The 63,735-nt window shown below is 48.7% G+C and overlaps 2 protein-coding genes across 4 annotated transcripts; both read right to left on the bottom strand.

Moving 5' to 3' along the window:
• Positions 1–11,180: 11,180 nt before the first annotated feature.
• LOC118078044 (oocyte zinc finger protein XlCOF6-like) lies at positions 11,181–37,470 on the bottom strand. Of its 3 annotated transcripts, XM_060271129.1 has the most exons (3): positions 27,677–37,470; positions 26,435–26,441; positions 11,181–13,269 (listed from the first exon to the last, which is right to left on the bottom strand). In XM_060271129.1, exons 1-3 carry the CDS (start codon positions 28,452–28,454, stop codon positions 11,196–11,198), a joined length of 2,859 nt encoding a protein of 952 aa, XP_060127112.1. In that variant the 5' UTR covers positions 28,455–37,470; the 3' UTR covers positions 11,181–11,195. The 3 variants fall into 3 exon arrangements, with proteins under 3 accessions (XP_060127112.1, XP_060127111.1, XP_060127110.1); XM_060271128.1 differs by lacking the exon at positions 26,435–26,441 and having other exon boundaries at positions 11,181–13,264; positions 27,917–37,470; XM_060271127.1 differs by lacking the exons at positions 26,435–26,441; positions 27,677–37,470 and adding an exon at positions 21,638–21,689 and having other exon boundaries at positions 11,181–13,421.
• A 14,906-nt stretch (positions 37,471–52,376) lies between these two features.
• On the bottom strand, positions 52,377–55,218 carry LOC132591677 (oocyte zinc finger protein XlCOF6-like). Its single transcript, XM_060271138.1, has one exon. The coding sequence runs from the start codon at positions 55,207–55,209 to the stop codon at positions 53,671–53,673; it is 1,539 nt and encodes a 512-aa protein (XP_060127121.1). The 5' UTR covers positions 55,210–55,218; the 3' UTR covers positions 52,377–53,670.
• Between the last annotated feature and the right edge of the window lie 8,517 nt (positions 55,219–63,735).

Genomic DNA, 63,735 nt, shown 5'->3' with positions numbered 1-63,735 from the left:
GGTAGTGGCACCCACCCTGTGGAATGTCGGGCAGGGTATAAATAATAAATTATTATTAGTAGTATTTAGTGAGCAAACTGCAAAAGGGACTTTCTGGACTTTATGCTAGAGCCTGGAATCAGAAACTGCACAAAATGTTGATGCAGCTTGGGTACAAGCAAGGCCATGCCGACAAGGGCCTGTACAGCAAGTCAAGGAATGGAGCATTTATTTCTCATACGTTTTAGCTTTTGCTGATGACTTGATTCTTGCCACAGCAAATGACAGAGACTATGCACAGGTTGTGAAACACCTAAGCACAGAGGTTGAGGTCAAGGAAATGGGAAAGATCCAGTACTACCTCGGAATCCAGGTTGAAAGAAAAGAAGATGGGTCATTTCTTCTAAATCAACGGCAAAAGATCCTTATCCAGAATTTGCAAATGCAAGATGCACACCCAGTTGCAACGCCCATGGCTACTGACTTCTTAAAGAATCAGCAGGATTTGAAACCATTACCTGACAACATAGAATCCAGGCCAGCAATTGGTCGACATTTGTATATTGGTACCACTTGCAAACCTGATTTAGGTAATGATGTGGGAATTATCATGGCCACTGGTCCCATCACCTCCTGGCAAAAAGAAGGGGAAGAAATGGAGGCAGTGAGAGATTTTACTTTCTTGGGCTCCTTGATCACTGCAGATGGTGACAGCAGTCACGGAATTAAAAGACACCTGCTTCTTGGGAGAAAAGCAATGACAAACCTAGACAGCATCTTAAAAAGCAGAGACATCACCTTGCCGACAAAGGTCCGTATAGTTAAAGCTATGGTTTTCCCAGTAGTGATGTACGGAAGTGAGAGCTGGACCATAAAGAAGGCTGATCGCCGAAGAATTGATGCTTTTGAATTATGGTGCTGGAGGAGACTCTTGAGAGTCCCATGGACTGCAAGAAGATCAAACCTATCCATTCTGAAGGAAATCAGCCCTGAGTGTTCCCTGGAAGGACAGATCCTGAAGCTGAGGCTCCAATACTTTGGCCACCTCATGAGAAGAGAAGAATCCTTGGAAAAGACCCTGATGTTGGGAAAGATTGAGGGCACTAGGAGAAGGGGACGACATAGGACAAGATGGTTGGACAGTGTTCTCGAAGCTACCAACATGAGTTTGACCAAACTGCGGGAGGCAGTGGAAGACAGGAGTGCCTGGCGTGCTATGGTCCATGGGGTCACGAAGAGTCGGACAAGACTAAACGACTAAACAACAACAGATGCCCTCACCGCTGGGTGAGTCTGTCATCCCTTATTTTTCAATGCTGAACTTGGCAGCTATGGTAAATGCCCCCACTGAACAGGACTGTGCGGGTGTGAAAGGGGGGGTAGGGTATTTGAAGGGCACAATGAATTGTAAATGGAGGTTGCCAGCTGTTAGTAATCCTGAAAGTTTGGGGATATTGATGCAGATTGGGCCAGATGTACCACTGACTACAAATCAACAAGGGGATATGTATTTATGTTTGGGGAGGGATTCAATAAAAAAACAAAAACAATTGTAGTAATAATTACACAGGTGGGAGGGGAACCCTGCCCATTTCCATAGCGATCTTTCCAATCCCTTAAATCCCACAGATATGAGAACTGATTTAGTGGTAATAATGGAAACCTGGTGGAATGGAGAGAAGGAGTTGGGCACAGTTATCTCTGGGTAGGAACCCTTTAGATCAGGCATCCCCAAACTTCAGCCCTCCAGATGTTTTGGACTACAATTCCCATCTTCCCCGACCACTGGTCCTGTTAGCTAGGGATCATGGGAGTTGTAGGCCAGAACATCTGGAGGGCCGCAGTTTGGGGGTGTCTTCTTTAGATGCTTCTCCAGAGAAACACAGGCATGTGGGTGAGACTGTAGTTGCCAAGACAGAAGCCTCAAAGGGCGGAAAGAATAAAGTGGGCTTCCTCTCTTTCCTCTTCCCCCCCCATGGTTTGACTCCCTATAAGAGCCCCCAGCGCCCCATGCAGGAGCTGACCTGGGGGTTATGGCAGGGCAAGGACTGAGCTTGAAGGGAGGAGAGGGTGGGTGGATCAGGCCTCCTGTTCAGGGATCTCTCCCTGGTCTACTGGAAGGAGATTCCTGGACAGGAGGGAGAAGTCAAGGCAGGCAGCCACCGAGTCTCTCTCTCTTTCTGAAGAAGTGTGCATGCACACGAAAGCTCATACCAAAATAAAAACTTAGTTGGTCTTTAAGGTGCTACTGAAGGAATTTTTTTATTCTCTTTCTCCAAGATGGCTTCCCTTCCTCCCTCAGCCCCCAACTTCCTCTGCCCTCCACCCCCTCAGTCTTCCCTTTGCCCAGAGGTTTCCCTGGCCGGCTCCCCCTGTGCCCTGCCCACCAATTCTCTCCCAATCTAGCCTACCTCTCCATGGACTCCCTCTCTCTACACCAGGCATGTACAAAGTGCGTTTTGAGGCACGAATCTCTCTGAGTTCTAAAAAAGGTCAACAACTTTGGTCTGCCCTCAGGCATCTTCACTTCATTAAATCTGGCCCTCTTGCCCCCCCCCCCTGCTCTAGACAAGAGGGACCCACCAAGCCTTGCCCCAGAGATGCCTGCCAGGGGAACCCAGAACACGCCGAGGGGCACGGAATGGAGGCCTCGCTTCAAGTCCCAGCCCTGCTTGGGGATGGGGGTCCTCGTGGGGGGGGGAGGGGAGCTGAGCACCTCTTGACAGCTGAGCATCTCCTTATGCTGCAAAGGAGACCTTGCAATGCAAACCCTGCTGCTGCTCCCTCTGCATTTTATGTGAGCTGCTTGGAGTGCAGCTTTGGCTCAAAGGAAAGAATGAAATACAAAGGTTTTCCCCCCATTCGTAACAAAGAGCTATTCCACCCCCCTCCTCTCCATGGGCTGGCGATCTCCAGATCGAGGGCTCTCCCCCTTCCTTTCCCCCTTAGAATCATAGAATTATAGAATCCTAGAGTTGGAAGAGACCACAAGGGCCATCCAGTCCAACCCCCTGCCAAGCAGGAAACACCATCAAAGCATTCCTGACAGATGGCTGTCAAGCCTCTGCTTAAAGACCTCCAAAGAAGAAGACTCCACCACACTCCTTGGCAGCAAATTCCACTGCCGAACAGCTCTTACTGTCAGGAAGTTCTTCCTAATGTTTAGGTGGAATCTTCTTTCTTGTAGTTTGAATCCATTGCCCCGTGTCCGCTTCTCTGGAGCAGCAGAAAACAACCTTTCACCCTCTTCTATAGGACATCCTTTTATATATTTGAACATGGCTATCATATCACCCCTTACCCTTATCTTCTCCAGGCTAAACATACCCAGCTCCCTAAGCCGTTCCTCATAAGGCATTGTTTCCAGGCCTTTGACCATTTTGGTTTCCCTCCTCTGGACACGTTCCAGCTTGTCAGTATCCTTCTTGAACTGTGGTGCCCAGAACTGGACACAGTACTCCAGGTGAGGTCTGACCAGAGCAGAATACAGTGGTACTATTACTTCCCTAGATCTAGATGCTATACTCCTATTGATGCAGCCCAGAATTGCATTGGCCTTTTTAGCTGCTGCATCACACTGCTGACTCATGTCAAGTTTGTGGTCTACCAAGACTCCTAGATCCTTTTCACATGTACTGCTCTCAAGCCAGGTGTCTCCCATGCTGCCCCTTCTCCCCGCTGCCCCTTTGAAGAGCCATAGCATCACAGAATCTGAGAACTGGAAGGGGCTGAAGGGTCATCTAGACCAACCCCCTGCAAGGCAGGCATCTCAGCTCAAGCATCCAGGACAGATGGCCCCCCAACCTCTGCTGAAAAACCTCCAAGGAAGGAGAGCCCACAGATCCTTTTCACATGTCCTGCTAGGAAGCCAGGTGTCCCCCATCCTCTCTTTGGGCAGGTGGTTCTTCCTGCCTAAGTGCAGGACCTGAGATTTATTTTTCCCTGTTGAAATTCAGTCGCCAGTTCGCGGGGGCCAGACATGCTGGGCGCAGGGGGCGGTGCGGAGGCCAGGCCGGCCAAGCCCTCCTTCATCTCCTACATCAGCCTGGAGGTAGGTCGGGCACTGAGGGGACCAGGAGAGACGGTTGGTCTGAGAGGAAGGGAGCGTGGGCGTGCGGGTGGGGCTGGCTGGCGGTGCGCGGGATGAGGAGGGAATTGGGTCTCAGGGGGAGAAGGGTTTATTTACACATTCCTGGTAAAATTAAATCGGGAGTCCCTCCAGGGAAATTATGTGTTTTTGTTAATGACCATGATGGTATCAGGGAAGTTCTCAAACAAGACATGTGTCACAGTGGCCGGATAGGGCTACTTCAGAGTAACGACTCCACACAGCTCTGCATTTTATCTTTTATTGGTGCAGAGTATTTACAGTGCATATGGCATTGCTATTTACAAAGACATGTCTGCTCAGCTTGAGTCAGTACCTCCGAATGGCGTTTTGCGCGTTTTGCGCCAGCATAATAATCTTGGGAGACCCATCCTCTTCCCTCTCCGTTGCCTGCGCAATTCCGGAGTTGGGGGGATGGGTCTCATCCCCTTCTTTCCTCCTTCCTGTCCCACCCGGGACAATGGCTCCTCTACCTTGCTCGAGCCCTGGACACCACTTCCTGCTTCCCCACTTGAGCTGGAGCTTTCCCTGCTTTCCGCTTCACTCGGGGCTGGGCTGGAACTCAGGAGGGGAGGGACTTCGCGATAGCCCCTGTCCCTTACATCCACCCCCCTCCCAAGCCCCTCCTCTCCCCTCCCGAGAGGCTGCACGGGTGACTGTGACGACTGAAATCCTAAAGACTCCGTGCTGTCTGATCCTGTTGGTGTGAATACCTCCCCCCAGTCCCGTTGGCTCAATTCCTCCTCCTGGGAAGACTGAAATCCCAAAAAGTCCGTGGCCTCAGAGCTGGTGGGGGTGAAAATCTGCTGCCAATCCACCTCTTCCTCTGACCTGGTGGACCGCGGATACACCCATACCTCTTCCTCCGGGTCCTCAAACTCCGCTTCCCATCTCCATGGCGACCTGCCCTCTTCTACCTCCTCCCCTTCTCCCTCCCTTTCCATGTGCCAGGGTCTGGGTTTGTGGGGAAAGAGGGCGTGGAATTCTTCCACCAAGAAGTCCTCCCGTACCTGGGCGGCTGGGACCCATTCATTTTGGGATGGCGGGGCGTCCTCCCATGCCATGAGGTACTCCAGGCCCCCCACCCCTCTCCTTGAATCAAGGATGGCCGTTGCTTCATTGAGTGGCTCCCTGCCTCCTCTCTCCCCCCTCCCTCGGGGGGCTGCTCGCTGTCTCGTAACCTGTTACTTTCCCAGTACGGCGACAGCAGCGATCTATGAAACACTGGATGCACCCTCATGTCTTCTGGCAGTGCCAGCCTGAATACCACTGGGTTCACCTGTTGCGTGACCGTAAAGGGGCCCAGCCGTCTGGGTGCCAGCTTTTTGCACCGCCCTCTGGTGGGAAGGCCCTCTGAGGACAACCAAACCTTGTCCCCCACCCTGATGACCTCCCCTTGTCGCCTGTGGCGATCTGCCCCCTTCTTGTACGCTTCCTTGGCCCTTTCCAAGTGTTCTCTGAGTTGCTGGTGCACCGTCTCCAGTTCCTCTGCCCAATCCTCTGCCTGTGGGCCCTCTTCCTCCTCCTCCCCCTCCCTCTCTGGGAAAGATCTGAGGTCGCGCCCGTAGTTGGCCTTAAAGGGCGACACCCCTGTGGAGACGTGCACTGCATTATTGTAGGCAAATTCTGCCAGTGGCAGGCGATCCACCCAGTCCGTTTGTCTCTGGCTGACGTAGCATCTCAGGTACTGCTGCAGAATGGCGTTGACCCTCTCCGCCTGTCCATTGGTCTGCGGGTGCCGAGCCGTCGACAAGCTGACCTCCACCTGCAGGAGATTCATGAGCCGCCGCCAGAACCTGGAAACAAATTGGGGGCCACGATCCGAAATGACCCTTAAAGGTAATCCATGCAGTCTGAAGACGTGATCAACAAACAGTTTGGCTGTCTCTTCTGCCGAGACCGCCCTGGCACACGGTATGAAATGGCACATTTTGGACATGAGGTCCACCACCACCAACACTGCGGTCTTGCCCCTGGAAGAAGGCAGGTCTGTGATGAAGTCCATGGACACTACTTCCCACGGCCTGTGCGGTGTGGCTAATGGCTCCAGCAACCCTGCTGGTGCTGCTCTGACCCCCTTTGCTCGCTGGCAGGTGTCACAGCCCCTTACATAGTCTCTAACATCCTCCCGCACCCCTGGCCACCAAAAGTGTCTCATGACTAAGTGCGTGGTTTTGTCCCTTCCAAAGTGCCCTGCTGTTGGGCTGTCGTGCATCTGCTTGAGGACCTTACCTCTGAGCTGGGTGTGGGGCAGGTACAGCGCCCCCTTGTAAAAAAGCAGTCCCCTGCGTTCTGCAAAGTCCTTTGCCTGCTCCCTCCCCCCTCGCAGCTCTCTGAAGATGCGGGTGGCGAACTCATCTGCTGCCGTCAGTGCTGTGAGTTCTGCCTCGCTCACCACTGCTGCTCCGCAGGACCATACTGATGGGGGGGAAATGTGTCGGGGTGCTGGTGGCAACTCCTCCTCCATGTACTCTGGCTTGCGGGAGAGGGCATCCGCCCTGACATTCTGCTCCCCCGGTATGTAGTGGATGGAGAAGTTGAAGTGCGAGAAGAACTCTGCCCACCGTATCTGCCGCTGGTTGAGCACCCTGGCCGTTCGCCAGAACTCCAGGTTCTTGTGGTCCGTGCACACCTGAATGGGGTGCTTGGCGCCCACCAGGAAGTGTCTCCAGTGCTGGAACGCAGAGTGGATCGCAAGAAGTTCCTTATCAAACACTGTGTAGTTGCACTCTGGCTGCGTCAGCTTTCTGGAGAAGAAGGCACATGGTCTCCACTCTCTGTTGGCATCGAGTTGCAACAGGATCGCTCCCAAAGCCCTATCTGAAGCATCGGTTTCCACGCGTAGGGGCGCATCCTGCACCACGTGGAACAGGTTCTGGTCTGAGGCGAACACCCTCTTGAGGCTTTCGAACGCTGCTTGCGCCTCTGGTGTCCATTTGAACTTCTGCTTGCCTCTCAGGCAGTCAGTGATGGGAGCTGTAACCCTCGAGAAGTTCTTGATGAACTTCCTGTAGAAGTTGGCGAAGCCTAGTAGGCGTTGGGCATCTTTGCGCGTCCTGGGGCTGTGCCAGTCCAGGATGGCCTGCACCTTGTCCTTGTCCATTGCTAGCCCCTTGTCAGACAGCTTGTAGCCCAGGAAGTCCACTTCCCTGGTGTGAAACTTGCACTTCTCCAGCTTCACATACAGGTGGTTCTCCTTCAGGCGCTGCAACACCTCTCTGACAGATAAGGATGTCATCCAGAAAGACCAAGCAGTTCTTGAAGAGGAGGGACCCCAGGACGTGGTGCATGAAGGCCTGGAAGCATGCTGAGCCCCCTTGCAAACCGAAGGGCATTACCCGATATTCAAAAGAGCCCAGCGGCGTGTACATCGTGGTCTTCCACTCATCTCCTTCCCGGATCCTGATCAAGTTGTACGCCCCCCTCAGGTCGAGCTTGGTGAAGATCTTGCCCCTGCGTGCCGCTGTCAGCAGATCGTCCACTCTGGGCATAGGGAAAGCTACCGGTTCCGCCATGGAATTGAGCCGTCTGAAATCCACCACCAGGCGGCGCTGTTGCGTGTCTTTCTTGTCCATCCAGAAGACCAGGCTCCCCCCTGCTGCCTTGCTTTCTCTGATGAACCCCCGCTTGAGGTTCTTGTCGATGAACGCCCGCAGATCCTCCAGCTCCTGATCTGACATGGAGTACAGCTTGGCTGGGGGTAGCGTGGCCCCTGGCACCAGGTTGATCTGACAGTCAAAGGACCTGTGCGGTGGCAGGTGGTCAGATTCCGCTTCGCTGAAGACCTCCTGCAGGTCCCAGTACGGCTTGGGTATCGCCTCACCCCCCTTGACGTGCATAGTGGCCACTGTGGCTATCGGAGGCCCCTCCCCTGGCTGGTGCTGCATGCAATGTTCCAGACAAAAGTCCGATCCAAATGTGATGCATCTCTGGTGCCAGCTGATGGAGGGGTCATGGCGCGCCAGCCAGCTCATGCCCAAAACGATGGGGGGGGGGTCCGAGATGCTGGTGACGTTGAATGCCAGTGTCTCTGAGTGCCGTCCCACCGTCATCCGCATGGGGGGGGTCTGGTGGGTGATGGCCCCTCCCAGCAACTCCCTGCCGTCAATGGTGGAGACGTGCAGGGGGAAATCCAGCTGCAGAAGTTGGATCTGGTGCGCTTCTGCAAAGTTTCTCGAAAAGAAGTTGGCTGACGCCCCCGAATCGATGAGCGCGAGGACCGTCAGGGGATAGCCATTTGGGAGCGTTAGCGTCACTTCTAGAACCACCCCTGCTCTGGGGGGGGTGGGCTGGCGCTGCTCTTCGCTGTGCGGGTGGGTGGGTTGGGGCTGTTGTCCGCTGCTTGTGCCTGGCTGCCGCCCCTTGTCTCCTGCAGCCAGGCTGTCTCGTTTCCCTGCTGTTGTGCTGCGTCAGTGGGGGCTGGCACAACCGTTCCCGCCTTTCCTTGCCATTCCTTGTGATGTGGGCAGTCTCTGACCAGATGCTGGGGGGAGTTGCAGAGAAAGCAGTTCCCGCCCCTTCCCTCCTTGCGTTTTGGCGCCGCTGGGGTTTGAAAAGCGCGCGCTATCAATTTGCATGGGTTCCTGGTCTTGGCTGGCTCCATGCATGGCTTGGAAGGGCTGTTGGGGGAGTGGCTTCTCCTGCGACCGTGGGAACCAAGCCCGCTTTGCGCGCGTTACTTGCTTGTCGTTCCACCGGGATTCCTGTCTCACCCCCACCGCCAGAGCTGCTTTGCTCAGCTGATCCATATTACTGGGCTTTGGGCCTCTCGAGAGCTCATCTTTCACATCCTCATTCAACCCCAGGTAGAATGCCGCTTCCATCGGAGGCGCGTTCAGTTCCCACCCCAGTCTGTGCACCAGCATGGTGAATCGTGACCAATATTCGCGAACTGTCATTTTTCCCTGGCGTAAATTATGCAGTTCCTCTTTGGTCTGGTCCATATGACTGTCGCTCGCATATATTGTTTTTAAAGCCTCTAGAAATAACTTGACATTCTTCATGCAAGGATTTTTTGTCGCGATTAACGGTCTAAGCCACTCCCTGGCTCCTCCGGTAAGGTTTTCTACGATAAACGCTACTCTGTGCGCATCATCAGGGAACTCATCATGGTGTAGCTCCAAAGCATACACGATCTCAGTCTCAAAGCCATGATATTCCCTTGGGTCTCCATTGAACTTGCTTACTAGGGTCCCTGCTCTCCTTCCTGGCAGCACTTGAGGTTGGGCTCCCCCTCCTCCCTTGTTTTTCTCCGCATCCAACTTATTCTGCAGGTCTATGGCCACCGCCCGCAACTGCTGCTCCTTCTCTTGCAGCGCTCTCACCTGTTCCACAAGTTGTTGCCTGTCCTCCTTCAATTTCTCCTTTTCTTGCTGAGCCGCCTTTACTTCCCCCTGTGCCTGCAACGCCAGTTGTTGCAGGTCCTGCTGGGCTTTCTCCGCGATTTGCCGCCATTTCTCCGCTTCTGGCACGCTCATCCCGGCAACTCCAAAGTAGCCCCAGAAAAGGATTCGGAGGTAGCTGTCACAGTGGCCGGATAGGGCTACTTCAGAGTAACGACTCCACACAGCTCTGCATTTTATCTTTTATTGGTGCAGAGTATTTACAGTGCATATGGCATTGCTATTTACAAAGACATGTCTGCTCAGCTTGAGTCAGTACCTCCGAATGGCGTTTGGCACGTTTTGCGCCAGCATAATAATCTTGGGAGACCCATCCTCTTCCCTCTCCGTCGCCTGCGCAATTCCGGAGTTGGGGGGATGGGTCTCATCCCCTTCTTTCCTCCTTCCTGTCCCACCCGGGACAATGGCTCCTCTACCTTGCTCGAGCCCTGGACACCACTTCCTGCTTCCCCACTTGAGCTGGAGTTTCCCTGCTTTCCGCTTCACTCGGGGCTGGGCTGGAACTCAGGAGGGGAGGGACTTCGCGATAGCCCCTGTCCCTTACACATGATTACAATACACATAGTCCATCACCAATTATAGCTCACTGTTCTAGCACCCGTTAATTTAACAGGCTTCATGATACTAGTTATATTATATTATGCCTGACCTGGCCACAGTGATCCATGCGATGGTCACCTCTAGGCTTGATTATTGTAACTCGCTCTATGTGTGGCTGCCCTTGAAACTGACCCAGAAACTCCAGCGGGTGCAGAATGCCATGGTGAGACTCCTTACGGGGTCCCGGCCGCGGGATCACATTCATCCAGTGCTTTACCAGCTGCACTGGCTCCCGGTGGAGTACAGGATCAGGTTTAAGGTGCTGATTTTGACCTTGAAAGCCTTATGCGGCTTAGGACCCTCGTACCCACGGGACCACCTCTCCCGGTATGCCCCGCAGAGGACCTTAAGGTCCACAGATAATTACATACTGGAGATCCCGAGTCACAAGGTGGTTAGACTGGCCTCGACCAGGACCAGGGCCTTCTCAGTACTAGCCCCGACCTGGTGGAACGCTCTCTCTCAGGAGACTAGGGCCCAGTGGGAGTTGCCATCTTTTTGCAGGGCCTGCAAGACAGAGCTGTTCCGCTTGGCCTTTGGACTGACTCAGTCTGACCCTGGTGTTAGCCTCCCCTGATGTTTTATCCTAAAGATATTCAAATGAGGTTCCACTTGTAGATTCCTAATTTTAAAATTGAATTCTAACATTGTATTTAATATGAATTTTAATTGAATTGTTTCTTTTATGCTTGCTTTGAATTTTTTGTTGTTAGCTGCCCTGAGCCCGGTCTTGACTGGGAAGGGCGGGGTATAAAAATTTTTTTATTATTATTATTCTGAAATGTTACCTTCATTACTTTGAAAACATGTCTAGAAAATGGTACATACAAACAACAGAAGCTCACATACACTACAAGCCTTTAAGATGCATTTCCTGTTACTGATGTGAAGAAAAGTGTCAATTCGGAGAGAAAGACTTTAAAACTCCGAACACTTTAAAAAGCGTTCCATAATAACCAAAGCAGAATCCACAATCCTTCTATTTAAACCATTTCCCTTCTTTGAGTTAATTCATGGCTTGTAGAGTTTCCACTCTTACACCTCTTACGCCTCAGAGTCTTTAGGTGGTTTGTAAGACTTCCACCACAACTGAACCTCTATCCACCCTAGGACTTACATGGTTTCTCCCCAGTATGAATTGGTTGATGTTTTGTAAGACTTCCACTCTGACTGAAGCTCTTTCCACACTCCATACATTTGAATGGTTTTCCCCCTGTGTGAGTCCGCTGATGAATTCTTAGTGTTCCACTATAAGTGAAGCTCCTTCCACACTCCATACATTCAAATGGCATCTCTCCTGTGTGTGTTCGATGATGTGAATTCAGTTGCCCACCTCTACAGAAGCACTTTCCGCATTCCATGCATTTAAATGGTTTCTCCCCCGTGTGAGTCCGTTGATGAATTCTTAGTGTTCCACTCCGACTGAAGCTCGTTCCACACTCCATACATTTAAATGGTTTGTCCCCTGTGTGAGTCCGTTGATGAATTCTAAGGTTTTCACTCTGACTGAAGCTCTTTCCACACTCCATACATTTAAATGGTTTCTCCCCTGTGTGAGTCCTTTGATGGGTTCTAAGGTTCCCACTAGTAGTGAAGCTCTTTCCACACTCCATGCATTTAAATGGTTTATCCCCAGTGTGTTCCCGCTGATGTCTTCTAAGGTTTCCAATAATAGCGAAGCTCCTTCCACACTCCATGCATTCAAAAGGTTTCTCCCCCGTGTGACTCCGTTGATGAATTTTAAGGTATCCACTCTGACTGAAGCTCTTTCCACACTCCATGCATTTAAATGGTTTCTCCCCCGTGTGAGTTCGTTGATGAACTCTAAGGTGTCCACTCCTACTGAAGCTCTTTCCACACTCGGTACAATTAAATGGTTTCTCCCCTGTGTGAGTCCGTTGATGCCTTCTTAGTTCTCCACTCTGACCGAAACTCTTTCCACACTCCATGCATTTAAATGGTTTCTCTCCCGTGTGAGTTTGTTGATGAATTCTAAGATCTCCACTCCGACTGAAGCTCTTTCCACACTCAATACATTTAAATGGTTTCTCCCCCGTGTGAGTTCGTTGATGAATTCTAAGGTGTCCACTCCTACTGAAGCTCTTTCCACACTCGGTACAATTAAATGGTTTCTCCCCTGTGTGAGTCCGTTGATGCCTTCTTAGTTCTCCACTCTGACTGAAGCTCTTTCCACACTCCATGCATTCAAATGGTTTGTCCCCTGTGTGAGTCCGTTGATGAATTCTAAGGTTTTCACTCTGACTGAAGCTCTTTCCACACTCCATACATTTAAATGGTTTCTCCCCTGTGTGAGTCCTTTGATGGGTTCTAAGGTTCCCACTAGTAGTGAAGATCTTTCCACACTCCATGCATTTAAATGGTTTATCCCCAGTGTGTTCCCGCTGATGTCTTCTAAGGTTTCCAATAATAGCGAAGCTCCTTCCACACTCCATGCATTCAAAAGGTTTCTCCCCCGTGTGACTCCGTTGATGAATTTTAAGGTATCCACTCTGACTGAAGCTCTTTCCACACTCCATGCATTTAAATGGTTTCTCCCCCGTGTGAGTTCGTTGATGAACTCTAAGGTGTCCACTCCTACTGAAGCTATTTCCACACTCGGTACAATTAAATGGTTTCTCCCCTGTGTGAGTCCGTTGATGCCTTCTTAGTTCTCCACTCTGACTGAAGCTCTTTCCACACTCCATGCATTTAAATGGTTTCTCTCCCGTGTGAGTTTGTTGATGAATTCTAAGATCTCCACTCTGACTGAAGCTCTTTCCACACTCAATACATTTAAATGGTTTCTCCCCCGTGTGAGTTCGTTGATGAATTCTAAGGTGTCCACTCCTACTGAAGCTCTTTCCACACTCGGTACAATTAAATGGTTTCTCCCCTGTGTGAGTCCGTTGATGCCTTCTTAGTTCTCCACTCTGACTGAAGCTCTTTCCACACTCAATACATTTAAATGGTTTCTCCCCCGTGTGAGTTCGTTGATGAATTCTAAGGTGTCCACTCCTACTGAAGCTCTTTCCACACTCAGTACAATTAAATGGTTTCTCCCCTGTGTGAGTCCGTTGATGCCTTCTTAGTTCTCCACTCTGACTGAAGCTCTTTCCACACTCAATACATTTAAATGGTTTCTCCCCCGTGTGAGTCCGTTGATGGTTTCTAAGGTGTCCACTCGCACTGAAGCTCTTTCCGCACTCCATGCATTTAAATGGTTTTTTAATGGCTTCTTCGTTATTTGCATTGAAATGCCTCCCCAGATTTCTGGCGGCCTCCTCCATTGTCTTCGTTGGAGGGTGAAGGGGGGAGGAAATCCTATTTGTTTTCTAGGAAGAAAACAAAGGAATATTACACACATCAATCAACACCTGCTCTTATTTTAACATCTCATGCCCTCCATATGTTCCAATTTTTTAAGAAAGGCAAATGAAATAATGTTAAATAATTGTAATGCATCACCAGCCTTTCATAACCCTTAATCAGCGTTAAGGAAGCAGCATTATCTCAGAATACGCTTGAACTGTGGAATCTACTCTTTATAAAAAAGTGGTTTCTCATAGGAAAGGGAGCTGCTCTATGTCCATGAACCTGCCCACTATTCATCAGGGTCCTAAGTTAAATGACCCCTTCATGGATCAATGCCTTGTCGTGGCGAAGGGGCTTGAATAACTCAGAGAAGCTATGAGCTATGCCATGCAGGGCCACCCAAGATGGACAGGTCATAGTGGAGAGTTTTGACTAAACGTGATCCACCTGGAGAAGGAACTGGCAAGCCACTCCAGTATCCCTGCCAAGAAAACTCCATGGACAAAGACAACAGGCATATAAAAGTTATGACGCTGGAAGATGAGCCCCTCAGGTCGGAAGGCGTCCAACATGCTACTGAGGAAGAGCGGAGGACAAGTACAAGTAGATTCAGAGCTGATGAAGCGGCTGGGCCAAAGCCGAAAGGACGCTCAGTTGCGGATATGCCTGGAAGCGAAAGGAAAGTCCGATGCTGTAAAGAAAAATATTGCACAGGAACCTGGAATGTAAGAACCATGAGTGGAGGTAAGCTGGATGTGGTCAAAAATGAGATGACAAGAATAAATATCGACATCCTGGGCATCAGTGAACTAAAATGGAAGGGAATGGGCGAATTCAGTTCGGATGACTATCATATCTACTACTGTGGGCAAGAATCCTGTAGCAGAAATGGAGTGGCCCTCATAGTCAACAAAAGAGTGGCAAAAGCTGTAATGGGATGCAATCTCAAAAATGACAGAATGATCTCGATACGAATCCAAGGCAGACCTTTTAACATCACAGTAATCCAAGTTTATGCACCAACTACCGGTGCTGAAGAAAATGAAATTGACCAATTCTATGAAGACCTACAACACCTTCTAGAAATGACACCAAAGAAGGATGTTCTTCTCATTACAGGGGACTGGAATGCTAAAGTAGGGAATCAAGAGATAAAAGGAACAACTGGCAAGTTTGGCCTTGGAGTTCAAAATGAAGCAGGGCAAAGGCTAATAGAGTTCTGTCAAGAGAACAAGCTGGTCATCACAAACACTCTATTCCAACAACACAAGAGACGACTCTACACATGGATATCACCAAATGGACAGCATCGAAATCAGATTGATTATATTCTCTGCAGCCAAAGATGGAGAAGCTCTATACAGTCAGCAAAAACAAGACCTGGAGCTGACTGTAACTCAGATCATCAGCTTCTTATAGCAAAATTCCAGCTTAAACTGAAGAAAGTAGGAAAAACCACTGGGCCAGTAAGATACAATCTGAATCAAATCCCTTATGAATACACAGTGGAAGTGAGGAACAGGTTTAAGGATTTAGATTTGGTGGACAGAGTGCCTGAAGAACTATGGATGGAGGCTCGTAACATTATACAGGAGGCAGCAATGAAAACCATCCAAAGGAAAAGGAAATGCAAGAAAGCAAAATGGCTGTCCAACGAGGCCTTACAAATAGCGGAGGAGAGGAGGCAAGCAAAATGCAAGGGAGATAGGGAAAGATACAGGAAACTGAATGCAGATTTCCAAAAAACAGCAAGGAGAGACAAGAGGGTCTTCTTAAATGAGCAATGCAAAGAAATAGAGGAAAACAATAGAATGGGGAAAACCAGAGATCTGTTCAAGAAAATTGGAGATATGAAAGGAACATTTCGTACAAAGATTACCATAATCAAGGACAAAAGTGGTAAGGACCTAACAGAAGCAGAAGACATCAAGAAGAGGTGGCAAGAATACACAGAGGAATTATACCAGAAAGATATGGAGGTCTCGTACACCTCAGGTAGTGTGGTTGCTGGCCTTGAGCCAGACATCTTGGAGAGTGAAGTCAAATGGGCCTTAGAAAGCATTGCTAATAACAAGGCCAGTGGAAGTGATGATATTCCAGCTGAACTGTTTAAAATTTTAAAAGATGATGCTGTTAAGGTGCTACACCCAATATGCCAGCAAGTTTGGAAAACTCAGCAATGGCCAGAGGATTGGAGAAGATCAGTCTACATCCCGATTCCAAAGAAGGGCAGTGCCAAAGAATGCTCCAACTACCGCACAATTGCGCTCATTTCACACGCTAGCAAGGTTATGCTTAAAATTCTACAAGGCAGGCTTAGGCAGTATGTGGACCGAGAACTCCCAGAAGTGCAAGCTGGATTTCGAAGGGGCAGAGGAACCAGAGACCAAATAGCAAACATGCGCTGGATTATGGAGAAAGCTAGAGAGTTCCAGAAAAACGTCTACTTCTGCTTCATTGACTATGCAAAAGCCTTTGACTGTGTCGACCACAGCAAACTATGGCAAGTTCTTAAAGAAATGGGAGTGCCTGATCACCTCATCTGTCTCCTGAGAAATCTCTATGTGGGACAAGAAGCTACAGTTAGATCTGGATATGGAACAACTGATTGGTTCAAAATTGGGAAAGGAGTACGACAAGGTTGTATATTGTCTCCCTGCTTATTTAACTTATATGCAGAATTCATCATGCGAAAGGCTGGACTAGATGAATCCCAAGCCGGAATTAAGATTGCTGGAAGAAATATCAACAACCTCAGATATGCAGATGACACAACCTTGATGGCAGAAAGCGAGGAGGAATTAAAGAACCTTTTAATGAGGGTGAAAGAGGAGAGCGCAAAATATGGTCTGAAGCTCAACATCAAAAAAACCAAGATCATGGCCACTGGTCCCATCACCTCCTGGCAAATAGAAGGGGAAGAAATGGAGGCAGTGAGAGATTTTACTTTCTTGGGCTCCTTGATCACTGCAGATGGTGACAGCAGTCACGAAATTAAAAGACGCCTGCTTCTTGGGAGAAAAGCAATGACAAACCTAGACAGCATCTTAAAAAGCAGAGACATCACCTTGCCGACAAAGGTCCGTATAGTTAAAGCTATGGTTTTCCCAGTAGTGATGTATGGAAGTGAGAGTTGGACCATAAAGAAGGCTGATCGCCGAAGAATTGATGCTTTTGAATTATGGTGCTGGAGGAGACTCTTGAGAGTCCCATGGACTGCAAGAAGATCAAACCTATCCATTCTTAAGGAAATCAGCCCTGAGTGCTCCCTGGAAGGACAGATCGTGAAGCTGAGGCTCCAATACTTTGGCCACCTCATGAGAAGAGAAGAATCCTTGGAAAAGACCCTGATGTTGGGAAAGATTGAGGGCACTAGGAGAAGGGGACGACAGAGGACAAGATGGTTGGACAGTGTTCTCGAAGCTACGAACATGAGTTTGACCAAACTGCGGGAGGCAGTGCGAGACAGGAGTGCCTGGCGTGCTATGGTCCATGGGGTCACGAAGAGTCGGACACGACTAAACGACTAAACAACAACAAGTTAAATGAATACAATTTTGTGTACTGGAAGCAACATTTGATAGTGCTTCTAGAAGCAAGAGAAGCCTTGGAAGCTACAGTGGTACCTCAGGTTACGAACTTGATTCGTTCTGGAGGTCCGTTCTTAACCTGAAATCATTCTTAATCTGAGGTACCACTTTAGCTAATGGGGGCTCCCACTGCCGCTGCCACACAAATTCTCTTCTCAAGAACCTTCTACATGGGAGGAGATACCAACTGCAGAAGCCTCTCTCTGGAGGAAGGCCACACAGAAGGAGATGTTGACACCATCGACCATAACATCCTTCTGGACCGTCTAGAGGGGTTGGGAGCTGGGGGGACTGTCATACAGTGGTTCCGCTCCTTCCTCCTGGGCCGTGTTCAGAAAGTGGTGGTGGGGGATGAGTGTTCAGACCCCGGGGCTCTCACTTGTGGGGTCCCTCAGGGTTCTGTCCTCTCCCCCATGCTTTTTAACATCTGCATGCAGGCGCTGGGAGAGATCATCAGGGGGTTTGGGCTGGGTGTTCATCAGTATGCGGATGATACCCAGCTCTACCTCTCTTTCAAATTAGAACCAGTGAAGGCGGTGAAGGTCCTGTGTGAGTGCCTGGAGGTGGTTGGAGGATGGATGGCGGCTAACAGATTGAGATTGAATCCTGACAAGACAGAAGTACTGTTTGTGGGGGACAGGAGGCGAGCAGGTGTGGAGGACTCCCTGGTCCTGAATGGGGTAACTGTGCCCCTGAAGGACCAGGTGCCCAGCCTGGGAGTCGTTTTGGACTCACAGCTGCCCATGGAGGCGCAGGTCAATTCTGTGTCCAAGGCAGCTGTTTATCTTTCTGCAGGGCATTTATAACCACTGTCCTTCTCCCCTTTTACCCTGCATCCAGGGGAGAACTTTTTTAACGTCTTTGAGGAAACCTTTTAAATCAAAATCTTCTGTTCGCGGCTTCGGGTATTTATTTACTGTTTCTAAAATTGCCAGGGGGGGTGGCTTCCGTTTCCCCCCCCTCTCTCCCAAGTCCAAATTATTTCTAATCCAATCTTTTGAGGCTTACTTACAGTCTTATTTACAAATCGTTCTTTCGGAAGAATCCAGCGCTCTCCGCCTCCGGCTCGGAGCTTCTCTCCGCTAGGGTAACGCTGTTGTTCAAAATGGCCCCCGTGACTTCTACCCTCCTTGCTCAGGGGCTCTTATTAGAGCTTGCCAGAGAGTTGGGGAGTCCGGATTGGGGCTCCGCTGAACAAATTCACCCCTGGGACGCTCTTCCCGGGGTTCTAAGGGGCACAGCGTCACTCTCGCTGCCCTCCCCACTCCTAGCAGAGACGGGTCGCCTCGGAGACGAGACGAAACCCCGCCGATCAGCACTGGCGCTGGACCGGAAGTCCTGTGGGGCTACCTTTGAAGGTGACCCGGAAACTACAACTAACCCAGAATGCGGCAGCTAGACTGGTGACTGGGAGCGGCCGATGAGACCACATAACACTGGTCTTGAAAGACCTACATTGGCTCTGATATAGGCAAAAATCTGCCCTCATTCCCTTATTGGGTTCTCCATCGGTTGGAGAATATAACAGAGGCCAACCAGAGAAGTTTGAGAAGCAAAGCCTTTATTTTCGCTGTTGCAACAGGGTCCTTCCTCTCACGCAGGAGAACAAGGAAGGAACCCCAAACAAAGGTGTCCTGCCCTTAAAAAGAAATTTGAAATTGGTTTCAGCCCACCCCCCAGAAGCATCATCCATATGTCACAGAAGGGGTGTAGCCCAAGACCCCTCTCCCTAGATTCATCATAGGTACATCATGAAAGGGGAGGTCTGGTGGCAGTAATCTGAGCATCCTGGGCCCTGCCCCCTGCCCCCAAAACCTAATCAACAAAAGAGAGAGATATTTACATTTCCCTGTTTCCCAGCCAAGTTAATCACACCCTTTTGTCTGGCACCCAGGTATCAGGATGCCAGGGATTATCACTTTAATTCCTGAGACAATGAGAAGGTTCCCCCCCCCTTCTTCCTTGCAGAGGAATGCCAGGTCTGAGAGTCAAAATGGTGTCAGTCAGGCCTGCATTCCTGTGCTGCTTCAGACATGTTTCTGTACATTCATGTACATGTTTTATGCACAAGTATTATATATATATATATATATATATGACCTCAAAATTCTTATAACAGGCTCCCAGTACGTTTCCGAGCACAATTCAAAGTGTTGGTGCTGACCTTTAAAGCCCTAAACGGCCTCGGACCAGTATACCTGAAGGAGCGTTTCCACCCCCATCATTCTACCCAGACACTGAGGTCCAGCGCCGAGGGCCTTCCGGCGGTTCCCTTTCTATGAGAAGCCAACTTACAGGGAAGCAGGCAGAGGGCCTTCTCGGTAGTGGCACCCACCCTGTGGAATGCCGGGTGGGGTATAAATAATAAATTATTAGTAGTAGTATTTAGTGAGCAAACTGCAAAAGGGACTTTCTGGACTTTATGCTAGAGCCTGGAATCAGAAACTGCACAAAATGTTGATGCAGCTTGGGTACAAGCAAGGCCATGCCGACAAGGGCCTGTACAGCAAGTCAAGTAAGGGAGCATTTATTTTTCATAAGTTTTAGCTTTTGCTGATGACTTGATTCTTGCCACAGCAAATGACAGACACTATATGCACAGGTTGTGAAACACCTAAGCAAAGAGGTTGAGGTCAAGGAACTGGGAAAGATCCCGTACTACCTCGGAATCCAAGTTGAAAGAGAAGAAGATGGGTCATTTCTTCTAAATCAGCAGCAAAGGATTCATGACCTGATCCAGAATTTGCAAGTGCAAGATGCACACCCAGTTGCAACGCCCATGGCTACTGACTTATTAAGGAATCAGCAGGATTTGAAACCATTACCTGACAACATAGAATCCAGGCCAGCAATTGGTCGACATTTGTATATTGGTACCACTTGCAAACCTGACTTAGTTAATGCTGTGGGAATTCTTAGTAGGAAGGTAAATGCCCCCCCCCCCGAACAGGACTGTGCGGGTGTGAAAAGGGGGGTACGGTATTTGAAAGGCACAATGAATTGTAAATGGAGGTTGCCAGATGTTAGTAATCCTGAAAAGTTTGGGGATATTGATGCAGATTGGGCCGGATGTACCACTGACTACAAATCAACAAGTGGATATGTATTTATGTTTGGGGAGGGATTCAATTAAATAAATAACAATAACAATTGTAATGATAAATACACAGGCTGTTTGGGGGGGGGGAATCCCACCCATTTCCATAACAATCTTCACAATCCCTTGAATCCCAGATTTAAGAGATATGAAAAGTGGCAGTAATGGAAACCTGGTGGAATGGGGAGAAGAAATCCTTTAGATGCTTCTCCAGAGAAACACAGGCATGTGGGTGAGACTGTAGTTGCCAAGACAGAAGCCTCAAAGGGCGGAAAGAATAAAGTGGGCTTCCTCCCTTTCCTCTTTCCCCCCCATGGTTAGACTCCCTATAACAGCCCCCAGAGCCCCATGCAGGAGCTGACCTGGGACTTATGGCAGGGCAAGGACTGAGCTTCAAGGGAGGAGAGGGTGGGTGGATCAGGCCTCCTGTTCAGGGATCTCTCCCTGGTCTACTCAAAGGAGATTCCTGGGCAGGAGGGAGAAGTCAAGGCAGGCAGCCCCCAAGTCTCTCTCTCTCTCTCTCTTTCCCCACCTCCTGCCAATGCTGCCTTTGATTCCTCCTCCAGGGATGCTTCCCTCCCTCCCTCCCTCCCTCCCTCCCTCTGCCCCCCAACTTCCTCTGCCCTCCTCCCTCTGCCCCCCAGTCTCTCCTTTATAATAATAATAATAATTTATTTATACCCCGCCCATCTGGCAGGGTATATCTGCCCAGAGGCCCCCCTGGCAAGCTCAGCCTTCCTGCCAAATCTCTCCCAAGCGCCCCCCCCTCTCCATCCGGAGGGGCCTCGCCAGGTGAGCAAGGAGGGGGGAGATGAGGGAGACGGGGAGGTCTCTATCCAGGCCTCTCTCGCCCCCTTTAACCCTTCCATGGACTCCCTCTCTCCACTTCTCCACCCAAAGGGGAGCCAGGATCGCGGCGCCCCAGGGATTCCTGCCAGGGGGAATCCGGAACTGGCAGAGAGACGCGGAACTGGGGCCTCGGTTCAAGTCTCAGCCCTTAAGGGGGGGGCTTCCCATTTCCATTCCTGAAAAAGCGCCCGGGGGGGGGCAGGGCAGCTGAGCATCTCTTGACTCCCAAGCGGAGGGGGCAATGCAAACCCTGCGAATGGAGGGTCCCCGATTTAAAGCTGGATGGCACGGATCGGGGCCTGTGCAGAGAGCGCCCAGGAAGGGAGTTGTTCTTGGGGGGGGGGGTTCTGCCCCCTTTCTCTCCCCACTCATCGCAACCTCCCTCCCCCCCTGCAGCTCTACCTCTTTGTCCTCCCTGCCCCCCCCGCTCGCTCTTCTCTTCCCATTATCTTTCCCTGGGGGGGAGGGGCTCCTTTATCCCAGCAGGGCCTGAATCAGCCCCTCCCCCGCTCGCCTGACCCACAGAAAGAAGGGGGAGGGGAGGACTCCCCTACTTTCCTGCCTCCCCCCCACACACCCAAAAGCCCGCCCTCCCTTCCCAGCTGCCCTGTTTGCAGATTGAGGGGGAGCAAAAGCGCGTCTTTATCTCTCTCCCGCCCCCCACAATATATATAGATATAGATATAGATATATTTCGCACCTCTTTTTCCTCCTCCTCCTCTGCCGACCTGCTCCACTTCCGGGAATGTGAATGGCGGCCCCTCCCCCCTCCAATCCTTCCTGCCTCTCTAGGAAGCGGAGCTCACTGACCCTTGGGGAAGAATGAGTGACGCCTCCCCCCCCCCAGAAGACACAAATTCTCCTCCTTCCAAACAAGCTCTGAATATCCTGTTTCTTTCCTGATAATCTCCCAGGTTCGATCCCCGGAGGCGGCAGGGAAAGAGACCCCCCCCCCACCTCCCAAAAAGTCCACCATCTCTTTTGATCCCTTCCCAGGAGGGGGGGAGGGGGATCCAGTCAGTTTCACACCCATTTCCCCACGTGGGGGAGGCAGGGCTGTGACGTAGGGTGTCTTTGGATGACCCTCAATGGTCTTCTCCCTTGTCATTATATATGTGTATATATTTTCCCCCTTCTCCCCACTGCCCCTTTGAAGAGCCATAGCATCACAGAATCTGAGAACTGGAAGGGCCTGAAGGGTCATCTAGACCAACCCCCTGCAAGGCAGGCATCTCAGCTCAAGCATCCAGGACAGATGGCCCCCCAACCTCTGCTCAAAAACCTCCAAGGAAGGAGAGCCCACAGATCCTTTTCACATGTCCTGCTAGGAAGCCAGGTGTCCCCCATCCTCTCTTTGGGCAGGTGGTTCTTCCTGCCTAAGTGCAGGATCTGACATTTATTTCTCCCTCTTGAAATTCATTCTGTTATGCAAGGACGTGCCGCAGCGGAGCTGCTATTCCTGTAACAGGAAGTCTAAGGGATGCATTAATAGCGCAAGTTGCACCCAAATTCTTGGTTCTCATCCTCCCGAGTGGTGGGTCTATGGCTGGGCAGGATCTGCCCCACCTCAGACTGCAGGGGAGGCAGCTCACAGGATGGACTGCTCTCCAGTGCACCCCTTTTCCCAAGGGAGGAGGGTCCTGGCTGGACATCTCCTCCCCCCTGACTTGCTTTGCCTCCCCAAGTGTCTGCGAAATGGGCCCTCAGAGTCCCTCTTCAGACTCCCCTATAGGCCCCACTTTGGCTCAGTCTCTTAAGTGGCCCCTCAGGGTTCCCCTTCAGACTCCCCTATAGGCCCTGTTGTGACGTGGGGTTTGTGATTTCAGCTCTCTTGACATAATATGCTGGAGACAGTTCTCTAGTAACAGCTCTTTATTAAAGTGAACAAGACTGACTCTGAGGGCAGGAAGGCTACATTTATAGGGACAGGTTACAGGTAGGTAGCCGTGTTGGTCTGGGTCGAAGTAAAATTAAAAAATTCCTTCAGTAGCACCTTAAAGACCAACTAAGTTTTTATTTTGGTATGAGATTTCGTGTGCATGCACGAAAGGTATCTGAAGAAGTGTGCATGCACACGAAAGCTCATACCAAAATAAAAACTTAGTTGGTCTTTAAGGTGCTACTGAAGGAATTTTTTTATTTATAGGGACAGGGAACTAGCTAGAAAGGGATACATTTTGGAGGGAACAATATCAGGCAATCACAGTGCTGCCTTTTGGAGGGAACCAATAAGACAGAGGATCCAAATTGTTGTTGTTTAGTCGTGTCCGACTCTTCGTGACCCCATGGACCATAGCACGCCAGGCACTCCTGTCTTGCACTGCCTCCCGCAGTTTGGTCAAACTCATGTTCGTAGCTTCGAGAACACTGTCCAGCCATCTCGTCCTCTGTCGCCCCCTTCTCCTAGTGCCCTCAATCTTTCCCAACATCAGGGTCTTTTCCAGGGAGTCTTCTCTTCTCATGAGGTGGCCAAAGTATTGGAGCCTCAGCTTCACGATCTGTCCTTCCAGGGAGCACTCAGGGCTGATTTCCTTAAGAATGGATAGGTTTGATCTTCTTGCAGTCCATGGGACTCTCAAGAGTCTCCTCCAGCACCATAATTCAAAAGCATCAATTCTTCGGCGATCAGCCTTCTTTATGGTCCAGCTCTCACTTCCATACATCACTACTGGGAAAACCATAGCTTTAACTATAGGGACCTTTGTTGGCAAGGTGATGTCTCTGCTTTTTAAGATGCTGTCTAGGTTTGTCATTGCTTTTCTCCCAAGAAGCAGGCGTCTTTTAATTTGTGACTGCTGTCACCATCTGCAGTGATCAAGGAGCCCAAGAAAGTAAAATCTCTCACTGCCTCCATTTATTCCCCTTCTATTTGCCAGGAGGTAATGGGAACAGTGGCCATGATCTTGGGTTTTTTTATGTTGAGCTTCAGACCATATTTTGCGCTCTCCTCTTTCACCCTCATTAAAAGGTTCTTTAATTCCTCCTCGCTTTCTGCCATCAAGGTTGTGTCATCTGCATATCTGAGGTTGTTGATATTTCTTCCGGCAATCTTAATTCCTGCTTGGGATTCATCTAGTCCAGCCTTTCGCATGATGAATTCTGCATAGAAGTTAAATAAGCAGGGAGACAATATACAACCTTGTCGTACTCCTTTCCCAATTTTGAACCAATCAGTTGTTCCATATCCAGTTCTAACTGTAGCTTCTTGTCCCACATAGAGATTTCTCAGGAGACAGATGAGGTGATCAGGCACTCCCATTTCTTTAAGAACTTGCCATAGTTTGCTGTAGTCGACACAGTCAAAGGCTTTTGCATAGTCAATGAAGCAGAAGTAGACGTTTTTCTGGAACTCTCTAGCTTTCTCCATAACCCAGCGCTTGTTCAGTCTTGGCTCAAACCTGCTGCGCAGTAATAAACCTTGTCGTTTTGCTCCGGATCGTGGCGGGACTCCTTCCTTTACTTCTGCCGTGAACCGCGGGTTCCGTCCGAGGAGCTGGGTGACGGAGCAGTCTCGCACCCAGGTTTCCCATAACACCATGGTTCAATGAGCTATGCTTCCTAGAGTTGTGCTTTTTTCTAAGGGAGAGGCACGGATAGATGGGAAGGGTCTCCACCCTGCCTCATTTTCGGAAGAGAAGAGGCCTGGAGAGGAGGGGGAGGGGGACTAGGAGGAGGAGGAGGAGGAGGAGGAGGGCCACTTAATTGGGAGGTTTGGGGAGGGAGAGAAGAGTGTGCTTCTCCTCCCTTCCATCTACAAACAGGGCAGATGGGGGGAGGGGGTTGGGTAGGGAGAGGAAGGGAGAGAAGGGCTCCCCTCCCCCGTTCCTTCTTCGGATCAGAAGAGTGGGAGAAGGATGGGGGACGAGCCCCCCAAGTAAAGATCTTCTGGTAAAAGATTTATAATGAAATGAAAAAAGTGTTGAAAAACACATTTATTAAGAAACCAGGAGCTTTTTTACTTGGGATAGTTAGAGAGGAAATACCTAAGAAAGACGTTACGTTTTTTCTGTATGCCACAACAGCAGCGAGAATTTTCCCGGATAGGAATTGGAAGAAGGAAGATTTACCTACAGTGGATGCGTGGCAGTCGAAGAAGATCGAATTTATGGAACTGGCTGAATTGACCGGGAGACTCCGTGACCAGAGGGAAGAGTCGGTGGAAGAAGATTGGAAGAAATTTAAAATTTGTTTGAAAAATAATTGCAATATTGAGAATGTTTAAGATTTGGAAGCACATAGAGGTAGTAGAAACGGATTTGTTGATATTTCTTTTTTCTCTTTATTTTAACATAGTAAGTCTTAGATTTAAGTGTTAATTTAGTTTTGAATGGATTTTGATATGTGATATAAAAGTAAAAAATAGGTTAAGTATGTGAAAACAGGATTTGTACCATGATTTAGAAATTACTAAAGATGATATACAATGAAACGTAGTTAGGGGAGACATGAGGAAGTCAACAATATCATGGATAGACACAAGAATATATTATTCTCTGTTTCTTCTTAAGGTTATTTTTCATTTTTGTAAGTTGATCTTTTTGTATGTTTGTATTTTGTATATTTGTTGTATCGCAATGGGGAATTTCCCATGTGGTTTGTCTGTATGTGTTTTTGTTTTCTTTTTTCATGTTATAAAATTCAATACAGTGGTGCCTCGCTTTACGAATGCCTCGCACAACGAAAAACTCGCTAGACGAAAGAGTTTTGCGTTGCGCGAGGCATTCGTAAGACGACAAAATTTTCTATGACCGCCGCTTTGTATTACGAAGCGCGGCCATAGAAAGCGGCAAAGGAAAATCAGCTGTCAGCGCGGGAAGCTGACAGCTAATCTTCCTTTGCCAGGGGGGACTGAGCCGAAACGCGGCGGTGCGGCGGCTGCCCCTGCCTGTCTCCCCCTTGGCTCGGGGAAGACAGACGGGGGCAAGCAGCACCCGCTGCGATTCAGCTCCGTCCCCCGGAGCCACTGCACCGCCCCGCACCACTGGGGGGAGGCAGGCGGGAGGCAGTGGCGGGAGGTCTTCCCCCACCGCCGCCTCTCGCCCCGCCCTACCGGCACGGAGCGCAACTTTGGAGACCTCCGTGCTGGGGGAGGCAGGCAAGGCGGTGGCTGGGAGAAGAGAGCTTCTCCCCCCGCCGCCTTGCACACAGCCGGCATCGGACGGGGCTTCGGAGACCTTCTCCGAAGCCCCGTTGCATGCCGCTGCCAGTCCCCCAGAGCCTATAGGAACGCATTGATTAAGTTTCAATGCATTCCTATGGGAAACTGGGACTTGCTAGACAAAAAATTAGTTACACGAATTGACCCGTGGAACGAATTAATTTCGGCTAGCGAGGCACCACTGTGTTTGAGTTTTTAAAAGTTCCCTCATCAAAACATCACAGGTATGTCACAGAAGAGGAGTGGTGTTGGGCAGAAATCTGTGATCCAGACCTGCCTTGTCAATCACACCTGGTTTCAACATCCATCTAAGACAAGGGAAAAAAAATATCCCCCCACCATTTAGCTGAGGTCCACTTCCGAGGGTCTTCTGGCGGTCCCCTCACATTTACAGGGTACCAGGCAGAGGGCCTTTTCGGTAGTGGCTCCCTCCATGTGGAACTCCGTGTGGAATATCAAAGAGAGAAGACCTCTGAAGGATCTCTCAGACGGGGAGGCTACATACTGCTTGCTGCTTGCTGCCCAGCCCGCCTTCCCTCACTAGGAAAACGGACGTATGGCACCCAAAACAGAACTTATACTTCAAACAGAGCATGTTTGGCTTCTGAAAAACGTTCCGAAACTGCAACACTCATTTCTGGGTTTGAAGTGTTCAGGTAGCTTGAGAACTAAACTGTTCGAAAACTGAGGTACGAGTGTATTTGTTTTCCCCAAGTAGAACTGTATTTATTCCCTCCCCCAGTGGTGATTTTCTTGAGTCAAAATGAGAGTACACCCTAAACATTCTTAAAGGAAAAAAAGCACTGAGTTATACCATAACATACCATATCAGTGGAAATATAATTTAATGAAGAATATAATGCAATAACGTATACGAAGGATTATTTATTACAACATTAGTCATAAAGAAGAAACGTGAAACAAACAGGAAAAAAATGGATATACAGGCAGAATTGCCACATTGGCACTTTGTGATAAGTAAGTGGGTTTTGCGTTGAAGTTTGGGGACTCGGTCTCTAAAAGGTTCGCCATCACTGCCCTCGGATCATGTCCAGTTGCAAAGGTCCTTAAGGTGCTATTGAAGGAATTTTTTTATTTTGCTTCGACTCAGACCAACACGGCTACCTACCTGTAACTATGTCTAGACAATGTTACATACAAACAACAGAAGCTCACATACGCTGCATGCCTTTAAGATGGATTTCCTGTGATTGATGTGAGAGAAAGTGTCAAGTAGGAGAGAAAGAGGTTCTACATTTTAAAAAGCATTCCATAATAACCAAAGCAGAATCCGCAATCCTTCTATTTAAACCATTTCCCTTCTTTGAGTTAATTCATGGCTTGTAGAGTTTCCACTCTTACAGCTCTTACGCCTCAGAGTCTTTAGGTGGTTTGTAAGACTTCCACTACAACTGAACCTCTATCCACTTCCCTAACACTTCTATGGTTTCTCCCCAGTATGAATTTGTTGATGTTTTGTAAGAAGTCCACTCTGACTGAAGCTCTTTCCACACTCCATACATTTAAATGGTTTCTCTCCTGTGTGTGTTCGATGATGTGAATTCAGTTGCCCACCCCTACAGAAGCACTTTCCACATTCCATGCATTTAAATGGTTTCTGGCCCGTGTGAGTCCATTGATGAATCCTTAGTGCTCCACTATAAGTGAAGCATTTTCCACACTCAATACATTTAAATGGTTTCTCCCCCGTGTGAGTCCGTTGATGTCTTCTAAGGTTTCCAATAATAGTGAAGCTCTTTCCACACTCTATACATTTAAATGGTTTCTCCCCCGTGTGAGTCCGTTGATGAATTCTAAGATTTCCATTATTTGTGAAGCATTTTCCACACTCAATACATTTAAATGGTTTATCCCCAGTGTGTTCCCATTGATGTCTTCTAAGGTTTCCAATAATAGTGAAACTCTTTCCACACTCAATACATTTAAATGGTTTCTCTCCTGTGTGAGTCCGTTGATGAATTCTTAGTGTTCCACTATGCGTGAAGCTCTTTCCACACTCCATACATTTAAATGGTTTCTCCCCCGTGTGAGTCCGTTGATGAATTTTAAGATTTCCATTATTTGTGAAGCATTTTCCACACTCAATACATTTAAATGGTTTCTCTCCTGTGTGAGTCCGTTGATGGCTTCTAAGGTTTCCAATAATAGTGAAACTCTTTCCACACTCAATACATTTAAATGGTTTCTCACCAGTGTGAGTCCGTTGATGGTTTCTAAGGTGTCCACTCTGATTGAAGCTCTTTCCACACTCCAGACATTTAAATGGTTTCTCCACCGTGTGAGTATGTTGATGGTTTCTAAGGATTCCACTCGCACTGAAGCTCTTTCCGCACTCCATGCATTTAAATGGTTATTTAACGGCTTCTTCATTATTTGCATTGAAATGCCCCCCCAGATTTCTGGCGGCCTTCTCCATTGTCTTCTTTGGAGGGTGATGGGGGGAGGAAATCCTATTTGTTTTCTAGGAAGAAAACAAAGGAATATTACACACATCAATCAACACCTGCTCTTATTTTAACATCTCATACATTCTCTCCTGCCCTCCATGTGTTCCAATTTTTTAAGAAAGGCAAATGAAATAATGTTAAATAATTGTAATGCATCATCAGCCTTTCATAACCCTTAATCAGCGTTAATGAAGTAGCATTATATTAGAATATGCTTGAACTGTGGAGTTTACTTTTTATAAAAAAAGTGGTTTCTCATAGGAAAGGGAGCTGCTCTATGTCCATGAACCTGCCCACTATTCATCAGGGTCCCAAGTTAAATGAATACAATTTTGTGCACTGGAAGCAACATTTGATAGTGCTTCTAGAAGCAAGATAAGTTTTGGAAGCTACAGTGGTACCTCAGGTTACAAACATAATTCATTCTGGAGGTCCGTTCTTAACCTGAAATCATTCTTAATCTGAGGTACCACTTTAGCTAATGGGGGCTCCCACTGCTGCCGCCACACAATTTCTCTTCTCAAGAACCTTCTACATGGGAGAAGATGCCAACTGCAGAAGCCTCTCTCTGGAGGAAGGTCACACAGAAGGAGATGTTGTACTGCATCAGAAGAAGACCTGGACTCTTACTGACCTACCTCCCGGTAAGAAGGCCATACGAAGGAAGTGGGTGTTTAAGATTAAGAAAGGGGCAGAAGAGGACTTCCGGTTTACCGCCATTGGGAAAAGTCATCCCAAAGGGGTCTCTGAGTTCTGGGACCCCTGCCTGGAGGAGATAGGAGGGTGGAAGCTAAACAACCCCCCCAGAAGAAACCCCAACCTGGGCTGGTTGGGGACGTGGGTCCAGCTGAGCCAGGAAGAGTCTCCCCGCTTCCCGCTAGCCCCCGGAGGCAGCGAGAGAGAGCGGGTGGCAGACAGGCTCTTGGAATGACGCTGCTCCATCCAGGTGCAGCTTGGAGACGGCACCAATTGAGCGGTGAATTCTTCCCAAATTGATTTGGATATTTCAATTGGAATATTACTTTTAATTTGAAAGAACTTGGACAATCGGAGAGGGGTTTAAAGGGATTGGGAAGTCGCCCCCCCCCCCAGCGCTGCGTTGAAATCGAAAGTAAAGACAAGCTGCTACAACCGGATGCTGTTTTTAAAAAATTAATATCTCTTAAACCCCAACTCGAAACCTCCCCAAATTCAGGGGAAAGGGAGAGTGGACTGTCTACTTGAGACCCCTGAAATCTTAGAAAATTGGACTTGATATTTCCGCTGCAATTTGCTCCGAAAGGGAGTCCCCCCCCAGCAACCAGACAAGCTGACGTCACAATGCTCTGCTAGCCGTTTTGAACTTTTCAACCCTCGCTCTGTTTGGAAGGCCTTTGATCTATTCTGACAGCTGTCAGAGCCCTGTCAGAGCAGGAAAAAAGCAGGAAAAAAGCAGTTTTCTGCCTGTGTGTTGAAAGGGGAATTAAAACAATCAATTTTAAAGACTTTGGCTGGATTATAAGATTGAAATAGACTGGAAATCTCCTTAACTGCTGAGAACTAGGTTTATACTATCTTTGCTTAGATTTAAAAGACCTTGAAACTGCAGCTGCAAGCACCAGCAACAAAGAGAGTCTGTGGCTTAAGAATTCTGTTCTGATGATGTAGGTAGTCAAAAATCACCCAAAGAAAGATCTAAGGCTCAAGAAAAACTGGAAAAAGCAAGACAAGGTCAGGCTGCGGGCCTACCTAGGAGAGCATCTAACCCTGTACTACAATCTGGAGAAGTACAGGGAAGAAGAAGAAGAGGAGTTTGGATTTGATATCCCGCTTTATCACTGCCCGAAGGAGTCTCAAAGCGGCTAACAATCTCCTTTCCCCTCCTCCCCCACAACAGACACCCTGTGAGGTCGGTGGGGCTGAGAGACTTCGGAGAAGTGTGACTAGCCCAAGGTCACCCAGCAGCTGCATGTGGAGGAGCGGAGATGCGAACCCAGTTCCCCAGATTACAAGTCTACCGCTCTTAACCACTACACCACACTGGCTCGCAGGGGGCACAACAAGGGCTACAAGGCTCGCAATTTGAGCAATTATTAACAGCCTTGACAGAAATCAAAGATTAATTGGATGTGAACTCGGCAGATGTCAAAGCAGTGATCAACAGGTTGGATGGAATTGATGCATCGGTGAAAGCCAACACTGAGGCAATTAGTAAAGTGCAGAAAGATTCAAAGTTGGCTACAAAAGAAGCAAAAGAATGCAAAGAGCAAGTTAAAGCAGCTGCGGACAGAATTACAGAACTGGAACAGCAAAGAATTTTGCTTCAACGACAGGAGGAATCTACGCAGATTTCTGTGGCTTTTCTTCAAATGCAAGCACGCGAACACCAATTAATTTTGAGAAGATACCCGGAGGCAGATAAAGAAGGATTAGGCCTGAAAGACCAGGTGATAGAAGACTCCACAAACCAGTGGAAACTGGACAAAGAGGAACTTCAGAAAACGATACAAAAAGTATACAGACTGGGACCAAGAGGACAGAAGGGAGCCAAAACACCAGGAGTCTGCATCATAGAGTTTCAGACAAGAGCCCAACGTGGCGAAATACTCAGTTGGCATTTTAAAGAAAATCTGAAGATAAAAGGAGAACAGGTGATCCTGTTCAAATTTATCCCAAAATTGTTCCTTTCATTCAGGAACTGTTATTTGGACCTGGCAAGTGCCCTGAAAAAGAAGAAAATTCCATTTTGTTGGGAATTTCCGGAGGGTCTGTTCTTTACATATAAAGACAGAAATACAAGAATCAGAAATCTTGACGATAAGAGAAAGTTTCTGGAGAGAAATGCAAAGGATCTGAACTTGGAAGTACCAGAACCCCCAGAACTACCATCAGATTTACTAGGAGCAGTCGGAGGAAAGTAAAGAAGGAACATGGCATTAAAACTTTTAACTCTGAACGTACGAGGCCTTAACGCCAAAATTAAGAGAAGTCGGTTACAGCTTGATCTGTAAAAGCAGAATTTGGATATTATATGCCTGCAGGAGACACACATCAAAAGACAACATAAAAAAATTGTTATTCAATAAAAAATTAGGGCAAGCCTACATCACAGCAGATAAAGTTAAGAAAAGAGGAATCGTGATTTATGTCAAAGATAAATGGGAATCTAAATTACTATTTAAAGATGAAGAAGGCAGATATATTGCAGTGGAAGTAACAGCACAAGGCGAAAAATGGTTAATTTTGGGAATCTATGCGCCAAATGATGCGAAAGCATTTTTTTTCCAGAAGATTCATGATATCCTATTGGACTATATGGATTATAAAACACTGATTCTGGGGGATCTGAATGCAGTATCATCTACTTTAATGGACAGATCTCAAAGGCAGAAATTTACAAACGATGGAAGATTACCTAAATCCTTTTTTGAGATGGTGGAAAATTTGGATTTAATAGATGCATGGAGAATTAAAAACCCATTAGAAAAAGAAGGGACTTTCTACTCAGAATCCCAAAAATCGTGGTCAAGGATTGATTATATTTGGATTTCCAGAGAATTGGTACCTAGGATATCTAAATCGGAGATCTACCCAAGAACTTGTTCTGATCACAATGCTGTGGGACTTGATATCAAATTAAATATACAGTGGTGCCTCGCTTAACGAATGCCCTGCTTAACGAAATTTCCGCTTAACGAAAGGTTTTTTCTAGCGGAGGTTGACTCGCTAGACGAATGCGTTTTACGAAAAATTCGTCTAGCGAATCGCGGTTTCCCATAGGAATGCATTGAAATTCAATTAATGCGTTCCTATGGGCAAAAAAAAAAAATCCCCCCAAAATCCAATACATTCCTATGGGATTCGCTAGACAAATTTTTTCGTTATAAGAAAAGACCTGTGGAACGAATTAATTTCGTCTAGCGAGGCACCACTGTACAGGGTGCTTTCCGATGGAGAATGAATGAAGCTCTAATGAGAAATGAAAAATTAATAAAGGAGACCCAAAAAACCCTGAAAGACTACTTTGAGATAAACTTGAGAACAGAAACGGATAAAAGGGTGATTTGGGATGCAAGTAAAGCTGTCATGCGAGGATTTCTGATACAACAAAATGCAATAAGGAAAAAAAACAACAAAATGAGAAAAAATAAAAAATCTTGGAACAATTAAAAGAAAGAGAAAAGAAATTAAGAACAGACCCAAAGAATCAACAGTATCAGAAAAGCATTAAATTACTACAAGTTCAGTACTCACAGTTATTAAACCAGGAAATTGAATGGAAGATCAAAATGATGAATAAAAAAACTTTTGAATCAGCAAAATACTATAAAGTGTTAAAGGATTGGTTGATAGAACCGCTGAAGGACGTGTGTAATAATATTTTAAGAGGGGACAAAGCACCCGACACCTGGAAAGATGCCTACATAACCCTGATACCAAAACCAGATATGGACAGAACGCAAATGAAGAATTATCGCCCCATTTCCTTGTTAAATGTGGATTACAAAATTTTTGCAAATATCTTGGCTGCAAGATTCAAGAAAGTATTGAAAGACCAGATTCATCAAGATCAAGCAGGTTTTTTGCCTGCAAGACACATGAAAGATAATATTAGAAATATCATTGATATTTTAGAACGGTTGGAAGTAAAGATCAATACTAAAGCTGTGTTAATGTTTATAGATGCAGAAAAAGCCTTTGATAATATCTCATGGAGTTTTATGATACAGAATTTGGAAAATATGGAGGTGGGACAAGGATTTATTAATGGTATAAAAGCAATCTATTATGACCAGAAAGCGTCTCAGTGATCAAGATGGCGACGTGAACGGTAGCCTTGTTTTATGCTAGGTAAAGCTTTTGTTTTTATTTTCTGCTTTGAGGGGTTTTAAGGGCTCTAAGATGCCTTAGGGCGTTTATTTTAGAAGTTTTATGGTTTTATGGTTCAGATTATTTCTACTTCTCCCATAAATCTGCAAGATAACGCTGTAGATAAAGACTGTTAAAGGGAGCAGGGCTCATTAACAGCACAACCTGCCCTGACCCTGCAGTTTCGAGAAATTTTCTCCTTATCTTCTTGCCGGTATGAGAGGGAAGAAACGCTGCAGGCAGCATTCCAATGAAGCTACGAGCACTGCCAAAAAACAGACAAATATCAGGGATTTCCTGCCTGACAATGACCTAAATGAGATCTGTAGAAACTTCCCTACCGCAAACAGTTATGAGGTCCTTGCTCCCAGTACAGCTCATGAGGAGCCTACCGACATTGTGGATGGTCCACAACCAGCCTCGAGCCTGTGTATGAAGGAACAGAAGGAACAGACTCTCGAGTCCCTGCAAAAAACTTCACCTGAATTATCCCAGTCACCAGCCCAGTTAAACGAGGACCAAGAGGCACTGGAACTGCTAATCTGCCAGACTGAGTTGATAACACATACCATCACCAACTTATATAAAAGGCTGGATGGGATCGAAAAGAAGCTTGAAAAAGTCCTTGGCCTGTTCAGTTGCCCCCCCTCACTTCCTCAGCTTAACAATATTGCAAACTCCGCTCATCCCTGCCCAAGTGTGCAGGCCAACCTTGCACCAAAACAAATGAGATGCCTGCCCAACCATGTACAAAACTCAAGTCTGCAACTCCAAAACAGCAAACTTGCAGTACTGGTGGGAAATCACCCCTTGAACTATGACAAATGGGTGGATAAACACTCGGCCGCAAATTCCCTGACCCAACTGTTGGGGCAGACACTACGACCCGTAGATATCGTGGACATCTCATGGTTGCCTTCTGGACCTTATATGAGACGTATGGTTATTAACTTTAGAGCTGCCCATCTCGTTGCAAAGATCCTAAAACTAAGAAACCGTACAAGAAAATGGTACATCTATTTTACAAGGGTATTCACCAATCTGACCAGTACATCGCTATGCACCAGGATAGGTGCTGCCTGTGTTGATGCTGGGCCTGTGTGCCACAAAGAACAAATAGACGGGAGAATGGAGCCGGGGACCCCAAACAAGGGCAAATCTATTACCCCACAGGGAGTGGCAAGCCTGCCTGCAAATGACTTAATTGATTTTCTACACCCCCCGCTTGGTACCCTGGTCTCTACGTGCAACGAGCCTGATATTGGACTACCCAAGCAAGACCAGTCTGAAATGCTCTCGTCCTCATATGCCTCGATGCCGGAATTGGAGGCTTCCATCGTTCTAAGCCCAATACGCAATCAAGATTCACAGCATTTGTCAAATCCTGACCCGCTAGCAGTATCGACGCAAGATACAGCTGTTGACCTGTTACCTTTGCAACCTACACGGGCCAGCAAAGCCCTTGCCCTGGAAAAACCAGCTGAACATCTTGATATTTGTAATAGTGTCATCGAAGATCCTCTGGGCCACATAAACTTATTGGCCCCTCAGTTAAAGTTATTACACCTACCTAGGGACCAGCGACCTCAAACCTGGAACCACCAAGCAGGGCAGAAAGAGGATGAGCCTAATTCAGGAGCCTCAAACCATCGGAAAAGAGATTGACTGCCACTATTTCCACCATCACCCTATTTTCACATTCTATCTTGGAATGTGGCGGGATGGTTATCTAAGCAGAGTGATGTCGACCTTCTGGATTTCCTTACAAAATTTCAGAATATATGTCTACAGGAGACATGGTGTCTAGATCTCCATGTCCCTCCTTTACAGGGATATGAAGCCTTTGCTACCCCTGCGATAAAACCAAATATCCGAGGCCGACCTAGTGGTGGTTTAGTCACTTTTGTCTCTACCAAGCTAAAGTGCAAGGTCCGGCAACAGCAGTGGGTGAAGAGTAACAACTTACAAATCCTACTGATTTCTAGCAGTGAAGGAGGAGATTTCCTTTGCTTTAATATATATATCCCTCCCATGGGCACCCCTCCCCAGTCGTCACAAACCTGGGAAGATTTAGAGCTATGTTTGGAGAAGGCTGAACTAGAACTCCCTGGCATGGATATCCTGCTGGCAGGTGATTTCAACGCCAGGATAGGAAATGACATCAATATGTACTGCTCTAAATCTCAGTTCCTGCCAGAGGCAGACTGGTTTATTCCCTGGTCCTCTGACGATAAGGTCTTGAATAAGGCAGGCGTTACATTAATGGAGACTGCCTTCAAACATAATTTGTATAATTTGCATGGTACCTATATGGACAGGTCAGGGGGTTTCTTTTCTTTTCTCGGGCCTAGAGGTGCGAGCGTTACTGATCATATCCTGGTCTCCCCAAAACTTTTGGAGAGGTCACAGGGCTTCAGGACTTTCAATGGAATTGAGAGTGACCATCTTCCTATAGCAATCTCACTAACTCCCCTTGGTTTGGAGGATCCGCTACACCATCACTGTGCAGACCCACCTCCAATTCTGGCCCTCCGTAGGCGTAAATGGAACAGCGACCCTGAATCTAAAATCAAACAACACCTGCATTCATCACACTTACTGGCCTTGAGAGACCAGTGTATCTTATCTAATTCTGACCCCTTTTCAACATTCCAGCGGGTCTCAGAGTCGCTCTTCCCACTACTTACGAACTCCAATTCTCCCAAACAACAAAACAATTCGAGGGCCTGGTTCGACAGAGACTGCCGGAATCTAAGATCCTTGCTTAGGAAATTACAAAATAAGGTAAAACAGGAAGGGACTCTGTCCTCCATGGAAAACCTGCACAGGTGGCGTTCTCATTATAAAAATACTCTAAAATTTAAGAAATCCCTCTACAGAAAGGAAGAATGGGAGGCACTTGACAAAGCGATCAAATTGCGGGACGACAAAAAATTCTGGGAAATAATTGCTCAGGGAGTTTCACCCAAAGGGAAAATTGTAACCAACAGTATTTCATCTAACTTATGGTACCAACATTTTCCCCGGCTATATACAGCTCCAAACATTGTTAAACCAAGCCAGTTTCCTCCTCTTAAAAACGATCTATTAATGGGCTGGGATCCTGTTACCGAATTAGAATGTTTACAGCTAATTAAAACACTCAAAAATGGCAAAGCTCCCGGTGAGGATATGATTCCTCCGGAGGTGTTTAAACTAAATGCCCAGTGGTGGGTCGCTATTTTGGCCCAACTTTTTACGGTAATAAATGATACATGCAGAATCCCACCAAACTGGAAACTGAGTCTCGTAGCCCCCATCTATAAGAAGGGAGACCCCCAAGACCCTTCAAACTACCGCCCCATAAGTCTCCTGGACATCGCGTATAAACTTTATACTCGTTACCTGCTAAATAAATTGGTTGACTGGGCTGACCACTCTAACTTGTTTAATCCGGAACAGGCAGGGTTCAGAAAGGGCCATAGCACAACAGGTCATTGTTTGGTACTACAGACAATGATAGCTAAGTATACAAAGGTACATAAGAGCAAACTTTTTGTGGCTTTTGTAGACCTTACATCTGCTTTTGACTCAATTTGTAGGGACAAATTATGGCAAAAACTATATCAAACAGATATTGATAGACGACTTCTCAAAATACTTAGAGAGTTGCATACAGATACCACAGTTAAAATCAGAACTGGGATGTCAGGCAACTATATTGACCCAATGCCACTGGGGAAAGGAGTTAAACAGGGTTGCTTGTTAGCGCCATTCCTCTTTAATTTTTATATAAATGACATTGTTCAGCATATGGCGAAGTACAAGTCATCAGCTCCTGCCCTGGAAGGCAAACACCTGAATATATTGCTATATGCTGACGACATGGCTGTCATGGCACTTACTCCAAGGGGCCTACACAGCATGCTGGAGGGGCTCGCAGCTTATTGTTCCCAAAACTCTCTAAAGATAAACTATGACAAAACCAAAATTGTGGTGTTTACTAGAGCTCACCACACATTTAGAAGGTCTCTAGATGAACACAGAATTGAACAGTGTCCTTTTTAAAAATATCTTCATTCCCCCCCCCCGCCCAAAAGCCCTCCCTCCCTTCTCAGCTGCCCTGTTTGCAGATTCAGGGGGAGCCAAAGCACATATTTATCTCTCTCCCGCCCCTCACAATATATATATATAGATATCTTTTGCACCTTTTTTCCGGCCTCCTCCTCCTCCTCTTCTGGGAATGTGAATGGCAGCCCCTCCCCCTCCATCCTTGGCTCCCCCTCCCCCCTTCCTGCTTCTCTAGGAAGCGGAGCTCACTGACCCTTGGGGGGGGATGAGTGACGCCTCCCTCCCAGAAGACACAAATTCTCCTCCTTCCAAACAAGCTCTGAATATCCTGTTTCTTTCCTGATCATCTCCCAGGTTCGATCCCCGGAGGCGGCACAGAATGAGACACACACACCCCTTCCGAAAAAGTCCTCCCCCTTCCTCTCTTTTCATCCCTTCCCAGGAGAGGGGGGGAGGGGGATCCCGTCATTTCCCCACCCATTTCCCAACGTGGGGGAGGCAGGGCTGTGACGTAGGGTGTCCCCCGTTACAACAGCCCTGCAGAGTAGACCGGAGTTGGGATGCACCTTTTGGGCTTGGAAAAGTGACTTATGACAACCCTAAATGGCGTTATCCCTTGCCATTATATCTATCTATCTATCTATCATTTATCTATCTCTTCTATCCACTTATTTTATGTGAGCTGCCTGGAAGACAGCTTTGGCTCAAAGGCAAGATTGAAATACAATGATTTATTCCACCCCCCTCCTCTCCATGGGGGGCTGGCGACCTCCAGATCCAGGGCTCGCCCCCTTCCTTTCCCCCTTCTCCCCACTGCCCCTTTGAAGAGCCATAGCATCACAGAATCTGAGGACTGGAAGGGCCTGAAGGGTCATCTAGACCAACCCCCTGCAAGGCAAGCATCTCAGCTCAAGCATCCAGGACAGACGGCCCCCAACCTCTGCTCAAAAGCCTCTCCTGGGAGTGTGTTCCCCTGCCAAGCAGCTCTTGCTGTCCGAAAGGCTTTCCAAATGCTTAGTCAGAATCTCCTTTCTTGCAACTTGAAGCCATTGGTTGGAGTCAGACCCTACAGCCTAGAATAGAGTTATCTTTTTTTGTGGCTGCCTCACCCTGTGGACTCATGTTAAGCTAGTGGTCCACCAAGACCCCCAGATTCCTTTTCACATGTCCTGCTAGGAAGCCAGCTGTCTCCCATCCTCTCTTTGTGCAGGTGGTTCTTCCTGCCTAAGTGCAGGACCTATACTAATGAAACAACCCTTGTGTTGCAGACTTGAGTCAATAAATAAAAAAAAGGGGGGCAACACGTCGACCAATTCCAACTGATGAAATCTGCTTAATCTTTATAAACTATGACATGCGAGACAGTGATCCAAGGGAATCCTCCGGTTTCGGTTTGGTCTTCTTCAGTTATTTAACTACAAAAAATGATAATAAATATATATCTTTCATTATATCACACATTCAATTCACAAGTCTCTACAGTCCATCATCTCTAAGTATTGGAAAGATACAGAAAGATACAAGGATAAAACAAAACATACCTTAGTGATAGAATATAATCTGCGGAAGAGGGGTCTTACACATATGGAACCCCTGCTGCCTAAAGCAGGGAATAGAAAGCTTAATATAGAGGAGGGGTCAGCAACCTTTTTCAGCCAGGGGCCGGTCCACCGTCCCTCAGGCCATGTGGTGGGCCGGACTATATTTTGGGGGGAGGAAATGAACGAATTCCAATGCCCCACAAATAACCCAGAGATGCATTTTAAATAAAAGGACACATTCTACTCATGTAAAAACTCATGTAAAATCCTACTATTAGAGAATTGCAAGAAAAAGTACTAAGCTATATTGAATTGGCCAAATTAACAAATTCAATTAGAGGGGGAAGCATTCAAAAATTCAAAAACAATTGGGAAAAATTTGGAGACTATCTAACAAAGCTTGGATTTACTTCCAATGTTCTGTAAAGATCCCAAGATGAAAAATAAAAGAAAGCATTACAATAGTGAGTTAAAATTAACCTGGGAGGAGGACAGGGGGAGTTAAATAAAAGTAGGAATTATTTGGAATTAGTAGAAGTTACTATATAACTTATACTTAAGGTATTTGAGTTAGGTAATTGATTTAAATTTTTGTTAGTAACCAGGTGGCGCTGTGGTTAAACCACTGAGCCTAGGGCTTGCTGATCAGAAGGTCGGTGGTTCGAATCCCTGTGACGGGGTGAGCTCCTGTTGCTTGGTCCCAGCTCCTGCCAACCTAGCAGTTCGAAAGCACGTCAGAATGCAAGTAGATAAATAGGAACCGCTACAGCGGGAAGGTAAACAGCGTTTCTGTGCGCTGCTCTGGTTCGCCAGAAGCGGCTTTGTCATGCTGGCCACATGACCTGGAAGCTGTACGCCGGCTCCCTTGGCCAATAATGCGAGATGAGCGCGCAACCCCAGAGTCGGTCACGACTGGACCTAATGGTCAGGGGTCCCTTTACCTTTACCTTTAATTGATTTAAATTTTTGTTAGTAATGTATAATTAGTTTTGATTACAGATTTTTATTGTATGTATGTATTTCAGTTGTATGGTTTTAATTGATATTTCAATAAAGATTTTTAGATTTAAAAAAAAGAATTTCGAAAGGCACGAGGCAGGGTTGCCCGTTTTTGCCCTTATTGTTTATACTTACATTGGAAGTATTCTTACAGAAAAAAAGGAAAACAGAAAGCATAATAGGAGTAAGACATGGAATGAGAGAATATAAACTAAAGGCATTCGCTGATGACATAGTCCTAACGCTACAAGATCCGCAAACATCAGCGACAGGCCTTGAAAATACCAGTAATTGAGGAGTATGGGGCACTAGCGGGATTAAAATTGAACAGAAACAAGACAAAAATGATGGTGAAAAATCTGAACTTAGAACAAACAGACCAGTTACAATCAAAAATAGGAATAACAGCGGTTAAGAAAGTAAAATATTTAGGTATCTGGTTATCACCAAAAAACTCAAACCTGTACAAAGACAATTACATAACAGCATGGAAGGAAGTGAAATTCAATCTGGAAACATGGAGCAAGCTTAACTTATCTTGGTGGGGCAGAATGGCTGCTATAAAGATGTCAATATTACCCAAGCTTCTTTTCTTATTCCAAACAATCCCAATTATCACAGGCAAAACACAATTTAAAGAGTGGCAAAAGGTAATTTCACATTTTATATGGCAGGGTAAAAAGCCCAGGATAAAGTTTAAAATTCTAACTGACAAAAAAGAAAGGGGTGGCTTCTCCCTCCTTGACCTTGAACTGTATTATGAATCAGCATGTATAATATGGATAAGGGATTGGTTAAAATTGGAAAATTTAGAATTATTAGACCTTGAAGGTTTACAAAATCGATACGGTTGGCATGCGTACCTGTAGTACGATAAGGTACAAGTTCATAAGGTTTTTTTAAAACACACCATGAAGAAGCCATTATTGGAAGTTTGGCTGACATACAGGGAATGGTTTGAAAGGAAGTCTCCAGGATGGTTATCACCTCAAGAGGCCTTATCGGTAAAGAAACTTAACATGAAGGGAAACTGGCTGACTTACAGAGATACAGTGGAACCTCTACTTACGAATTCAATCCGTTCTGAATGCACATTTGGAAGTAGAAACATTCGTAAGTCAAAACGATGTTTCCCATAGGAATGCATTGGGAATGGATTAATTCATAGAATCATAGAGTTGGAAGAGACCACAAGGGCCATCCAGTCCAACCCCCTGCCAAGTAGGAAACACCATCAAAGCATTCTTGACACATGGCTGTCAGGCCTCTGCTTAAAGACCTCCGAAGAAGGAGACTCCACCACACTCCTTGGTAGCAAATTCCACTGCCGAACAGCTCTTACTGTCAGGAAGTTCCTCCTAATGCACAGAAGGAGATTTATGCATTGTATCAGAATAAGACGTGGACCCTTACTGACCTACCTCCTGGTAAGAAGGCCTTATTAAAAAAGGGGCAGAAGAGGAAGGGCAGCGCAAGGCTTTTCTCAACCCTATGGCTTGGGTACAAGCAAGGCCATGCCGACAAGGGCCTGTACAGAAAGTCAAGTAATGGACCATTTATTTTTCATACATTTTAGCTTTTGCTGATGACTCGATTCTTGCCACAGCAAATGACAGACAGACACTATGCACAGGTTGTGAAATACCTAAGCAAAGAGGTTGCAGTCAAGGAACTGGGGAAGATCCAGAACTACCTCAGAATCCAAGTTGAAAGAGAAGAAGATGGGTCATTTCTTTAAATCAACAGCAAAGGATTCATGACCTGATCCAGAATTTGCAAATGCAATATGCACTCCCAAGTTGCAACGCCCATGGCTACTGACTTCTTAAAGAATCAGCAGGATTTGAAACCATTACCTGACAACATAGAATCCAGGTCAGCAATTGGTAGACTTTTGTATCTTGGTACCACTTGGAAACCTGACTTAGCTAATGCTGTGGGAATTCTTAGTAGGAAGGTAAATGCCCCCCCCCCCCTGAATAGGATTGTGTGGGTGTGAAAAGGGGGGTACGGTATTTGAAGGGCACAATGAATTGTAAATGGAGGTTGCCAGATGTTAGTAATCCTGAAAAGTTTGGGGATATTGATGCCGATTGGGCCGGTTACCACTGACTACAAATCCACACAAAATAAAAAAAAATCCTTCAGTAGCACCTTAAAGACCAACTAGGTTTTTATTTTGGTATGAGCTTTCGTGTGCATGCACACTTCGTCAGATACACTGAAACGGAAGTAACCAGACCCTTATGTATATTCAGAGGGTGGGGAAGTGGGGGGAATGGGTGATGGGCTGATAGGAGTGGTAAACCTGTTCGTGACTGTTAACGACTGCAATTGGTCTTGTGGGGGGGGGGTGGAATACACAGGTGGATATGTATTTATGTTTGGGGAGGGATTCAATAAATAAATAAGAATTGTAATGATAAATACACAGGCTGTTGGGGGGGGGGAATCCCACCCATTTCCATAACAATCTTCCCAATCCCTTAAATCCCAGATTTACCGTGTTTCTCATATTTTAAGGCATCCCCAAAAAATAAGCCATGACAGGATTTCTAAGGGTTGGTGAAAAATAAGACATACCCCGAAAATAAGCCATGTCGTGTAGCCCCGACCGAGCGAGAGGCGAAGGCGCGGGACCCAGCAGGAGCTCCCTGCCTGCTTCCCCGAGCCATCGCGCATCGGGGGACAGAGCCGAAGATCGGCGGGCGCTCCTTGCTGGGCTTGACAAGCCCGGGAAACAGCGCCCGCCGATCTTCGGCCCTGTGCTGTATGATGGGCGGGGGTGGGGGGGAAGCGGAGATCGTGCTCCGCTCTCCCCCCACCCCCGCCTGTCACCAAAGATCGGCGGGAGCTGTTTGCTGGGCTTGACAAGCCCGGCAAACAGCGCCCGCCGATCTTCGGCCCTGTGCTGTGTGACAGGCGGGGGTGGGGGAGAAGCGGAGATCGTGCTCCGCTCTCCCCCCACCCCCGCCTGTCACCGAAGATCGGCGGGCGCTGTTTGCTGGGCTTGACAAGCCCGGCAAACAGCGCCCGCGGATCTTTGGACCTGTCCTGTGTGACAGGCGGGGGTGGGGGGGGAAGCGGAGATCGTGCTCCGCTCTCCCCCCACCCCCACCTGTCACCAAAGATCGGCGGGCGCTCCTTGCTGGGCTTGACAAGCCCGGCAAACAGCGCCCGCCGACCTGTGCTGTGTGACAGGCGGGGGTGGGGGGGAAGCGGAGATCGTGCTCCGCTCTCCCCCCACCCCCGCCTGTCACCGAAGATCGGCGGGCGCTGTTTGCTGGGCTTGACAAGCCCGGCAAACAGCGCCCGCCGATCTTCAGACCTGTCCTGTGTGACAGGCGGGGGTGGAGGGGGAAGCGGAGATCGTTCTCCGCTCTCCCCCCACCCCCGCCTGTCACCAAAGATCGGCGGGCGCTCCTTGCTGGGCTTGACAAGCCCGGCAAACAGCGCCCGCCGACCTGTGCTGTGTGACAGGCGGGGGTGGGGGGGAAGCGGAGATCGTTCTCCGCTCTCCGCCCACCCCCGCCTGTCACCGAAGATCGGCGGGCGCTGTTTGCTGGGCTTGACAAGCCCGGCAAACAGCGCCCGCGTGCACTTTTTTAAAAATAAGACATCCCTCAAAAATAAGCCATGTCGTGTTTTTTTGAGGAAAAAATTAATATAAGACATGACTTATAATATGAGAAACACGGTAAGAGATCTGAAATAGTGGCAGTAATGGAAACCGGTTGGAATGGAGAGAAGGAGTTGGGCACAGGTATCTCTGGATAGGAACCCTTTAGATGCTTCTCCAGAGAAACACAGGCATGTGGGTGAGACTGTAGTTGCCAAGACAGAAGCCTCAAAGGGCGGAAATCATAAAGTGGGCTTCCTCCCTTTCCTCTTTCTCCCCATGGTTGGACTCCCTATAACAGCCCCCAGCGCCCCATGCAGGAGCTGACCTGGGACTTCTGGCAGGGCAAGGACTGAGCTTCAAGGGAGGAGAGGGTGGGTGGATCAGGCCTCCTGTTCAGGGATCTCTCCCTGGTCGACTCAAAGTCATGGCAGATTCCTGGGCAGGAGGGAGAAGTCAAGGCAAGCAGCCCCCAAGTCTCTCTCTCTTTCTCCAAGATGGCTTCCATTCCTCCCCCAGGGATGCTTTCCCCCCTCCCTCCCTCAGCCCCCCCAACTTCCTCTGCCCTCCACCCTCCCATTCTCCCCTTCGCCAGAGGTTTCCCTGGCCGGCTCCCCCTTCGCCCTGCCCACCAAATCTCTCCCAATCTATCCCATCTCTCCATGGACTCCCTCTCTATAGGCCAGGCATGTACAAAGTGCCTTTTCGAATCTCTCTGCTTGTTCACTCCGAGTTCTAAAAAAGGTCAATAATTCTGGGGTAAAATTGTAAAAAATGGTCAACAACTTTGGTCTGCCCTCAGGCATCTTCACTTCATTTAATCTGGCCCTCTTTGACAAAAGTTTGGGGGGCCCTGCTCTGGACAAGAGGGACCCTCCAAGCCTTGCCCCAGAGATTCCTGCCAGGGGGAACCCAGAACACGCAGAGGGGCGCGGAATGGAGGCCTCGCTTCAAGTCCCAGCCCTGCTTGGGGATGGGGGTCCTCGCGGGGGGGGGGCTGGGGAGCTGAGCATCTCTTGACAGCTGAGCACCTCCTTGCGCTGCAAAGGAGACCTTGCAATGCAAACCCTGCCGGTGCTCCCTCTGCAGAAAGGCCCCCCCTGCACCCCCATAGGAAAAGGCATTAAGGCTGATTTCTTTTGGGGGGAGGGGCTGTGCAATGGGAACCCTGAGAATGGAGGTTCCCCGATCTGCAGCCGGATTGCATGGATCGGGGCCTGTGCAGATAGCGCCCAGGAAGTGAGTTGTTCTTGGGGGGGGGGTCTCTGCCCCCTTTCCTCCCAACCCCCTGCAGCTCTACCTTTTTGTCCTCCCTGCTCCCCCCCCCTGCTCGCTCTTCTCTTCCCATTTCCTTTCCCTCTGGGGGAGGGGCTCCTTTATCCCAGCAGCGCCTGAATCAACCCCTCCCCCGCTCGCCTGAACTACAGAAAGAAGGGGGAGGGGGGAGCGGGAACTCCCCTACTTTCCTTTCATCCCCCCCCTCGCCCCAAATCCTGCCCTCCCTTCCCAGCTGCCCTGTTTGCAGATTCACGGGGAGCAAAAGCGCGCCTTTATCTCTCTCCCGCCCCCCACAATATATATAGTTATATTTTGCACCTCTTTTTCCTCCTCCTCTGCCGACCTGCTGCTCTTCCGGGAATGTGAATGGCGGCCCCTCCCCCTCCCCTCTTGGCTCCCCCCCTCCCAACCTCCCTGCCTCTCTAGGAAGCGGAGCTCACTGACCCTTGGGGAGGAATGAGTGACGCCCCCCTCCCTCCCAGAAGACACAAATTCTCCTCCTTCCAAACAAGCTCTGAATATCCGGTTTTTTCCTAATAATCTCCCAGGTCAGGTTCCACCCTCGGAGGGGGCAGGGAAAGAGACCCCCCCACCTCCCAAAAAGTCCTGCGGGGCACGAAGGTGACATTCCCCCTTCATCTCTTTTCATCCTCTGCGGGCATTACAGGAATTTTTAGAAGGATTGGGGGGGGGGTTGCCCCTCCAGCAGGCAGTGTGCTCCCCCCCTTCCTCCTTCATTCACACACCCAATGTCTCCTCCAAGCCCCACATAAGGAAATGGCTCCCAAGGGGGGATCTTGGGACATGAGCGAGGGCAGCCCTGATCCCTAAAGCGGGAGCCCAGGTATTCAGCAACTCCTCTACCTGAGTGATAATCTCTGGCATCCTGACACGGGTTTGGGGCTTGGAACAGTAACTTACGACAACCCTAAAGGGTAGTCCAGAGTCCTTATTACAGGAGCCTTTTAGAAATAGGGACTGGTGTTTGAACTTGGGCTTTGCTAGTCCTTTGGCCACCTCCTGAGAAGAGAAGAGAAAACTCCCTGGAAAAGACCCTGATGTTGGGAAAGATGGAGGGTGTGGCGGACTAGGGCCTGATGATGATTCCAATCTATCACTCCCATTATAGGCAGGTGTTCCTTGGGAGGCGGAGCTTGTGGGGCATTCTAAATGGCAGTTGGGAGTTGGCAGTTGGCAGGGTAGAGTGTTAGAGGGGGATGCAGGAGCTGTATCAACAAGCCTGTGTTATATGAAAAGAAGAGGATGAACTAAGAGTTTAAACAAATGAAACCATAAAGAAAAGATACATGTTCTCCGAATTGGATGTTCCTCCTTATTCCAGCAACGTACCTAAACTCAAAAGGGTGGTGACTGAAGAGGGGAGATAAAACTAAGCCTGGGGAGCAGGTGGAGAGTTTGCATCTCAAAGTCACGCACAGAGGAGGCAAGTGGAGGGAAAAGAGTGCCTTGCAGTGGCTAAAGGGCTGAGGCAACAGCTGCTGAGGTGAACCTGAGTTGAGAGGGAAACCTTACTGAGGGCACAAGATTGTTCCTGTAACATTTGCCTGGAGTTTTTAAGGATACAGAGCCACGTTATTTGGAAAGCCGGAACTGTACTCTATGTACTAGCAAACCCATATAAAAACGGGGAGTTTATTTGGGAGAAAGAAGGAATAGTGGGTTGTTTGAACAATAACTGAATTCCTTCAGCACACTGTTAGTAATAGAGAAGGGAGGATCGTCACAGAGGGCCCAAGGAGAAGGGGACGACAGAGGACGAGATGGTTGGACAGTGTTCTCGAAGCTACGAACATGAGTCTGACCATGAGTCGGGGCACGAAGGTGACATTTCCCCTTCCTCTCCCTCTCCCTCCCTCCCTCTCTCTCTATATATATCCCCACTTATTTTATGTGAGCTCCTTGGAGGGCAGCTTTGGTTCGAAGGCAATAGTTCCCCCCCCCCCGTCTGCAACAAAGAGATATTCCACCCCCCTCCTCTCTTGGGCTGGCGACCTCCAGATCTAGGGCTCTCCCCCTTCCTTTCCCCGTCTCCCCACTACCCCTTTGAAGTGCCATAGCATCACAGAATCTGAGAACAGGAAGGGCCTGAAGAATCATAGGATCATAGAGTTGGAAGAGACCACAAGGGCCATCCAGTCCAACCCCCTGCCAAGCAGGAAACACCACCAAAGCATTCTTGACATAGGCCTGTCAAGCCTCCGCTTAAAGACCTCCAAAGAAGGAGACTCCACCACACTCCTTGGCAGCAAATTCCACTGCCGAACAGCTCTTACTGTCAGGAAGTTCTTCCTAATGTTTAGGTGGAATCTTCTTTCTTGTAGCTTGAATCCATTGCTCCGTGTCCGCTTCTCTGGAGCGGCAGAAAACAACCTTCCTCCCTCTTCTATATGACATCCTTTTATATATTTGAACATGGCGATCATATCACCCCTTAACCTTCTCTTCTCCAGGCTAAACATACCCAGCTCCCTAAGCCGTTCCTCATAAGGCATTGTTTCCAGGCCTTTGACCATTTTGGTTGCCCTCCTCTGGACACGTTCCAGCTTGTCAGTATCCTTCTTGAACTGTGGTGCCCAGAACTGGACACAGTACTCCAGGTGAGGTCTGACCAGAGCAGAATACAGTGGTACTATTACTTCCCTTGATCTAGATGCTATACTCCTATTGATGCAGCCCAGAATTGCATTGGCTTTTTGAGCTGCTGTATCACACTGTTGACTCATGTCAAGTTTGTGGTCTACCAAGACTCCTAGATCCCCTCGGAACTGTTGTCTTTCAGGATCCCCCACGAATCTAACCCACATTACTGTAATGCAAACATTTCTCCCAAGAAAATAAGGATGTTTTAAAGGGTAGAGGTAAAGGGCTCCTGGCCATTAGGTCCAGTCGTGGATGACTCTGGGGTTGCAGCGCTCATCTCGCTTTACTGGCCGAGGGAGCTCGTGTTCAGCTTCTGGGTCATGTGGCCAGCATGACTAAGCCGCTTCTGGCGAACCAGGGCAGAGCAATGGATTCGAACCGCTGACCTTCCGATCGGCAAGCCCTAGGCTCAGCGGTTTAGACCACAGTGCCACCCACGTCCCATTAAAGGGTAAAGGTAAAGGGGCCCCTCACCATTTATCCCAATAAATATCCCAAAATAGGATGTCCTATTTCATTACTACTACTCCTCCTCTGGTTGGCTTCCTATATATATATATATATATATATATATATATATATATATATATATATGGAGAGAGAGAGAATTGTAATAAAACCTTTAGCATTAAACATCTTCAGAATGCTTTGTGGATCGACCCAAACAACAGGATTCAAGTTACAAGAAAGGCAACTCCGACTCAATGTCAGGAAGAACTTTCTGGCAGTTAAGAGCTGTTTGACAGCGGAACGGACTCAATTCGTACTACGAAAAATTCGCCTAGCAAGTCGCGGTTTCCCATAGGAATGCATTGAAACTTAATCAATGCGTTCCTCTGGGCTCCGGGGGACTGGCGGCAGTGGCGCTTGCTCTCTTGGCTCGCGGAAGGCAGGCGGTGCGGGGGAAGGACGCTTGCTCGGGGAAGGCAGGCAGGCAGGCAGGCAGGCGCTCTTCCCCCGCACCGCCGCACTTTGGCTCTGGGGGGCGGAGCTGAAGTGCGCCGGTGCGGGGGCTGCCGAGGGGGGGAGAAGCAGAGGATCGGATGGCTTACTTTTCACTGGCTTACCATCACTGGCTTACCATCTCACCGCTTACTTTTTCCTGTAAATATCATTTGAAGTCGTTTACAGTCGTCAACAGGTATCAGTTAGTCAGTCACCCATTTCCACCACCCTCTGAGTGATACCCCTCCCCACCCTTTCTCTATATATAATCGTCTGGGGACTTCTATTCCAGTGTATCTGAAGAAGCTCATACCAAAATAAAAAACTTGGTCTCTAAGGTGCTGCTGGAAGGATGTTTTTTATTTTGTTTCGCTTACGTCAGACCAACACGGCTACCTACCTGTAGTTAAAATACAGGTTAATGCAATTTAAATTTTTAAAATGCAGCCTCGTTTAAAAATGGCCCAAATCAAAACCATAAGAGAGGAAAACATAGGGGTCAGACTGAGTCCAGGCCAAAGGCCAGGTGGAACAGCTCTGTCTTGCAGGCCCTGAAGAAAGATGTCAAATCCCGCAGGGCCCTGGTCTCCTGTGAGAGAGCGTTCCACCAAGTCGGGGCCAGTACTGAAAAGGCCCTGGTCCTAGTTGAGACCAATCTAAGCACCTTATGGCTCGGGATCTCCAAAATGTTATTATTTGTGGACCTTAAGATACACCGTGGGGCATACCAGGAGAGGCGGTCCTGTAGGTACGAGGGCTTTAAAGGTCAAAACCAGCACCTTAAATCTGATCCTGTACTCCACTGGGAGCCAGTGCAGCTGGTAAAACACTGGATGAATATGGTCCCGCAGCAGGGACCCCGTAAGGAGCCTCACTGCGTCATTCTGCACCCGCTGGAGTTTCTGGGGCAGCTTCAGGGGCAGCCCTGCGTAAAGTGAGTTACAATAATCAAGCCTGGAGGTGACCTTCACATGGATCACTGTGGCCAGATCAGGGCGAGAAACGTAAGGGACCAACTGCTTAATGCAGCGGAGATGGAAAAATGCCACCTTAGCTGTGGCTGCAACCTGCACCTCCATGGAAAGGGAGGCGTTGAAGGTTACACCCAAACTCTTGACAGAAGGCGCTGGCACTAATTGAGCCCCCACAACAGATGGGAGTTGGCCCCCCAACCCCATGTCGTCCCGACCCAGCCAGAGGACCTCTGTCTTCGAAGGACTTAACTTCAACCGGCTCCCACCTAGCCATCCAGCCACAGCTTCCAAACACCTGGTCAGTCTGTCCAGGGCTGAGGCAGGGCGGTCCGTCCATCAGCAGATAAATCTGGGTGTCATCAGCATATTGATGACAACCCAGCCCAAAACTCTGGACAATATGGGCAGGGGGACACATGAAGATGTTTAAAAGCATCGGGGAAAGGATTGTGCCCTATGGGACTCCACACACCAAGGAGTGCCGCGGCCACAACTCCTTCCCTAGTGCCACCCTCTGTCCCTGACCTGATATAAAGGGGCGCAGCCATTGTCGGACTGTGCCCTGAATCCCCATGTCGGCAAGGCGGTGGTCTCAAAGTTTGTGATCGACCATGTTGAAGGCTGCTGACAGATCTAAAAAGAATCAGCAGTCCCGACCCGCCTTGATCCAGCTGTCTACGGAGATAATATGTTAGGGCGACCAGAGCCGCCTCGGTCCCATAACCAGGGCATAGCTGCCAAGTTTTCCCTTTTCTCGCGAGGAAGCCTATTCAGCATAAGGGAAAATCCCTTTAAAAAAGGGATACCTTGGCAGCTATGAACCAGGGCGAAAGCCGGACTGAAATGGATCCAGAGCCGATGTTTCATCCAGAAACCTACGCAGCTGATTGGCAACCGCTCTCTCAATTACCTTACCCAGGTATGGAAGATTTGAAACCGGGCGGTAATTGGAAAGAGCTAAATAATAGGTGCTTTCAGTCTTTCTGTCTCTTCATGGTTCCATTATTGCAATCATAACAGTGGGAGTGATGCTGCTGTTCCTATAATATTAATCTAACTCTGCTTCCAAAGCAACACCACCAATATGAGCTCTACTCTGTACAACTCTCCATTCCCAAATACAAACATTTCCAACTCCCTCCCCCAAACACCAAAAACCAGCTCTAGGAGAGAAACAGGTTCTACACTCTAATAACCAATGTATATTCCACATTCCTTCTATTTAAACCATTTCTCATCTTTTGATGGCCTGGAGAGTTTCCACTCTTACAACTCTTAACACTCCGAGTCTTTTGATGGTTTGAAGACATCCACTACAACGGAACCTCTATCTAATTCCCTAGCACTTCTATGGTTTCTCCCCTGTATGAGTTTGTTGATGTTTTGTAAGAAGTCCGCTCTCTCTTTAAAAAAACAAAAACAAAAACAATTTATTAAATTTTCCAATTACATACCAATTATATCATATCAATTATTTCAAATTATACAAATACATATCAATTAAACCAAATATTATGCCAAATCATAAAAAAAAAATTTGGACTTCCCATGCTTCAAAGTCTGGGGATTCTGACTAACGCTACTCCCTGCCATGCTAGTCCAAATTTCAAAATCTTATCATTATAATCCATTATAGTCCCGATCTTTCCCCAGCAATTCTTCTAGTTGTTATTTTCCTCTTTTGTCGCAGCTTTTGAGCTAGACATCAAGCGAGATTTAACACAAAATCATTCTTCCTGTGTGGGTTTTTTTGTCCAGTCCAGCCTCCCCTTAAATCCTCCTTTTACAAACTGGAGTGCTTCTCCGGCCGCGCAGACATTCAAGCAGGAGCAGACGCCATCTTGAAGATCTCAGATATCGTATTCCAGCTTCTCCTCAAAAAGTCCACCGATTGCCGAAATGCAGCTTTTTCAGGCGGGGAACAGCCGAACAGAAATATTCACACTCTTCTTATAACAGATTTATGGCTCCCCCGCCCTTTAGCTGCTCTCTGCCTCCTGAATCTTCAATTAGGCAGCTCTTATCTTGTTCAAATTCAAAGTGTGTCACGGCTCATAAATCCACTTATAATTGTCCAGAAAGTATTTAAGCGAGCTCCAGTGAAAATATAACCAGCTGGGGAGGTTTTGCTCTTACATACTTGGCAAAACAGCGTCCAAAAACATACAGAATATAAATCCTCTATTATATAAACTCCAATAGCCACACAGTTTATTTCCTAATTTCTCGTTTGTTCCAAATATTAAGGACCGTCCGTCCAGGGAAGGTGGTTAGTGCTTCTTAAGGTATCCTATATAATAAAGTCCCTGTGTCCCTGCGCCCAAGCTGTCCCGTGTGTCCCTGGGTTACTGCGCATGGGCCCCAGGGAGACAGGGATTGGACAGCAGAGACTGCACGTGGCCGTTTGCGGTTGGTTGCATCTCAAAGGCTTACAGGCTGAGGCAGCTCTCTGCTCCTCTTCCTGATCAGTTCCCAGCGTCTCTCGGCCTCTCCCCCCCCCCAAGGCTACCGCCGTCTCACCGCTTCTCTGCGCGCCTCCTCCAGCCACCCACAGTTGAGCAGGACGCGCCCCTGGCCCGCCACGGCCCGGCCCCTGGCAACAGCCGTCTCTAATAACACAGTGAGAGGAGGGGAAGGGGAAGGGGGAAAACCACGCCAAATGGCTGCAAACGGCAGTCTAATACGACGTTGGGAGGAGGGGAAGGGAAAGGGAGCAAGGAGGGGCTTGCATGGGCTCAGAATGGGGAAGCTACCGCTTGGCATGCTGGGAGTTGTAGTTTTTAGCAGGAGGTTTCCCTCCAAATCGCTGTTCCGCGCCTCGCCTCCCGACTGCTCTAACACACTCTCTCTCTCTCTCTCTCTCTCTCTCTCTCTTCCCTCCCTCCCTCCCTCCCTCCCTCCTGGCCGGACAAGCGCCTCACAAGCGTGAGGAGGAGGCTGCTTTCAAAAACTTTGTACCAGGTGAGAGGGAGGGAGGGAGGGGAAGAAATAGATATGAGGTATCACCCCACGACCCTTCGTGGGGAGGGGAAAGGACTCGAGGGGAGGGGAAACTGAAGCAGGTCGGGGAAGGAGGGTAGTGGGTTACTTTGTGTGTGGGGAGATATTGAGGGGAAACTGAGGCGGGAAAAGGGGTGGTGTGTGTGTGTGTGTCACGCTGCGACTATTAAGGTGGGGGTGGGGAGGCATGTTGTGGCTGCTGATATTGATATTGGGGGCGGGGAGGGTTGGCGAAAAATAATTGTCGTTCTGAGGGGGGAAGGGTGGATAGGGTGGCTCTGGAGAAACTTCAGGTGCTGCAGCAGAGGGGGGAGGGAGGGAATATCGTATGGGCTGCTGGGGGTTGGGCTGGATGACCCCTGGGGTTCCCTTCCAACTACCAACTACACAATTCTATGATAATTGGGGGGGATTTGGGGGGGGAGAAGTGAAGCAGAGATAGGTTAATGTTGGAGGTTTCCAAGCAGAGGTTGGATGGGGTCATCTGTCAGGGATGCTTTGGCTGAGACTCCTGCATTACAGGGGGTTGGACTGGATGACCCCTGGGGGTACCTTTCAACTCTATACAATTCTACGATCACTGCACACCCATGTTCTCTAGCCACTGGCTCTGCAGGGATTCAGAGCGGAAACTTGAGGCGCTGCAGCAAGGAAGGAGGAACAGGGAAATACCTTATGGGTGGGCTGCAAGGGGATTGGACTGGATGACCCCTAGGGTTCCCTTCCAACTCTATACAATTCTATGATAATTGCACACCCATGTTCTCTAACCACTGGGATGTTCTAGTGCCCGTTTACTCAACGGGCTGAATTACAATAGTAGAAAATAAAAGGTTTCGCTTCCCTTTTCCTTCTGTCCAGATCATTCTTTTCCCCCCTTGATGTGGTATTTCCTTGATTCTCTTATCACTCAGAAGCTGGAATTCCTGGCGGTATCTTCTCCCCCGTTTTTTTGAAGCATGTCCATGAATTTAAATCCAATTGTTTCTCTTAAATCATGGAACTCGCGTCTGGGCCGAGCACCCATGGGGGCCGGAACTCCTAGAGGCCACCCTGTTCGAGCGTAAGAAGTCCACTCTCAGTGAAGCTCTTTCCACACTCCATGCATTTAAATGGTTTCTCCCCTGTGTGAGTCCATTGATGAATTCTAAGGTCTCCACTCTGACTGAAGCTCTTTCCACACTCTATACAGTTAAATGGTTTTCCCTGTGTGCGTCCATTTATGTCTTCTTAGTGTTCCACTACAAGTGAAGCTCTTTCCACACTCCATACATTCAAATGGTTTTTCCCCTGTGTGGGTTTGATTATGTAAATTAAGGTTTCCACTCTGACTGAAGCTTTTTCCACACTCCATGCATTTAAATGGTTTCTCCCCCGTATGAGTCCGTTGATGAATTCTAAGGTTTCCATTCTGACTGAAGCTCTTTCCACACTCCATGCATTGAAATGGTTTCTCCCCCGTATGAGTCTGTTGATGAGTTCTAAGTACTTGATTAGAAGTGAAGCCCTTTCCACACTCCATGCATGCAAATGGTTTCTCCCCTGTGTGAGTTTGATTATGTAAATTAAGGCTGTCACATCTACTGAAGCTCTTTCCACATTCCTTACATTTAAATGGTTTCTCCCCCGTGTGAGTCCGTTGATGAATTCTAAGGTGTCCACTCCCACTGAAGCTCTTTCCACACTCCATGCATTGAAATGGTTTCTCCCCTGTGTGAGTCCGTTGATGAATTCTAAGGTTTCCACTCTGACTGAAGCTCTTTCCACACTCCATGCATTGAAATGGTTTCTCCCCCGTATGAGTCTGTTGATGAGTTCTAAGTACTTGATTAGAAGTGAAGCCCTTTCCACACTCCATGCATGCAAATGGTTTCTCCCCTGTGTGAGTTTGATTATGTAAATTAAGGCTGTCACATCTACTGAAGCTCTTTCCACATTCCTTACATTTAAATGGTTTCTCCCCCGTGTGAGTCCGTTGATGAATTTTAAGGTGTCCACTCTGACTGAAGCTCTTTCCACACTCCATGCATTTAAATGGTTTTTCCCCTGTGTGAGTCCGTTGATGAATTCTAAGGTCTCCACTCTGACTGAAGCTCTTTCCACACTCTATACATGTAAATGGTTTCTCCCCCATGTGAGTCCGTTGATGAATTCTAAGGTCTCCACTCTCATCGAAGCTCTTTCCACACTCCATGCATTTAAATGGTTTCTCCGCTGTGTGAGTTTGATTATGTAAATTAAGGCTGTCACTTCTACTGAAGCTCTTTCCACATTCCATGCATTTAAATGGTTTTTCCCCTGTGTGAGTCCGTTGATGAATTCTAAGGTGTCCACTCCGACTGAAGCTCTTTCCACACTCCATGCATTTAAATGGTTTCTCACCAGTGTGAGTCTGTTGATGAATTCTAAGTTTTCCAGTTTGACTGAAGCTCTTTCCACACTCTGTACATTCAAATGTTTTCCCCCCTGTGTGAGTTTGATTATGTAAATTAAGGCTGTCACTTCTACTGAAGCTCTTTCCACACTCTGTACATTCAAATGTTTTTCCCCCTGTGTGAGTTTGATTATGTAAATTAAGGCTGTCACTTCTACTGAAGCTCTTTCCACACTCCATGCATTTAAATGGTTTCTCCCCTGTGTGAGTCCGCTGATGAATTATAAGTTTTCCATTTGAAGTGAAGCTCTTTCCACACTCCATGCATTTAAATGGTTTCTCCCCATGTGAGTCCATTGGTGAATTCTAAGGTTTCCACTCTGACTGAAGCTCTTTCCACACTCCATACATTTAAATGGTTTCTCTCCCATGTGAATCCGTTGATGAATTCTAAGGTTTCCACTTTGACTGAAGCTCTTTCCACACTCCATGCATTTAAATGGTTTCTTCCCTGTGTGAGTCCGTTGATGTTTTCTTAGTGTTCCACTGTCACTGAAGTTCTTCTCACACTCCATTCTTTCAGACTGCTTCTCCTCTCTCTTTTCACACTCCATGTATTTAAATGCTTTCTTCATTATTCCCATTGAACGTGGCCCCCCAGAATTCTGACTGTCTTCTCCATTGTCTGCTTTGGGGGGCAAAGAGGGGAGGAACTCCTATTTGTTTTCTAGGAAGAGAAGAAAGGAATATTACAGACATCAATCAGCACATGCTCTTATTTTAAAATCTCTCTTGTCCTCCATGTTCCCAGTTTTCAGCAAATACAAATGAAATAATGCCAAATAATGGTAATGCAGTTCAAAAGCATTATCTTAGAATACGGTTGAACTGTGCGGTTTATTTTTGTAATCAAAAGTGGTTTCTCACAGGAAAGGGAGCTGCTCTATGTCCATGAACCTGCCCACTATTCATCAGGGTCCTAAGTTCATCATGAAGTTCTTCATCTTCTGCACAATAATCCCCCACCCCTTAGGGCACATTTTGTCCCCTTCGGCCTCTAGATCTTTATTAATCATCTGCACAGTCCCTTTGGCTTCTGGAGGTGCATACTGACCTGTCACAGTGGCCGGAGCAGGCTACTTCAGAGTAACGACGCTACGCAGCTCTGCATTTTATTCTTTTATTGGTGCTGCGTATTTACAGTGCTGAAGTCATTGCTATTTACACGGAACGATGGGGTCATTACGTTGCAGAACCTCCGAATGGCTTTTGGCACGTCTTTCCCCAACACAAAAGCCTTGGAAGACCCATCCTCTTTCCCCTCCTCTTTCTCCGTAATTCCGGAGTTGGGGGGATGGGTCTCCCCCCCTTATTTGCCCCTTCCTGTCCCACCTGGGACCCTGGCTCCGCTACCTTGCCTGAGCCTCGGACACGACTTCCTGCTTCCTCACTGGAATCGGAGCTCCCTCTGCTTTCCCCTGTGCTCGGGGATGGGCTTGAACTCAGGAGGGGAGGGACTTCGCGGTATCCCCTGTCCCTCACATCCACCCCCCTCCCAAGCTCTCCTTCTCCCCTCCCCAAGTCCCCCCAGGTGTCGGTGACGACTCGAAGCCTAAGAACTCAGTACTTTCCGAACCCGTTGGTGTGAACACCTCCTCCCAGTCCTGCGAGCCCCCCCCTTCCGCCTGGGAGGACTGGAATCCCAAAAAGTCCGTGGCGTCCGAGCTAGTGGGGGTAAAAATGTGCTGCCAATCTGCTTCTTCCTCTGACTGCGTGGATCTCGGTGACACCCATATCTCGTCTTCTGGTTCCTCAAACTCCGCTTCCCAGCGCCATGGTGAACTGCTCTCCCGTGCTTCCTCCTCCTCCCCCTCCCTTTCCATGTGCCCGGGCTTGGGTCTGTGGGGAAAGAGGGCGTGAAATTCTTCCACCAAGAATTCCTCCTGTATCTGAGTGGCTGGGACCCATTCATTCTGGGACGGTGGAGCATCCTCCCATGCCATGAGGTACTCCAGGCCCCCCACCCCTCTCCGTGAATCCAGGATGGCCGTGGCCTCATTGAGTTGCTCCCTGCCTCCCCACTCCCCCCCTCCCTCGGGGGTTTGTTCGCTGCCTCGGAGCCTGCTGCTTTCCCTGTACGGCGACAGCAGCGATCTATGAAACACTGGGTGCACCCTCATGTCCTCCGGCAGTGCCAGTCTGAAGGCCACCGGGTTGACCTGCTGCGTGACCGTGAAGGGGCCCAACCTTCTGCTCGCCAGCTTTTTGCACCTCCCTCTGATGGGAAGGCCCTCCGAGGACAACCAAACCTTGTCCCCCACCCTGATGACCTCCCCTTGTCGCCTGTGGCGATCTGCCCCCTTCTTGTACGCTTCCTTGGCTCTCTCCAAGTGTTCTCTGAGCTGCTGGTGCACCGTCTCCAGTTCCTCTGCCCAATCCTCAGCCTGCGGGCCCTCCCCCTCCTCCTCCCCCTCCCTCTCTGGGAAAGATCTGAGGTCCCGCCCATAATTGGCCTTAAAGGGCGACACCCCTGTGGAGACGTGCACTGCATTATTGTAGGCAAATTCTGCCAGTGGCAGGCGATCCACCCAGTCTGTTTGCCTCTGGCTGACGTAGCATCTCAGGTACTGCTGCAGAATGGCGTTGACCCTCTCCGCCTGTCCATTGGTCTGCGGGTGTCTAGCCGTCGACAAGCTGACCTCCACCTGCAGGAGGTTCATGAGCCGCCGCCAGAACCTGGAAACAAATTGGCGGCCTCTATCCGAAATAACTCGTAAAGGTAATCCATGCAGTCTGAAGACGTGGTCAACAAACAGTTTGGCTGTTTCTTCTGCGGAGACCGCTCTGGCACACGGTATAAAGTGGCACATTTTGGACATAAGGTCCACCACCACCAACACTGCGGTCTTGCCTCTGGAAGAAGGCAGATCTGTGATGAAGTCCATGGATACCACTTCCCACGGCCTGTGTGGTGTGGCTAAGGGCTCCAGCAATCCTGCTGGCGGTGCTCTGACCACCTTTGCCCGCTGGCAGGTGTCACAGCCCCGTACATAGTCTCGAACGTCTTCCCGCACCCCTGGCCACCAGAAGTGTCTCATGACCAGGTGAGCGGTTTTGTCCCTTCCAAAATGACCCGCCGTTGGGTTGTCGTGCATCTGCTTGAGGACCTTACGTCTAAGCTGGGTGGTGGGCAGGTACAGTGCACCCTTGTAGAAAAGCAGCCCTCTGCGTTCTGCAAAGTCTTTTGCTTGCTCCCTCCCCCCTCTCAGTTCTCTGAAGATGCGGTTGGCAAATTCATCCGCTGCCGTCAGTGCTGTGAGTTCTGCCTCGCTCACCACTGCTGCTCCGCAGGACCATGCTGACGGGGGGAAAATGTGCCTGGGTGCCGGTGGCGCCTCCTCCTCCATGTACTCCGGTTTGCGGGAGAGGGCATCCGCCCTGACATTCTGCTCCCCCGGGATGTAGTGGATGGCGAAGTTGAAGTTCGAGAAGAACTCTGCCCACCGTATCTGCCGCTGGTTGAGCACCCTGGCAGTTCTCCAGAACTCCAGGTTCTTGTGGTCTGTGCACACCTGGATGGGGTGCTTGGCGCCCACCAGGAAGTGTCTCCAATGCTGGAACGCAGCGTGGATCGCAAGAAGTTCCCTATCAAGCACCGTGTAGTTGCGCTCTGGCTGGGTCAGCTTCCTGGAGAAGAAGGCACAGGGTCTCCACTCTCTGTTGGCGTCCAGTTGCAACAAAATGGCGCCCAGAGCTCTATCTGAAGCATCTGTCTCCACACGAAGGGGCGCGTCCTGTACCACGTGGAACAGGTTCTGGTCTGAGGCGAACACCCTCTTGAGGCTTTCGAACGCTGCTTGCGCCTCTGGTGTCCACCTGAACTTCTGCTTGCCTCTCAGGCAGTCAGTGATGGGAGCCGTAACGCGAGAGAAGTTCTTGATGAACTTCCTGTAGAAGTTGGCGAAGCCTAGTAGGCGTTGGGCATCTTTGCGCGTCCTGGGGCTGTGCCAGTCCAGGATGGCCTGCACCTTGTCCTTGTCCATCGCTAACCCCTTGTCTGACAGCTTGTAGCCCAGGAAGTCCACCTCTTTGGTGTGAAACTTGCACTTCTCCAGCTTCACATACAGGTGGTTCTCCTTCAGGCGCTGCAACACCTCCCTGACATCTTTCACATGCTGCACTGGGTCATTGGAATAGATCAGGATGTCATCTAGGAAGACCAAGCAGTTCTTGAAAAGGAGGGACCCCAGGACGTGGTGCATGAAGGCCTGGAAGCATGCTGAACCCCCTTGCAACCCGAAGGGCATCACCAGATATTCAAACGAGCCCAGAGGCGTGAACATCGTGGTTTTCCATTCATCGCCTTCCCGGATCCTGATCAAGTTGTACGCCCCCCTTAGGTCTAGCTTGGTGAAAATCTTGCCCCTGCATGCCGCTGTCAGGAGATCATCCACTCTGGGCATGGGGAAAGCCACTGGCTCTGTCACTGAATTCAGCCGTCTAAAATCCACCACAAGGCGGCGCTGTTGCGTGTTTTTCTTGTCCACCCAGAAGACCGGGCTGCCCCCTGCTGCCTTGCTTTCTCTGATGAACCCCCGCTTGAGGTTCTTGTCGATGAAAGCGCGCAGATCCTCCAGTTCCTGGTCTGACATGGCGTACAGCTTGGCTGCGGGTATAGTTGCCCCTGGCACCAGGTTGATTTGGCAGTCAAAAGGCCTGTGCGGGGGTAGGTGGTCGGACTCCGCTTCGCTGAAAACCTCCTGCAGGTCCCAGTACGGCTTGGGTATCGCCTCACCCCCTTTGACGTGCATGGTGGCCACCGTGGCTATCGGAGGCCCCTCCCCTGGTTGGTGCTGCATGCAATGTTCCAGACAAAAGTCCGACCCAAACGTGATGCATCTCTGGTGCCAACTTATGGAGGGGTCGTGGCGCGCCAGCCAGCTCATTCCCAAAACAATGGGGGGGTCTGAGATGGTGGTGACGTTGAATGCCAGTGTCTCAGAGTGCCTTCCCACCGTCATTCTCATGGGGGGGGTTTGATGAGTGATGGCCCCTCCCAGCAACTCTCTGCCGTCAATGGTGGCCACGTGCAGAGGAAAATCCAGCTGCAGAAGCTGGATCTGGTGCTCTTCTGCAAAGTTTCTCGAGAAGAAGTTGGCTGAGGCACCACTGTCAATTAGGGCGAGGACCGTCAGGGGATAGCCATTTGGGAGCGTTAGCGTCACTTCTAGAACCACTCCTGCTCTGGGAGGGGTGGGCTGGCTCTGCTCCTCTCTGTGCGGGTGGGCGGGCTGGGGCTGTTGTCTGCTGACTGTGCCTGGCTGCTGCCCCTTGTCTCCTGCAGCCAGGCTTTCCCGTTTCCCTGCTGTGGTGCTGCGTCAGTGGGGGAGGGCATAACCGTTCCCGCCTTTCCTTGCCACTCCCTGCGATGTGGGCAGTCTCTGACGAGATGCTGGGGGGAGTTGCAGAGAAAGCAATTCCCGCCCCTTCCCTCCTTGCGTCTTGGCGCCGCTGGGGTTTGAAAAGCCCGCGCGCGCGCGCTATCAATCTGCATGGGTTCCTGGTCCTGGCTGGCCCCAGGCGTGGCTTGAAAGGGTTGTTGGGGGAGTGGCTTCTCCTGCGACCGTGGGAACCAAGCCCGCTTTGCGCGCGTTGCTTGCTTGTCGCTCCACCGGGATTCCTGTCTCACCCCCACCGCCAGAGCCGCTTTGCTCAGCTGATCCATATTACTGGGCTTTGGACCTCTCGAGAGCTCATCTTTCACCTCCTCATGCAAACCCAAGTAGAACGCCGCTTGCATTGGGCCTGACTCTAGTTCCCACCCCAGTCTGTGCACCAGCATGGTGAATTTCGCCCAATATTCGCGAACTGTCATTTTTCCTTGGCGTAAATTATGAAGTTCCTCCTTAGTCTGGTCCATATGACTATCGGACGAATACATCGTTTTCAAACCTTCTAGAAATAGTTTGACATTCTTCATGCAAGGATTCCTTGTTGCGATTAACGGTCTTAGCCACTCCCTGGCTGCCCCGGTAAGGTGCTCCACAATAAACGCTACCCTGTGCTCATCATCAGGGAAGTCATCATGGTGCAGCTCAAGAGCATACACAATCTCAGTCTCAAAGCCATGATATTCCCTCGGGTCTCCATTGAACTTGCTTACTAGGGTCCCGGCTCTCCTTCCTGGCAGCACTTGGACTTGGGGGGCCCCTCCCGCCTTGTTTTTCTCTGCATCCAGCTTGTTTTGGAGGTCTACCGCCACCGCCCTTAATTGCTGCTCTCTTTCCTGAAGCGCTCTCACCTGTTCCGCAAGTTGTAGCCGGTCGTCCTGGACCTTCTTGGTTTCTTCTTTAGCTGCCTTTAATTCCCCCTGCGCCTGCTGCGCCAGCTGCTGCAGGTCTTGCTGGGCTTTCTCCGCGATCTGCCGCCATTTCTCCGCCTCTGACACACTCATCCCGGCAACTCCAAAGTAGCCCAAAAAAAGATTCGGAGGTTGCTGTCACAGTGGCCGGAGCAGGCTACTTCAGAGTAACGACGCTACGCAGCTCTGCATTTTATTCTTTTATTGGTGCTGCGTATTTACAGTGCTGAAGTCATTGCTATTTACACGGAACGATGGGGTCATTACGTTGCAGAACCTCCGAATGGCTTTTGGCGCGTCTTTCCCCAACACAAAAGCCTTGGAAGACCCATCCTCTTTCCCCTCCTCTTTCTCCGTAATTCCGGAGTTGGGGGGATGGGTCTCCCCCCCTTATTTGCCCCTTCCTGTCCCACCTGGGACCCTGGCTCCGCTACCTTGCCTGAGCCTCGGACACGACTTCCTGCTTCCTCACTGGAATCGGAGCTCCCTCTGCTTTCCCCTGTGCTCGGGGATGGGCTTGAACTCAGGAGGGGAGGGACTTCGCGGTATCCCCTGTCCCTCACATGACCATTTTGGGAGACCCATATATAAGTCCAGTGAGAAGGCTTGGTGCTTGTGCTCAGCTGAAGGAGTGCTCAGGTAGGAGAATGTTATTGGGGTTGGACCTCCATCTCTCAGCCTTGCATCATTGCATGGAGAGAGCTGGAGATGCAGAAGGAAATCAGCTGGAGCCTGACTGCTGGGAATCCCAGATTAAAAAATCCAACCCAATTATTATTCACTATAATTATATGCCGCCGAGTCTCGCACCTGCCTCCTGCCACTGGCCTATCTTAGTGGAGAATCCCAGTCCAAGCCTCTCTCACTGTTCTTCCCCCTTTGCTCCTACTGGAAACTATTTATTAAATTTGTATATTTATCTTCATCTGAAGATCACAATATGAAAATATGTGTGACGCTGAAAAGGTGAATATTAAAGGTGAAGAATACTGATTGTGGGAAAGAAAAGAAAGAAGATTACCGTATATACTGGCGTATTAGACGGCTTTTGAACCCAGGAAATTTTTTTCAAAAGTTGGGGGCCCGTCTTATACGCCGGGTCCAAGAATCTGCAGTCACCGCATACGGTGGGGGGAGCTCAAAAACGGCCGCATCCCCACTGTATGCAGTGACCATATGAACGCAAAGAAGCGCGCTCGGGAGGGGGCTGCTCCCCGCCAGGGAGAATGGCTCCCTCATGGCTTTGTGACCTTGATCAGCGCAGAGATACAGTTTTGTGTATTTCATTGGTGTCAAGCTGCTGCCTCTTCTCTTTTTGTCAGCGCAAAGCAAAGGGATCTCTCCGTCTCTCTCTCTCTCCGCTCTCTCTTTCACTGCTGCTCAGCGTCTTTCGCTGGCTGTGTGAGCCTCCGATGTCTCTGCCCCTCTATCGCTATCCTCTCTATGGTTTCTCTCCCTCTCCCTGGCTTCTATTCCCCTTTTGCTCACTGAGCCAGCCTCGTTGTCTCTCTCGCCGCTCTCTCTTTCACTGCTGCTCAGCGTCTTTCGCTGGCTGTGTGAGCCTCCGATGTCTCTGCCCCTCTATCGCTATCCTCTCTATGGTTTCTTCCCCCCCCCCTTTTGCTGTCTCTGCCTCCCTCTCCCTCCTTTTGATCGATGTCTCTGCTTCTCTATCTCTCCTGTCTCTGGCTTCTTTCCCCCTCTCAATAACTAAGCAAGCAAGCAAACAAACAAACCACCATTTCCCCGGCTGCAGACTTGAGTGCTGGAGAAGACAGCCTCCCCTCCCCGCCAAAAAAGGGCTGGAGTACATCCCAAATTCTATATTTTAACTTGAAAAGTAAGGGGTCGTCTTATACGCCCAGTCGCCTTATACGCCAGCATATACGGTACTCTGGAGAAAGGAAGGGAAACCAGTGATGTTTCCGCCTGAGTGTAAAGAAGAAGCCAGTCTTCAAACCAGTTTCATATTCCACGGCTGTTTTTCTCAGCCATGATTGTGTATTAGAACCTTTGCCACAGATTTCTTTTTTTCTCTTTCAGGTAAATCTTTATTTACTATCTTAAATTCATACTTCTTTAAACTTAATCACAATTGTAACAAACTATTAACTACAGCATTTCTTCTTCCCCTAAATTCATTTTAACACTATCTCACATAATAAATGTAAATTAACTTAGAAATAATAATAATAATAAACCATCTATATAAGAAAATAAAAAGGATTAAGACATTGCTGACTTCCCGACATTTCCCGATGTATTTTACCTTTACAACATTGAAAGTTATCCTATTCTTACTCAATTTTTAGTATATTCTTATAACATGTCATATCCAGTTCCTTTATTTCATAGAATCATAGAATCATAGAGTTGGAAGAGACCACAAGGGCCATCCAGTCCAACCCCCTGCCAAGCAGGAAACACCATCAAAGCATTCCTGACAGATGGCTGTCAAGCCTCTGCTTAAAGACCTCCAAAGAAGGAGACTCCACCACACTCCTTGGCAGCAAATTCCACTG

The sequence above is a fragment of the Zootoca vivipara genome, chromosome 2 (assembly GCF_963506605.1).
Source record: "Zootoca vivipara chromosome 2, rZooViv1.1, whole genome shotgun sequence".
Taxonomy (NCBI): domain Eukaryota; kingdom Metazoa; phylum Chordata; class Lepidosauria; order Squamata; family Lacertidae; genus Zootoca; species Zootoca vivipara.
This window is presented reverse-complemented; position numbering and strand designations above follow the sequence as displayed.

Bases quoted from the DNA above. Each gene is read 5' to 3' on its own strand.
- LOC118078044 (XM_060271129.1), bottom strand. From the start codon at position 28,454: ATGGAGTGCGGAAAGAGCTTCAGTGCGAGTGGAATCCTTAGAAACCAT.
- LOC132591677 (XM_060271138.1), bottom strand. From the start codon at position 55,209: ATGGACTCACATGGGGAGAAACCATTTAAATGCATGGAGTGTGGAAAG.